The following is a 72089-nucleotide window of genomic DNA, read 5'->3' on the forward strand; positions in this document are numbered from 1 at the left end:
GCAATACCGTACGAGTACTTCGTTACGGTACCAAACCACACCAAAACGGTGCAATACCGTACGAGTACATCCATACGGTACCAAACCACACCAAAACGGTGCAATACCGTACGAGTACTTTGTCACGGTACCAAACCACACCAAAACGGTACAATACTGTACGAGTACTTCTTTACGGTACCAAACCACACCAAAACGGTGCATTACCGTACGAGTACTTCGTTACGGTACCAAACCACACCAAAACAGTTCAATACCGTACGAGTACTTCGTTACGGTACCAAACCACACCAAAACGGTACAATACCGTACGAGTACTTCGTTACGGTACCAAACCACATCAAAACGGTACAATACCGTACGAGTACTTCGTTACGGTACCAAACCTCACCAAAACGGTGCAATACCGTACGAGTACATCCATACGGTACCAAACCACACCAAAACGGTGCAATACCGTACGAGTACTTTGTTACGGTACCAAACCACACCAAAACAGTTCAATACCGTACGAGTACTTCGTTACGGTACCAAACCACACCAAAACGGTGCAATACCGTACGAGTACATCCATAAGGTACCGAACCACACCAAAACGGTGCAAAACCGTACGAGTACATCCATACGGTACCAAACCACACCAAAATGGTGCCATACCGTACGAGTACATCCATACGGTACCAATCCACACGAAAACATTACAATACCGTACGAGAACTTCGTTACGGTACCAAACCACACCAAAACGGTGCAATACCGTACGAGTACATCCATACGGTACCAAACCACACCAAAACGGTGCCAAACCGTACGAGTACTTCGTTACGGCACCAAACCAAGCAAAAACGGTACAATACGTTACGAGTACATACGGTACCAAACCACACCAAAATGGTGCGAAACCGTACGAGTACATCCATACAGTACCAAACAACACCAAAACGGTGCAATACCGTACGAGTACATCCATACGGTACCAAACCACACCAAAACGGTGCAATACCGTATGAGTACTTCGTTACGGTACCAAACCACACCAAAACGGTACGATACCGTCCGAGTACTTCGTTACGGTACCAAACCACACCAAAACGCTGCAATACCGTACGAGTACATCCATACGGTACCAAACCACACCAAAACGGTGCAATACCATACGAGTACTTCGTTAAGGTACCAAACCACACAAAACAGTTCAATACCGTAGGAGTACTTCGTTACGGTACCAAACCACACAAAAATGGTGCAATACCGTACGAGTACATCCATACGGTACCAAACCACACCAAAACGGTGCAATACCGTACGAGTACTTCGTTACGGTACCAAACCACACCAAAACGGTGCAATACCGTACGTGTACATCCATACGGTACCAAACCACACCAAAATGGTGCAATACCGTACGAGTACTTCTTTACGGTACCAAACCACACCAAAACAGTATAATACCGTACGAGTACTTCGTTACGGTACCAAACCACACCAAAACGGTGCAAAACCGTACGAGTACATCCATACGGTACCAAACCACACCAAAACGGTGCAATACCGTACGAGTACATCCATACGGTACCAAACCACACCAAAACGGTGCCAAACCAAACGAGTACTTCGTTGCGGTACCAAACCACACAAAAATGGTACAATACGTTACGAGTACATCCATACGGTACCAAACCACACCAAAACGGTGCAAAACCTTACGAGTACATACATACGGTACCAAACCACACAAAAATGGTGCAATACCGTACGAGTACATACATACGGTACCAAACCACACCAAAATGGTGCCATACCGTACGAGTACATCCATACGGTACCAATCCACACGAAAACATTACAATACCGTACGAGAACTTCGTTACGGTACCAAACCACACCAAAACGGTGCAATACCGTACGAGTACATCCATACGGTACCAAACCACACCAAAACGGTGCCAAACCATACGAGTACTTCGTTGCGGTACCAAACCACACAAAAATGGTACAATACGTTACGAGTACATCCATACGGTACCAAACCACACCAAAACGGTGCAAAACCGTACGAGTACATCCATACAGTACCAAACAACACCTAAACGGTGCAATACCGTACGAGTACTTCGTTAAGGTACCAAACCACACAAAACAGTTCAATACCGTAGGAGTACTTCCTTACGGCACCAAACCACACAAAAATGGTGCAATACCATACGAGTACATCCATACGGTACCAAACCACACCAAAACGGTGTAATACCGTACGAGTACTTCGTTACGGTACCAAACCACACCAAAACGGTGCAATACCGTACGAGTACATCCATACGGTACCAAACCACACCAAAACGGTGCAATACCGTACGAGTACTTCGTTACGGTACCAAACCACACCAAAACAGTTCAATACCGTACGAGTACTTCGTTACGGTACCAAACCACACCAAAACGGTGCAATACCGTACGAGTACATCCATAAGGTACCGAACCACACCAAAACGGTGCAAAACCGTACGAGTACATCCATACGGTACCAAACCACACCAAAATGGTGCCATACCGTACGAGTACATCCATACGGTACCAATCCACACCAAAACATTACAATACCGTACGAGAACTTCGTTACGGTACCAAACCACACCAAAACGGTGCAATACCGTACGAGTACATCCATACGGTACCAAACCACACCAAAACGGTGCCAAACCGTACGAGTACTTCGTTACGGTACCAAACCAAGCAAAAACGGTACAATACCTTACGAGTACATCCATACGGTACCAAACCACACCAAAACGGTGCAAAACCGTACGAGTACATCCATAAAGTACCAAACAACACCAAAACGGTGCAATACCGTACGAGTACATCCATACAGTACCAAACCACACCAAAACGGTGCCATACCGTACGAGTACATTCATACGGTACCAATCCACACCAAAACATTACAATACCGTACAAGTACTTCGTTACGGTACCAAACCACACCAAAACGGTGCCAAACCGTACGAGTACTTCGTTACGGTACCAAACCACACAAAAACATCCATAAGGTACCAAACCACACCAAAATGGTACAAAACCGTACGAGTACATCCATACGGTACCAAACCACACCAAAACGGTGCCATACCGTACGATTACATCCATACGGTACCAAACCACACCAAAACGGTGCAATACCGTACGAGTACTTCGTTACGGTACCAAACCACACCAAAACGGTACAATACCGTACGAGTACTTCGTTACGGTACCAAACCACACCAAAACGGTACAATACCGTACGAGTACTTCGTTACGGTACCAAAACAGTGCAATACCGTACGAGTACATCCATACGGTACCAAACCACACCAAAACGGTGCAATACCGTACGAGTACTTCGTTACGGTACCAAACCACACCAAAACAGTTCAATACCGTACGAGTACTTCATTATGGTACCAAACCACACCAAAACGGTGCAATACCGTACGAGTACATCCATAAGGTACCGAACCACACCAAAACGGTGCAAAACCGTACGAGTACATCCATACGGTACCAAACCACACCAAAATGGTGCCATACCGTACGAGTACATCCATACGGTACCAATCCACACGAAAACATTACAATACCGTACGAGAACTTCGTTACGTTACCAAACCACACCAAAACGGTGCAATACCGTACGAGTACATCCATACGGTACCAAACCACACCAAAATGGTGCAATACCGTACGAGTACTTCTTTACGGTACCAAACCACACCAAAACAGTATAATACCGTACGAGTACTTCGTTACGGTACCAAACCACACCAAAACGGTGCAAAACCGTACGAGTACATCCATACGGTACCAAACCACACCAAAACGGTGCAATACCGTACGAGTACATCCATACGGTACCAAACCACACCAAAACGGTGCCAAACCAAACGAGTACTTCGTTGCGGTACCAAACCACACAAAAATGGTACAATACGTTACGAGTACATCCATACGGTACCAAACCACACCAAAACGGTGCAAAACCTTACGAGTACATACATACGGTACCAAACCACACAAAAATGGTGCAATACCGTACGAGTACATACATACGGTACCAAACCACACCAAAATGGTGCCATACCGTACGAGTACATCCATACGGTACCAATCCACACGAAAACATTACAATACCGTACGAGAACTTCGTTACGGTACCAAACCACACCAAAACGGTGCAATACCGTACGAGTACATCCATACGGTACCAAACCACACCAAAACGGTGCCAAACCATACGAGTACTTCGTTGCGGTACCAAACCACACAAAAATGGTACAATACGTTACGAGTACATCCATACGGTACCAAACCACACCAAAACGGTGCAAAACCGTACGAGTACATCCATACAGTACCAAACAACACCTAAACGGTGCAATACCGTACGAGTACTTCGTTAAGGTACCAAACCACACAAAACAGTTCAATACCGTAGGAGTACTTCCTTACGGCACCAAACCACACAAAAATGGTGCAATACCATACGAGTACATCCATACGGTACCAAACCACACCAAAACGGTGTAATACCGTACGAGTACTTCGTTACGGTACCAAACCACACCAAAACGGTGCAATACCGTACGAGTACATCCATACGGTACCAAACCACACCAAAACGGTGCAATACCGTACGAGTACTTCGTTACGGTACCAAACCACACCAAAACAGTTCAATACCGTACGAGTACTTCGTTACGGTACCAAACCACACCAAAACGGTGCAATACCGTACGAGTACATCCATAAGGTTCCGAACCACACCAAAACGGTGCAAAACCGTACGAGTACATCCATACGGTACCAAACCACACCAAAATGGTGCCATACCGTACGAGTACATCCATACGGTACCAATCCACACCAAAACATTACAATACCGTACGAGAACTTCGTTACGGTACCAAACCACACCAAAACGGTGCAATACCGTACGAGTACATCCATACGGTACCAAACCACACCAAAACGGTGCCAAACCGTACGAGTACTTCGTTACGGTACCAAACCAAGCAAAAACGGTACAATACCTTACGAGTACATCCATACGGTACCAAACCACACCAAAACGGTGCAAAACCGTACGAGTACATCCATAAAGTACCAAACAACACCAAAACGGTGCAATACCGTACGAGTACATCCATACAGTACCAAACCACACCAAAACGGTGCCATACCGTACGAGTACATTCATACGGTACCAATCCACACCAAAACATTACAATACCGTACAAGTACTTCGTTACGGTACCAAACCACACCAAAACGGTGCAAAACCGTACGAGTACATCCATACGGTACCAAACCACACCAAAACGGTGCAATACCGTACGAGTACATCCATACGGTACCAAACCACACCAAAACGGTGCCAAACCATACGAGTACTTCGTTACGGTACCAAACCACACAAAAATGGTACAATACGTTACGAGTACATCCATACGGTACCAAACCACACCAAAACGGTGCAAAACCGTACGAGTACATCCATACAGTACCAAACAACACCAAAACGGTGCAATATATTACGAGTACATCCATACGGTACCAAACCACACCAAAACGGTGCAATACCGTATGAGTACTTCGTTACGGTACAAAACCACACCAAAACGGTACGATACCGTACGAGTACTTCGTTACGGTACCAAACCACACCAAAACGGTGCAATACCGTACGAGTACATCCATACGGAACAAAACCACGCCAAAACGGTGCAATACCGTACGAGTACTTCGTTAAGGTAACAAACCACACAAAACAGTTCAATACCGTAGGAGTACTTCGTTACGGTACCAAACCACACAAAAATGGTGCAATACCGTACGAGTACATCCATACGGTACCAAACCACACCAAAACGGTGCAATACTGTACGAGTACTTCGTTACGGTACCAAACCACACCAAAACGGTGCAATACCGTACGAGTACATCCATACGGTACCAAACCACACCAAAACGGTGCCATACCGTACGAGTACTTCTTTACGGTACCAAACCACACCAAAACAGTACAATACCGTACGAGTACTTCGTTACGGTACCAAACCACACCAAAACAGTGCAAAACCGTACGAGTACATCCATACGGCACCAAACCACAACAAAACGGTGCAATACCGTACGAGTACATCCATACGGTACCAAACCACACCAAAACGGTGCCAAACCATACGAGTACTTCGTTACGGTACCAAACCACACAAAAATGGTACAATACATTACGAGTACATCCATACGGTACCAAACCACACCAAAACGGTGCAATACTGTACGAGTACTTCGTTACGGTACCAAACCACACCAAAACGGTGCAATACCGTACGAGTACATCCATACGGTACCAAACCACACCAAAACGGTGCCATACCGTACGAGTACTTCTTTACGGTACCAAACCACACCAAAACAGTACAATACCGTACGAGTACTTCGTTACGGTACCAAACCACACCAAAACAGTGCAAAACCGTACGAGTACATCCATACGGCACCAAACCACAACAAAACGGTGCAATACCGTACGAGTACATCCATACGGTACCAAACCACACCAAAACGGTGCCAAACCATACGAGTACTTCGTTACGGTACCAAACCACACAAAAATGGTACAATACATTACGAGTACATCCATACGGTACCAAACCACACCAAAACGGTGCAAAACCGTACGAGTACATCCATACAGTACCAAACAACACCTAAACGGTGCAATACCGTACGAGTATTTCGTTAAGGTACCAAACCACACAAAATAGTTCAATACCGTAGGAGTACTTCCTTACGGTACCAAACCACACAAAAATGGTGCAATACCGTACGAGTACATCCATACGGTACAAAACCACACCAAAACGGTGCAATACCGTACGAGTACTTCGTTACGGTACCAAACCACACCAAAACGGTGCAATACCGTACGAGTACATCCACACGGTACCAAACCAGACCAAAACGGTGCAATACCGTACGAGTACTTCTTTACGGTACCAAACCACACCAAAACGGTACAATACCGTACGAGTACTTCGTTACGGTACCAAACCTCACCAAAACGGTGCAATACCGTACGAGTACATCCATACGGTACCAAACCACACCAAAACGGTGCAATACCGTACGAGTACTTCGTTACGGTACCAAACCACACAAAAACAGTTCAATACCGTACGAGTACTTCGTTACAGTACCAAACCACACCAAAACGGTGCAATACCGTACGAGTACATCCATAAGGTACCGAACCACACCAAAACGGTGCAAAACCGTACGAGTACATCCATACGGTACCAAACCACACCAAAATGGTGCCATACCGTACGAGTACATCCATACGGTACCAATCCACACGAAAACATTACAATACCGTACGAGAACTTCGTTACGGTACCAAACCACACCAAAACGGTGCAATACCGTACGAGTACATCCATACGGTACCAAACCACACCAAAACGGTGCCAAACCGTACGAGTACTTCGTTACGGTACCAAACCAAGCAAAAACGGTACAATACGTTACGAGTACATCCATACGGTACCAAACCACACCAAAACGGTGCAAAACCGTACGAGTACATCCATACAGTACCAAACAACACCAAAACGGTGCAATATATTACGAGTACATCCATACGGTACCAAACCACACCAAAACGGTGCAATACCGTATGAGTACTTCGTTACGATACAAAACCACACCAAAACGGTACGATACCGTACGAGTACTTCGTTACGGTACCAAACAACACCAAAACGGTGCAATACCGTACGAGTACATCCATACGGTACCAAACCACACCAAAACGGTGCAATACCGTACGAGTACTTCGTTAAGGTACCAAACCACACAAAACAGTTCAATACCGTAGGAGTACTTCGTTACGGTACCAAACCACACAAAAATGGTGCAATACCGTACGAGTACATCCATACGGTTCCAAACCACACCAAAACGGTGCAATACCGTACGAGTACTTCGTTACGGTACCAAACCACACCAAAACGGTGCAATACCGTACGAGTACATCCATACGGTACCAAACCACACCAAAACGGTGCCATACCGTACGAGTACTTCTTTACGGTACCAAGCCACACCAAAACAGTACAATACCGTACGAGTACTTCGTTACGGTACCAAACCACACCAAAACAGTGCAAAACCGTACGAGTACATCCATACGGTACCAAACCACACCAAAACGGTGCAATACCGTACGAGTACATCCATACGGTACCAAACCACGCCAAAACGGTGCAATACCGTACGAGTACATCCATACGGTACCAAACCACACCAAAACGGTGCAATACCGTACGAGTACATCCATATGGTACCAAACCACACCAAAACGGTGCCAAACCGTACGAGTACTTCGTTACGGTACCAAACCACACAAAAACGGTACAATACGTTACGAGTACATCCATACGGTACCAAACCACACCAAAACGGTGCAATACCGTACGAGTACATCCATACGGTACCAAACCACACCAAAACGTTGCAATACTGTACAAGTACATCCATAAGGTACCAAACCACACCAAAATGGTACAAAACCGTACGAGTACATCCATACGGTACCAAACCACACCAAAACGGTGCCATACCGTACGATTACATCCATACGGTACCAAACCACACCAAAACGGTGCAATACCGTACGAGTACATCCATAAGGAACCAAACCACACCAAAATGGTGCAAAACCGTACGAGTACATCCATACGGTACCAAACCACAGCAAAACGGTGCCCTACAGTACGAGTACATCCATACGGTACCAAACCACACCAAAACGGTGCAATACCGTACGAGTACTTCTTTACGGTACCAAACCACACCAAAACGGTACAATACCGTACGAGTACTTCGTTACGGTACCAAACCACACCCAAAGGGAACAATACCGTACGAGTACATCCATTCGGTACCAAACCACACCAAAACGGTGCAATACCGTACGAGTACATCCATACGGTACCAAACCACACCAAAACGGTGCCAAACCGTACGAGTACTTTGTTACGGTACCAAACCACACAAAAACGGTACAATACGTTACGTGTACATCCATACGATACCAAACCACATCAAAATGGTGCAAAACCGTACAAGTACATCCATGCAGTGCCAAACAACACCAAAACGGTGCAATACCGTACGAGTACATCCTTATGGTACCAAACCACACCAAAACGGTGCCAAACCGTACGAGTACTTTGTTACGGTACCAAACCACACAAAAACGGTACAATTCGTTACGAGTACATCCATACGGTACCAAACAACACCAAAACGGTGCAATACCGTACGAGTAGCTCCATACGGTATCAAACCACACCAAAACGGTGCAATACCGTACGAGTACTTCGTTAAGGTACCAAACCACACCAAAACAGTTCAATACCGTATGAGTACTTCGTTACGGTACCAAACCACACAAAAATGGTGCAATACCGTACGAGTACATCCATACGGTACCAAACCACACCAAAACGGTGCAATACCGTACGAGTACATCCATACGGTACCAAACCACACCAAAACGGTGCAATACCGTACGAGTACATCCATATGGTACCAAACCACACCAAAACGGTGCCAAACCGTACGAGTACTTCGTTACGGTACCAAACCACACAAAAACGGTACAATACGTTACGAGTACATCCATACGGTACCAAACCACACCAAAACGGTGCAATACCGTACGAGTACATCCATACGGTACCAAACCACACCAAAACGTTGCAATACTGTACGAGTACATCCATAAGGTACCAAACCACACAAAAATGGTACAAAACCGTACGAGTACATCCATACGGTACCAAACCACAGCAAAACGGTGCCCTACCGTACGAGTACATCCATACGGTACCAAACCACACCAAAACGGTGCAATACCGTACAAGTACGTCCATACGGTACCAAACCACACCAAAACGGTGCCATACCGTACGATTACATCCATACGGTACCAAACCACACCAAAACGGTGCAATACCGTACGAGTACATCCATAAGGAACCAAACCACACCAAAATGGTGCAAAACCGTACGAGTACATCCATACGGTACCAAACCACAGCAAAACGGTGCCCTACCGTACGAGTACATCCATACGGTACCAAACCACACCAAAACGGTGCAATACCGTACGAGTACATCCATACGGTACCAAACCACACCAAAACGGTGCCATACCGTAGGAGTACATCCACACGGTACCAAACCACACCAAAACAGTACAATACCGTAGGAGTACTTCGTTACGGTACCAAACCACACCAAAACGGTACAATACGTTACGAGTACATCCATACGGTACCAAACCACACCAAAACGGTGCAATACCGTACGAGTACATCCATATGGTACCAAACCACACAAAAACGGTGCCAAACCGTACGAGTACTTCGTTACGGTACCAAACCACACAAAAACGGTACAATACGTTACGAGTACATCCATACGGTACCAAACCACACCAAAACGGTGCAATACCGTACGAGTACATCCATACGGTACCAAACCACACCAAAACGGTGCAATACCGTACGAATACTTCGTTAAGGTACCAAACCACACCAAAACAGTTCAATACCGTACGAGTACTTCGTTACGGTACGAAACCACACAAAAATGGTGCAATACCGTACGAGTACATCCATACGGTACCAAACCACACCAAAACGGTGCAATACCGTACGAGTACATCCATACGGTACCAAACCACACCAAAACGGTGCAATACCGTATGAGTACATCCATATGGTACCAAACCACACCAAAACGGTGCCAAACCGTTCGAGTACTTCGTTACGGTACCGAACCATTCAAAAACGGTACAATACGTTACGAGAATATCCATACGGTACCAAACCACACCAAAACGGTGCAACACCGTACGAGTACATCCATACGGTACCAAACCACACCAAAACTGCGCAATACCGTACGAGTACATCCATAAGGTACCAAACCACACCAAAATGGTGCAAAACCGTACGATTACATCCATACGGTACCAAACCACAGCAAAACGGTGCCCTAACGTACGAGTACATCCATACGGTACCAAACCACACCAAAACGGTGCAATACCGTACGAGTACATCCATAAGGTACCAAACCACACCAAAATGGTGCAAAACCGTACGAGTACATCCATACGGTACCAAACCACAGCAAAACGGTGCCCTTCCCTACGAGTACATCCATACGGTACCAAACCACACCAAAACGGTGCAATACCATACGAGTAGATCCATACGGTACCAAACCACACCAAAACGGTGCCATACCGTACGAGTACATCCATACGGTACCAAACCACACCAAAACGGTGCAATACTATACGAGTACATCCATACGGTACCAAACCACACTAAAACGGTGCCATACCGTACGAGTACATCCATACGGTACCAAACCACACCAAAACGGTGCCATACCGTACGAGTACATCCATACGGTACCAAACCACACCAAAACAGTAGAATACCGTAGGAGTACTTCGTTACGGTACCAAAGCACTCCAAAACGGTGCAATACCGGACGAGTACATCCATACGGTACCAAACCACACCAAAACGGTGCAATGCCGTACGAGTATATCCATACGGTACCAAACCACACCAAAACGGTGCCAAACCGTACGAGTACTTCGTTACGGTACCAAACCACACAAAAATGGTACAATACGTTACGAGTACATCCATACGGTACCAAACCACATCAAAATGGTGCAAAACCGTACGAGTACATCAATGCAGTGCCAAACAACACCAAAACTGTGCAATACCGTACGAGTACATCCATATGGTACCAAACCACCCCAAAACGTTGCAAAACCGTACGAGTACATCCATACGGTACCAAACCACACCAAAACGGTGCAATACCGTACGAGTACATCCATACGGTACCAAACCACACCAAAACGGTGCAATACCGTACGAGTACATCCATATGGTACCAAACCACACAAAAACGGTGCCAAACCATACGAGTACTTCGTTACGGTACCAAACCACACAAAAACGGTACAATACGTTACGAGTACATCCATACGGTACCAAACCACACAAAAACGGTGCAATACCGTACGAGTACATCCATACGGTACCAAACCACACCAAAACGGTTCAATACCGTACGAATACTTCGTTAAAGTACCAAACCACACCAAAACAGTTCAATACCGTACGAGTACTTCGTTACGGTACCAAACCACGCAAAAATGGTGCAATACCGTACGAGTACATCCATACGGTACCAAACCACACCAAAACGGTGCAATACCGTACGAGTACATCCATACGGTACCAAACCACACCAAAACGGTGCAATACCGTATGAATACATCCATATGGTACCAAACCACACCAAAACGGTGCCAAACCGTTCGAGTACTTCGTTACGGTACCAAACCACACAAAAACGGTACAATACGTTACGAGAATATCCATACGATACCAAACCACACCAAAACGGTGCAACACCGTACGAGTACATCCATACGGTACAAAACCACACCAAAACTGTGCAATACCGTACGAGTACATCCATAAGGTACCAAACCACACCAAAATGGTGCAAAACCGTACGATTACATCCATAGGGTACCAAACCACAGCAAAACGGTGCCCTACCGTACGAGTACATCCATACGGTACCAAACCACACCAAAACGGTGCAATACCGTACGAGTAGATCCATACGGTACCAAACCACACCAAAACGGTGCCATACCGTACGAGTACATCCATACGGTACCAAACCACACCAAAACGGAGCAATACTGTACGAGTACATGCATACGGTACCAAACCACACCAAAACGGTTCCATACCGTACGAGTACATCCATACGGTACCAACCCACACCAAAACAGTACAATACCGTAGGAGTACTTCGTTACGGTACCAAAGCACACCAAAACGGTGCAATACCGGACGAGTACATCCATACGGTACCAAACCACACCAAAACGGTGCAATGCCGTACGAGTATATCCATACGGTACCAAACCACACCAAAACGGTGCCAAACCGTACGAGTACTTCGTTACGGTACCAAACCACACAAAAACGGTACAATACGTTACGAGTACATCCATACGGTACCAAACCACACCAAAACAGTGCAATACCGTACGAGTACATCCATACAGTGCCAAACAACACCAAAACTGTGCAATACCGTACGAGTACATCCATATGGTACCAAACCACCCCAAAACGTTGCAAAACCGTACGAGTACATCCATACGGTACCAAACCACACCAAAACGGTGCAATACCGTACGAGTACATCCATATGGTACCAAACCACACTAAAAAGGTGCCAAACCGTACGAGTACTTCGTTACGGTACCAAACCACACAAAAACGGTACAATACGTTACGAGTACATCCATACGGTACCAAACCACACCAAAACAGTGCAATACCGTACGAGTACATCCATACGGTACCAAACCACACCAAAACGGTGCAATACCGTACGAGTACATCCATAAGGTACCAAACCACACCAAAATGGTGCAAAACCGTACGAGTACATCCATACGGTACCAAACCACAGCAAAACGGTGCCCTACCGTACGAGTACATCCATACGGTACCAAACCACACCAAAACGGTGCAATACTGTACGAGTACATCCATACGGTACCAAACCACTCCAAAACGGTGCCATACCGTACGAGTACATCCATACGGTACCAAACGACACCAAAATGGTGCAAAACCGTACGAGTACATCCATGCGGTACCAAACCACAGCAAAACGGTGCCCTACCGTACGAATACCGTACGAGTACATCCAGACGGTACCAAACCACACCAAAACGGTGCCATACCGTACGAGTACATCCATACGGTACCAAACCACACAAAAACAGTACAATACCGTAGGAGTACTTCGTTACGGTACCAAAGCACACCAAAACGGTGCAATACCGGACGAGTACATCCATACGGTACCAGACCACACCAAAACGGTGCAATACCGTACGAGTACATCCATATGGTACCAAACCACACCAAAACGGTGCCAAACCGTACGAGTACTTCGTTACGGTACCAAACCACACAAAAACGGAACAATACGTTACGAGTACATCCATACGGTACCAAACCACACCAAAACGGTGCAATACCGTACGAGTACATCCATACGGTACCAAACCACACCAAAATGGTGCAATACCGTACGAGTACATCCATAAGGTACCAAACCACACCAAAATGGTGCAAAAACGTACGAGTACATCCATACGGAACCAAACCACAGCAAAACGGTGCCCTACCGTACGAGTACATCCATACGGTACCAAACCACGCCAAAACGGTGCAATACTGTACGAGTACATCCATACGGTACCAAACCACACCAAAACGGTGCCATACCGTACGAGTACATCCATACGGTACCAAACCACGCCAAAACGGTGCAATACTGTACGAGTACATCCATACGGTACCAAACCACACCAAAACGGTGCCATACCGTACGAGTACATCCATACGGTACCAAACGACAGCAAAATGGTGCAAAACCGTACGAGTACATCCATGCGGTACCAAACCACAGCAAAACGGTGCCCTACCGTACTAGTACATCCATACGGTACCAAACCACACCAAAACGGTGCAATACCGTACGAGTACATCCAGACGGTACCAAACCACACCAAAACGGTGCCATACCGTACGAGTATATCCATACGGTACCAAACCACACCAAAACAGTACAATACCGTAGGAGTACTTCGTTACGGTACCAAAGCACACCAAAACGGTGCAATACCGGACGAGTACATCCATACGGTACCAAACCACACCAAAACGGTGCAATGCCGTACGAGTATATCCATACGGTACCAAACCACACCAAAACGGTGCCAACCCGTACGAGTACTTCGTTACGGTACCAAACCAAACAAAAACGGTACAATACGTTACGAGAATATCCATACGGTACCAAACCACACCAAAACGGTGCAATACCGTACGAGTACATCCATACGGTACCAAACCACACCAAAACGGTGCAATACCGTACGAGTACATCCATAAGGTACCAAACCACACCAAAATGGTGCAAAACCGTACGAGTACATCCATACGGTACCAAACCACAGCAAAACGGTGCCCTACCGTACGAGTACATCCATACGGTACCAAACCACACCAAAACGGTGCCATACCGTACGAGTACATCCATACGGTACCAAACCACACCAAAATGGTGCAATACCGTACGAGTACATCCATAAGGTACCAAACCACACCAAAATGGTACAAAACCGTACGAGTACATCCATACGGTACCAAACCACAGTAAATCGGTGCCCTACCGTACGAGTACATCCATACGGTACCAAACCACACCAAAACGGTGCAATACCGTACGAGTAGATCCATACGGTACCAAACCACACCAAAACTGCGCAATACCGTACGAGTACATCCATAAGGTACCAAACCACACCAAAATGGTGCAAAACCGTACGATTACATCCATACGGTACCAAACCACAGCAAAACGGTGCCCTACCGTACGAGTACATCCATACGGTACCAAACCACACCAAAACGGTGCAATACCGTACGAGTACATCCATAAGGTACCAAACCACACCAAAATGGTGCAAAACCGTACGAGTACATCCATACGGTACCAAACCACAGCAAAACGGTGCCCTTCCCTACGAGTACATCCATACGGTACCAAACCACACCAAAACGGTGCAATACCGTATGAGTACATCCATACGGTACCAAACCAAAACAAAATGGTGCAAAACCGTACGATTACATCCATACGGTACCAAACCACAGCAAAACGGTGCCCTACCGTACGAGTACATCCATACGGTACCAAACCACACCAAAACGGTGCAATACCGTACGAGTACATCCATAAGGTACCAAACCACACCAAAATGGTGCAAAACCGTACGAGTACATCCATACGGTACCAAACCACAGCAAAACGGTGCCCTACCGTACGAGTACATCCATACGGTACCAAACCACACCAAAACGGTGCCATACCGTACGAGTACATCCATACGGTACCAAACCACACCAAAATGGTGCAATACCGTACGAGTACATCCATAATGTACCAAACCACACCAAAATGGTGCGAAACCGTACGAGTACATCCATACGGTACCAAACCACAGCAAAACGGTGCCCTACCGCACGAGTACATCCATACGGTACCAAACCACACCAAAACGGTGCAATACCGTACGAGTAGATCCATACGGTACCAAACCACACCAAAACGGTGCCATACCGTACGAGTACATCCATACGGTACCAAACCACACCAAAACGGTGCAATACCGTACGAGTACATCCATACGGTACCAAACCACACCAAAACGGTGCAATACCGTACGAGTACATCCATAAGGTACCAAACCACACCAAAATGGTGCAAAACCGTACGAGTACATCCATACGGTACCAAACCACAGCAAAACGGTGCCCTACCGTACGAGTACATCCATACGGTACCAAACCACACCAAAACGGTGCCATACCGTACGAGTACATCCATACGGTACCAAACCACACCAAAATGGTGCAATACCGTACGAGTACATCCATAAGGTACCAAACCACACCAAAATGGTACAAAACCGTACGAGTACATCCATACGGTACCAAACCACAGTAAATCGGTGCCCTACCGTACGAGTACATCCATACGGTACCAAACCACACCAAAACGGTGCAATACCGTACGAGTAGATCCATACGGTACCAAACCACACCAAAACTGCGCAATACCGTACGAGTACATCCATAAGGTACCAAACCACACCAAAATGGTGCAAAACCGTACGATTACATCCATACGGTACCAAACCACAGCAAAACGGTGCCCTACCGTACGAGTACATCCATACGGTACCAAACCACACCAAAACGGTGCAATACCGTACGAGTACATCCATAAGGTACCAAACCACACCAAAATGGTGCAAAACCGTACGAGTACATCCATACGGTACCAAACCACAGCAAAACGGTGCCCTTCCCTACGAGTACATCCATACGGTACCAAACCACACCAAAACGGTGCAATACCGTATGAGTACATCCATACGGTACCAAACCAAAACAAAATGGTGCAAAACCGTACGATTACATCCATACGGTACCAAACCACAGCAAAACGGTGCCCTACCGTACGAGTACATCCATACGGTACCAAACCACACCAAAACGGTGCAATACCGTACGAGTACATCCATAAGGTACCAAACCACACCAAAATGGTGCAAAACCGTACGAGTACATCCATACGGTACCAAACCACAGCAAAACGGTGCCCTACCGTACGAGTACATCCATACGGTACCAAACCACACCAAAACGGTGCCATACCGTACGAGTACATCCATACGGTACCAAACCACACCAAAATGGTGCAATACCGTACGAGTACATCCATAATGTACCAAACCACACCAAAATGGTGCGAAACCGTACGAGTACATCCATACGGTACCAAACCACAGCAAAACGGTGCCCTACCGCACGAGTACATCCATACGGTACCAAACCACACCAAAACGGTGCAATACCGTACGAGTAGATCCATACGGTACCAAACCACACCAAAACGGTGCCATACCGTACGAGTACATCCATACGGTACCAAACCACACCAAAACGGAGCAATACTGTACGAGTACATCCATACGGTACCAAACCACACCAAAACGGTGCCATACCGTACGAGTACATCCATACGGTACCAAACCACACCAAAACAGAACAATACCGTAGGAGTACTTCGTTACGGTACCAAAGCACACCAAAACGGTGCAATACCGGACGAGTACATCCATACGGTACCAAACCACACCAAAACGGTGCAATGCCGTACGAGTATATCCATACGGTACCAAACCACACCAAAACGGTGCCAAACCGTACGAGTACTTCGTTACGGTACCAAACCACACAAAAACGGTACAATACGTTACGAGTACATCCATACGGTACCAAACCACATCAAAATGGTGCAAAACCGTACGAGTACATCCATGCAGTGCCAAACAACACCAAAACTGTGCAATACCGTACGAGTACATCCATATGGTACCAAACCACCCCAAAACGTTGCAAAACCGTACGAGTACATCTATACGGTACCAAACCACACCAAAACGGTGCAATACCGTACGAGTACATCCATACGGTACCAAACCACACCAAAACGGTGCAATACCGTACGAGTACATCCATATGGTACCAAACCACACAAAAACGGTGCCAAACCATACGAGTACTTCGTTACGGTACCAAACCACACAAAAACGGTACAATACGTTACGAGTACATCCATACGGTACCAAACCACACAAAAACGGTGCAATACCGTACGACTACATCCATACGGTACCAAACCACACCAAAACGGTGCAATACCGTACGAATACTTCGTTAAGGTACCAAACCACACCAAAACAGTTCAATACCGTACGAGTACTTCGTTACGGTACCAAACCACGCAAAAATGGTGCAATACCGTACGAGTACATCCATACGGTACCAAACCACACCAAAACGGTGCAATACCGTACGAGTACATCCATACGGTACCAAACCACACCAAAACGGTGCAATACCGTATGAGTACATCCATATGGTACGAAACCACACCAAAACGGTGCCAAACCGTTCGAGTACTTCGTTACGGTACCAAACCACACAAAAACGGTACAATACGTTACGAGAATATCCATACGGTACCAAACCACACCAAAACGGTGCAACACCGTACGAGTACATCCATACGGTACCAAACCACACCTAAACTGTGCAATACCGTACGAGTACATCCATAAGGTACCAAACCACACCAAAATGGTGCAAAACCGTACGATTACATCCATACGGTACCAAACCACAGCAAAACGGTGCCCTACCGTACGAGTACATCCATACGGTACCAAACCACACCAAAACGGTGCAATACCGTACGAGTACATCCATAAGGTACCAAACCACACCAAAATGGTGCAAAACCGTACGAGTACATCCATACGGTACCAAACCACAGCAAAACGGTGCCCTACCGTACGAGTACATCCATACGGTACCAAACCACACCAAAACGGTGCCATACCGTACGAGTACATCCATACGGTACCAAACCACACCAAAATGGTGCAATACCGTACGAGTACATCCATAATGTACCAAACCACACCAAAATGGTGCGAAACCGTACGAGTACATCCATACGGTACCAAACCACAGCAAAACGGTGCCCTACCGCACGAGTACATCCATACGGTACCAAACCACACCAAAACGGTGCAGTACTGTACGAGTAGATCCATACGGTACCAAACCACACCAAAACGGTGCCATACCGTACGAGTACATCCATACGGTACCAAACCACACCAAAACGGAGTAATACTGTACGAGTACATCCATACGGTACCAAACCACACCAAAACGGTGCCATACCGTACGAGTACATCCATACGGTACCAAACCACACCAAAACAGTACAATACCGTAGGAGTACTTCGTTACGGTACCAAAGCACACCAAAACGGTGCAATACCGGACGAGTACATCCATACGGTACCAAACCACACCAAAACGGTGCAATACCGTACGAGTACATCCATACGGTACCAAACCACACCAAAACGGTGCAATACCGTATGAGTACATCCATATGGTACGAAACCACACCAAAACGGTGCCAAACCGTTCGAGTACTTCGTTACGGTACCAAACCACACAAAAACGGTACAATACGTTACGAGAATATCCATACGGTACCAAACCACACCAAAACGGTGCAACACCGTACGAGTACATCCATACGGTACCAAACCACACCTAAACTGTGCAATACCGTACGAGTACATCCATAAGGTACCAAACCACACCCAAATGGTGCAAAACCGTACGATTACATCCATACGGTACCAAACCACAGCAAAACGGTGCCCTACCGTACGAGTACATCCATACGGTACCAAACCACACCAAAACGGTGCAATACCGTACGAGTACATCCATAAGGTACCAAACCACACCAAAATGGTGCAAAACCGTACGAGTAAATCCATACGGTACCAAACCACAGCAAAACGGTGCCCTACCGTACGAGTACATCCATACGGTACCAAACCACACCAAAACGGTGCCATACCGTACGAGTACATCCATACGGTACCAAACCACACCAAAATGGTGCAATACCGTACGAGTACATCCATAATGTACCAAACCACACCAAAATGGTGCGAAACCGTACGAGTACATCCATACGGTACCAAACCACAGCAAAACGGTGCCCTACCGCACGAGTACATCCATACGGTACCAAACCACACCAAAACGGTGCAATACCGTACGAGTAGATCCATACGGTACCAAACCACACCAAAACGGTGCCATACCGTACGAGTACATCCATACGGTACCAAACCACACCAAAACGGAGCAATACTGTACGAGTACATGCATACGGTACCAAACCACACCAAAACGGTTCCATACCGTACGAGTACATCCATACGGTACCAAACCACACCAAAACAGTACAATACCGTAGGAGTACTTCGTTACGGTACCAAAGCACACCAAAACGGTGCAATACCGGACGAGTACATCCATACGGTACCAAACCACACCAAAACGGTGCAATGCCGTACGAGTATATCCATACGGTACCAAACCACACCAAAACGGTGCCAAACCGTACTAGTACTTCGTTACGGTACCAAACCACATAAAAACGGTACAATACGTTACGAGTACATCCATACGGTACCAAACCACATCAAAATGGTGCAAAACCGTACGAGTACATCCATAAAGTGCCAAACAACACCAAAACTGTGCAATACCGTACGAGTACATCCATATGGTACCAAACCACCCCAAAACGTTGCAAAACCGTACGAGTACATCCATACGGTACCAAACCACACCAAAACGGTGCAATACCGTACGAGTACATCCATATGGTACCAAACCACACTAAAACGGTGCCAAACCGTACGAGTACTTCGTTACGGTACCAAACCACACAAAAACGGTACAATACGTTACGAGTACATCCATACGGTACCAAACCACATCAAAATGGTGCAAAACCGTACGAGTACATCCATACAGTGCCAAACAACACCAAAACTGTGCAATACCGTACGAGTACATCCATATGGTACCAAACCACCCCAAAACGTTGCAAAACCGTACGAGTACATCCATACGGTACCAAACAACACCAAAACGGTGCAATACCGTACGAGTACATCCATACGGTACCAAACCACACCAAAACGGTGCAATACCGTACGAGTACATCCATACGGTACCAAACCACAGCAAAACGGTGCCCTACCGTACGAGTACATCCATACGGTACCAAACCACACCAAAACGGTGCAATACCGTACGAGTACATCCATAAGGTACCAAACCACACAAAAATGGTGCAAAACCGTACGAGTACATCCATACGGTACCAAACCACAGCAAAACGGTGCCCTACCGTACGAGTACATCCATACGGTACCAAACCACACCAAAACGGTGCCATACCGTACGAGTACATCCATACGGTACCAAACCATACCAAAACGGTGCCATACCGTACGAGTACATCCATACGGTACCAAACCACCCCAAAACGGAGCAATACTGTACGAGTACATCCATACGGTACCAAACCACACCAAAACGGTGCCATACCGTACGAGTACATCCATACGGTACCAAACCACACCAAAACAGTACAATACCGTAGGAGTACTTCGTTACGGTACCAAAGCACACCAAAACGGTGCAATACCGGACGAGTACATCCATACGGTACCAAACCACTCCAAAACGGTGCAATGCCGTACGAGTATATCCATACGGTACCAAACCACACCAAAACGGTGCCAAACCGTACGAGTACTTCGTTACGGTACCAAACCACACAAAAACGGTACAATACGTTACGAGTACATCCATACGGTACCAAACCACATCAAAATGGTGCAAAACCGTACGAGTACATCCATGCAGTGCCAAACAACACCAAAACAGTGCAATACCGTACGAGTACATCCATATGGTACCAAACCACCCCAAAACGTTGCAAAACCGTACGAGTACATCTATACGGTACCAAACCACACCAAAACAGTGCAATACCGTACGAGTACATCCATACGGTACCAAACCACACCAAAACGGTGCAATACCGTACGAGTACATCCATATGGTACCAAACCACACAAAAACGGTGCCAAACCATACGAGTACTTCGTTACGGTACCAAACCACAATAAAACGGTACAATACGTTACGAGTACATCCATACGGTACCAAACCACACAAAAACGGTGCAATACCGTACGAGTACATCCATACGGTACCAAACCACACCAAAACGGTGCAATACCGTACGAATACTTCGTTAAGGTACGAAACCACACCAAAACAGTTCAATACCGTACGAGTACTTCGTTACGGTACCAAACCACGCAAAAATGGTGCAATACCGTACGAGTACATCCATACGGTACCAAACCACACCAAAACGGTGCAATACCGTACGAGTACATCCATACGGTACCAAACCACACCAAAACGGTGCAATACCGTATGAGTACATCCATATGGTACGAAACCACACCAAAACGGTGCCAAACCGTTCGAGTACTTCGTTACGGTACCAAACCACACAAAAACGGTACAATACGTTACGAGAATATCCATACGGTACCAAACCACACCAAAACGGTGCAACACCGTACGAGTACATCCATACGGTACCAAACCACACCTAAACTGTGCAATACCGTACGAGTACATCCATAAGGTACCAAACCACACCAAAATGGTGCAAAACCGTACGATTACATCCATACGGTACCAAACCACAGCAAAACGGTGCCCTACCGTACGAGTACATCCATACGGTACCAAACCACACCAAAACGGTGCAATACCGTATGAGTACATCCATAAGGTACCAAACCACACCAAAATGGTGCAAAACCGTACGAGTACATCCATACGGTACCAAACCACAGCAAAACGGTGCCCTACCGTACGAGTACATCCATACGGTACCAAACCACACCAAAACGGTGCCATACCGTACGAGTACATCCATACGGTACCAAACCACACCAAAATGGTGCAATACCGTACGAGTACATCCATAATGTACCAAACCAAACCAAAATGGTGCGAAACCGTACGAGTACATCCATACGGTACCAAACCACAGCAAAACGGTGCCCTACCGCACGAGTACATCCATACGGTACCAAACCACACCAAAACGGTGCAGTACCGTACGAGTAGATCCATACGGTACCAAACCACACCAAAACGGTGCCATACCGTACGAGTACATCCATACGGTACCAAACCACACCAAAACGGAGTAATACTGTACGAGTACATCCATACGGTACCAAACCTGCCATACCGTACGAGTACATCCATACGGTACCAAACCACACCAAAACAGTACAATACCGTAGGAGTACTTCGTTACGGTACCAAAGCACACCAAAACGGTGCAATACCGGACGAGTACATCCATACGGTACCAAACCACACCAAAACGGTGCAATGTCGTACGAGTATATCCATACGGTACCCAACCACACCAAAACGGTGCCAAACCATACGAGTACTTCGTTACGGTACCAAACCACACAAAAACGGTACAATACGTTACGAGTACATCCATACGGTACCAAACCACATCAAAATGGTGCAAAACCGTACGAGTACATCCATACAGTGCCAAACAACACCAAAACTGTGCAATACCGTACGAGTACATCCATATGGTACCAAACCACCCCAAAACGTTGCAAAACCGTACGAGTACATCCATACGGTACCAAACCACCCCAAAACGGTGCAATACCGTACGAGTACATCCATATGGTACCAAACCACACAAAAACGGTGCCAAACCGTACGAGTACTTCGTTACGGTACCAAACCACACAAAAACGGTACAATACGTTACGAGTACATCCATACGGTACCAAACCACACCAAAACGGTGCAATACCGTACGAGTACATCCATACGGTACCAAACCACACCAAAACGGTGCAATACCGTACGAGTACATCCATAAGGTACCAAACCACACGAAAATGGTGCAAAACCGTACGAGTACATCCATAAGTTACCAAACCACAGCAAAACGGTGCCCTACCGTACGAGTACATCCATACGGTACCAAACCACACCAAAACGGTGCAATACTGTACGAGTACATCCATACGGTACCAAACCACACCAAAACGGTGCCATACCGTACGAGTACATCTATACGGTACCAAACGACACCAAAATTGTGCAAAACCGTACGAGTACATCCATAAGGTACCAAACCACAGCAAAACGGTGCCCTACCGTACGAGTACATCCATACGGTACCAAACCACACCAAAACGGTGCAATACTGTACGAGTACATCCATACGGTACCAAACCACACCAAAACGGTGCCATACCGTACGAGTACATCTATACGGTACAAAACGACACCAAAATGGTGCAAAACCGTACGAGTACATCCATACGGTACCAAACCACAGCAAAACGGTGCCCTACCGTACGAGTACATCCATACGGTACCAAACCACACCAAAACGGTGCAATACCGTACGGGTAGATCCATACGGTACCAAACCACACCAAAACAGTACAATACCGTACGAGTACTTCGTTACGGTACCAAAGCACACCAAAACGGTGCAATACCGGACGAGTACATCCATACGGTACCAAACCACACCAAAACGGTGCAATGCCATACGAGTATATCCATACGGTACCAAACCACACCAAAACGGTGCCAAACCGTACGAGTACTTCGTTACGGTACCAAACCACACCAAAACGGTGCAATACCGTACGAGTACATCCATACGGTACCAAACCATACCAAAACGGTGCAATACCGTACGAGTACATCCATAAGGTACCAAACCACACCAAAATGGTGCAAAACCGTACGAGTACATCCATACGGTACCAAAGCACAGCAAAACGGTGCCCTACCGTACGATTACATCCATACGGTACCAAACCACACCAAAACGGTGCAATACTGTATGAGTACATCCATACGGTACCAAACCACACCAAAACGGGGTCATACCGTACGAGTACATCCATACGGTACCAAACCACACCAAAATGGTGCATAACCGTACGAGTACATCCATACGGTACCAAACCAAAGCAAAACGGTGCCCTACCGTACGAGTACATCCATACGGTACCAAACCACACCAAAATGGAGCAATACCGTACGAGTACATCCATACGGTACCAAACCACACCAAAACGGTGCCATACCGTACGAGTACATCCATACGGTACCAAACCACACCAAAACAGTACAATACCGTACGAGTACTTCGTTACGGTACCAAAGCACACCAAAACGGTGCAATACCGGACGAGTACATCCATACGGTACCAAACCACACCAAAACGGTGCAATTCTGTACGAGTATATCCATACGGTACCAAACCACACCAAAACGGTGCCAAACCGTACGAGTACTTCGTTACGGTACCAAACCACACCAAAACGGTACAATACGTTACGAGTACATCCATACGGTACCAAACCACACCAAAACGGTGCAATACCGTACGAGTACATCCATACGGTACCAAACCACACCAAAACGGTGCAATACCGTACGAGTACATCCATAAGGTACCAAACCACACCAAAATGGTGCAAAACCGTACGAGTACATCCATACGGTACCAAACCAGAGCAAAACGGTGCCCTACCGTACGAGTACATCCATACGGTACCAAACCACACCAAAACGGTGCAATACTGTACGAGTACATCCATACGGTACCAAACCACACCAAAACGGTGCCATACCGTACGAGTACATCCATACAGTACCAAACCACACCAAAACGGTGCAATACCGTACGAGTACATCCATAAGGTACCAAACCACACCAAAATGGTGCAAAACCGTACGAGTACATCGATACGGTACCAAACCACAGCAAAACGGTGCCCTACCGTACGAGGACATCCATACGGTACCAAACCACACCAAAACGGTGCCATACCGTACGAGTACATCCATACGGTACCAAACCACACCAAAACGATGCAATACCGTACGAGTACATCCATAAGGTACCAAACCACACCAAAATGGTGCAAAACCGTACGAGTACATCCATACGGTACCAAACCACAGCAAAACGGTGCCCTACTGTACGAGTACATCCATACGGTACCAAACCACACCAAAACGGTGCAATACCGTACGAGTACATCCATACGGTACCAAACCACACCAAAACGGTGCTATAGCGTACGAGTACATCCATATGGTACCAAACCACCCCAAAACATTGCAAAACCGTACGAGTACATCCATACGGTACCAAACCACACCAAAACGGTGCAATACCGTACGAGTACATCCATACGGTACCAAACCACACCAAAACGGTGCAATACCGTACGAGTACATCCATATGGTACCAAACCACACCAAAACGGTGCCAAACCGTACGAGTACTTCGTTACGGTACCAAACCACACAAAAACGGTACAATATGTTACGAGTACATCCATACGGTACCAAACCACACCAAAACGGTGCAATACCGTACGAGTACATCCATACGGTACCAAACCACACCAAAACGGTGCAATACCGTACGAGTACTTCGTTAAGATACCAAACCACACCAAAACAGTTCAATACCGTACGAGTACTTCGTTACGGTACCAAACCACACAAAATGGTGCAATACCGTACGAGTACATCCATACGGTACCAAACCACACCAAAACGGTGCAATACCGTACGAGTACATCCATACGGTACCAAACCACACCAAAACGGTGCAATACCGTACGAGTACATCCATATGGTACCAAACATCACCAAAACGGTGCCAAACCGTACGAGTACTTCGTTACGGTACCAAACCACACAAAAACGGTACAATACGTTACGAGTACATCCATACGGTACCAAACCACACCAAAACGGTGCAATACTGTACGAGTACATCCATACGGTACCAAACCACACCAAAACGGTGCCATACCGTACGAATACATCCATACGGTACCAAACCACACCAAAACGGTACAATACCGTACGAGTACATCCGTAAGATACCAAACAACACCAAAACGGTGCAATACCGTACGAGTACATCCATATGGTACCAAACCACCCGAAAACGTTGCAAAACCGTACGAGTACATCCATACGGTACCAAACCACAGCAAAACGGTGCCCTACCGTACGATTACATCCATACGGTACCAAACCACACCAAAACGGTGCAATACCGTACGAGTACATCCATACGGTACCAAACCACACCAAAACGGTGCAATACCGTACGAGTACTTCGTTAAGGTACCAAACCACACCAAAACAGTTCAATACCGTACGAGTACTTCGTTACGGTACCAAACCACACAAAAATGGTGCAATACCGTACGAGTACATCCATACGGTACCAAACCACACCAAAACGGTGCAATACCGTACGAGTACATCCATACGGTACCAAACCACACCAAAACGGTGCAATACCGTACGAGTACATCCATATGGTACCAAACATCACCAAAACGGTGCCAAACCGTACGAGTACTTCGTTACGGTACCAAACCACACAAAAACGGTACAATACGTTACGAGTACATCCATACGGTACCAAACCACACCAAAACGGTGCAATACCGTACGAGTACATCCATACGGTACCAAACCACACCAAAACTGTGCAATACCGTACGAGTACATCCATAAGGTACCAAACCACACCAAAATGGTGCAAAACCGTACGAGTACATCCATACGGTAAAAAACCACAGCAAAACGGTGCCCTACCGTACGAGTACATCCATACGGTACCAAACCACACCAAAACGGTGCAATAATTTACGAGTACATCCATACGGTACCAAACCACACCAAAACGGTACCATACCGTACGAGTACATCCATACGGTACCAAACCACACCAAAACGGTGCAATACCGTACGAGTACATCCATAAGGTACCAAACCACACCAAAATGGTGCAAAACCGTACGAGTACATCCATACGGTACAAAACCACAGCAAAACGGTGCCCGACCGTACGAGTACAACCATACGGTACCAAACCACACCAAAACGGTGCAATACCGTACGAGTAAGTCCATACGGTACCAAACCATACCAAAACGGTGCCATACCGTACGAGTACATCCATACGGTACCAAACCACACCAAAACAGTACAATACCATACGAGTACTTCGTTACGGTACCAAACCACACCAAAACGGTGCAATACCGGACGAGTACATCCATACGGTACCAAACCACACCAAAACGGTGCAATACCGTACGAGTATATCCATACGGTACCAAACCACACCAAAACGGTGCCAAACCGTACGAGTACTTCGTTACGGAACCAAACCACACAAAAACGGTACAATACATTACGAGTACATCCATACGGTACCAAACCACATCAAAATGGTGCAAAACCGTACGAGTACATCCATACAGTGCCAAACAACACCAAAACGGTGCAATACCGTACGAGTACATCCATATGGTACCAAACATCACCAAAACGGTGCCAAACCGTACGAGTACTTCGTTACGGTACCAAACCACACAAAAACGGTGCAATACGTTACGAGTACATCCATACGGTACCAAACCACACCAAAACGGTGCAATACCGTACGAGTACATCCATAAGGTACCAAACCACACCAAAATGGTGCAAAACCGTACGAGTACATCCATACGGCAACAAACTACAGCAAAACGGTGCCCTACCGTACGAGTACATCCATACGGTACCAAACCACACCAAAACGGTGCAATACTTTACGAGTACATCCATACGGTACCAAACCACACCAAAACGGTGCCATACCGTACGAGTACATCCATACGGTACCAAACCACACCAAAATGGTGCAATACCGTACGAGTAAGTCCATACGGTACCAAACCACACCAAAACGGTGCCATACCGTACGAGTACATCCATACGGTACCAAACCGCACCAAAACGGTGCAAAACCGTACGAGTACATCCATACGGTACCAAACCACACCAAAACGGTGCAATACCGTACGAGTACATCCATACGTTACCAAACCACACCAAAACGGTGCAATACCGTACGAGTACATCCATACGATACCAAACCACACCAAAACGGTGCAAAACCGTACGAGTACATCCATACGGCACCAAACCACACCTCAACGGTGCAAAACTGTACGAGTACATCCATACGGTACCAAACCACACCAAAAGGGTGCAATACAGTACGAGAACATCCATACGGTACCAAACCACACCAAAACGGTGCAATACCGTACGAGTACTTCGTTACGGTACCAAACCACACCAAAATTGTACAATATCGTACGAGTACATCCATACGGTACCAAACCACACCAAAACGGTGCAATACCGTACGAGTACATCCATACGGTACCAAACCACACCAAAACGGTGCAAAACTGTACGAGTACATCCATACGGTACCAAACCACACCAAAACGGTGCAATTCCGTACGAGTTCATCCATACGGTACCAAACCACACCAAAACAGTGCAAAACTGTACAAGTACATCCATACGGTACCAAACCACACCAAAACGGTGCAATACCGTACGAGAACATCCATACGGTACCAAACCAAACCAAAATGGTGCAATACCGTACGAGTACTTTGTTACGGTTCCAAACCACACCAAAAGGGTACAATACTGTACGAGTACATCCATACGGTACCAAACCACACCAAAACGGTGCAATACCGTACCAGTAGATCCATACGGTACCAAACCACACCAAAACGGTCCAATACCGAACGAGTACATCCATACGGTACCAAACCACACCAAAACGGTGCAATACTATACGAGTACATCCATACGGTACCAAACAACACAAAAACGGTGCAATACCATACGAGAACATCCATACGGTACCAAACCACACCAAAACGGTGCAACACCGTACGAGTACTTTGTTACGGTTACAAACCTCACCAAAAGGGTACAATACCGTACGAGTACTTCGTTACGGTACCAAACCACACCAAAACGGTACAATACCGTACGAGTACATCCATACGGTACCAAACCACACCAAAACGGTGCAATACCGTACCAGTACATCCATACGGTTCCAAACCACACCAAAACGGTCCAATACCGTACGAGTACATCCATACGGTGCCAAACCACACCAAAACGGTCCAATACCGTACGAGTACATCCATTAGGTACCAAACCACACCAAAACGGTGCAAAACCGTACGAGTACATCCGTACGGTACCAAACCACACCAAAACGGTGCAATACCGTACGAGTTCATCCATACGGTACCAAACAACACAAAAACGGTGCAAAACCGTACAAGTAGTTCGTTACGGTACCAAAGCACACAAATACGGTATAATACGGTACGAGTACATCCATACGGTACCAAACAACACAAAACCGGTACAATACCGTACGAGTACATTCATACGGTACCAAACCACACGAAAACGGTGCAATACCGTACGAGTACATCCACACGGTACCAAACCTCACCAAAATGGTGCACTACCGTACGAGTACATCCACACGGTACCAAACCACACCAAAACGGTGCAATACCGTACGAGTACTTTGTTACCGGTTCCAAACCACACAAAAAGGGTACAATACCGTACGAGTACTTCGTTACGGTACCAAACCACACCAAAAGGGTACAATATCGTACGAGTACATCCATACGGTACCAAACCACACCAAAACGGTGCAATACTGTACGAGTACATCCATACGGTACCAAACCACACAGAAACGGTGCAAAACTGTACGAGTACATCCATACGGTACCAAACCACACCAAAATGGTGCAATACCATACGAGAACATCCATACGGTACCAAACCACACCAAAACGGTGCAACACCGTACGAGTACTTTGTTACGGTTACAAACCTCACCAAAAGGGTACAATACCGTACGAGTACTTCGTTACGGTACCAAACCACACCAAAACAGTACAATACCGTACGAGTACATCCATACGGTACTAAACCACACCAAAACGGTGCAATACCATACGAGTACATCCACACGGTACCAAACCACACCAAAACGGTGCAATACCGTACCGTACGGGTACATCCATACGGTACAAAACCACACCAAAACGGTGCAATACCGTACGACTACATCCATACGGTACCAAACCACACCAAAACGGTGCAATACTATACGAGTACTTCGTTACGGAACCAAACCACACGAAAAAAATACAATACCGTACGAGTACTTCGTTACGGTACCAAACCACACCAAAACGGTGCAATACCGTACGAGTACATCCATACTGTACCAAACCACACCAAAACGGTGCAAAACCGTACGAGTACATCCATACGGCACCAAACCACACCTCAACGGTGCAAAACTGTACGAGTACATCCATACGGTACCAAACCACACCAAAAGGGTGCAATACAGTACGAGAACATCCATACGGTACCAAACCACACAAAAACGGTGCAATACCGTACGAGTACTTCGTTACGGTACCAAACCACACCAAAATTGTACAATATCGTACGAGTACATCCATACGGTACCAAACCACACCAAAACGGTGCAATACCGTACGAGTACATCCATACGGTACCAAACCACACCAAAACGGTGCAAAACTGTACGAGTACATCCATACGGTACCAAACCACACCAAAACGGTGCAATTCCGTACGAGTTCATCCATACGGTACCAAACCACACCAAAACAGTGCAAAACTGTACAAGTACATCCATACGGTACCAAACCACACCAAAACGGTGCAATACCGTACGAGAACATCCATACGGTACCAAACCAAACCAAAATGGTGCAATACCGTACGAGTACTTTGTTACGGTTCCAAACCACACCAAAAGGGTACAATACTGTACGAGTACATCCATACGGTACCAAACCACACCAAAACGGTGCAATACCGTACCAGTAGATCCATACGGTACCAAACCACACCAAAACGGTCCAATACCGAACGAGTACATCCATACGGTACCAAACCACACCAAAACGGTGCAATACTATACGAGTACATCCATACGGTACCAAACAACACAAAAACGGTGCAATACCATACGAGAACATCCATACGGTACCAAACCACACCAAAACGGTGCAACACCGTACGAGTACTTTGTTACGGTTACAAACCTCACCAAAAGGGTACAATACCGTACGAGTACTTCGTTACGGTACCAAACCACACCAAAACGGTACAATACCGTACGAGTACATCCATACGGTACCAAACCACACCAAAACGGTGCAATACCGTACCAGTACATCCATACGGTTCCAAACCACACCAAAACGGTCCAATACCGTACGAGTACATCCATACGGTGCCAAACCACACCAAAACGGTCCAATACCGTACGAGTACATCCATTAGGTACCAAACCACACCAAAACGGTGCAAAACCGTACGAGTACATCCGTACGGTACCAAACCACACCAAAACGGTGCAATACCGTACGAGTTCATCCATACGGTACCAAACAACTCAAAAACGGTGCAAAACCGTACAAGTAGTTCGTTACGGTACCAAAGCACACAAATACGGTATAATACGGTACGAGTACATCCATACGGTACCAAACAACACAAAACCGGTACAATACCGTACGAGTACATTCATACGGTACCAAACCACACGAAAACGGTGCAATACCGTACGAGTACATCCACACGGTACCAAACCTCACCAAAATGGTGCACTACCGTACGAGTACATCCACACGGTACCAAACCACACCAAAACGGTGCAATACCGTACGAGTACTTTGTTACCGGTTCCAAACCACACAAAAAGGGTACAATACCGTACGAGTACTTCGTCACGGTACCAAACCACACCAAAAGGGTACAATATCGTACGAGTACATCCATACGGTACCAAACCACACCAAAACGGTGCAATACTGTACGAGTACATCCATACGGTACCAAACCACACAGAAACGGTGCAAAACTGTACGAGTACATCCATACGGTACCAAACCACACCAAAATGGTGCAATACCATACGAGAACATCCATACGGTACCAAACCACACCAAAACGGTGCAACACCGTACGAGTACTTTGTTACGGTTACAAACCTCACCAAAAGGGTACAATACCGTACGAGTACTTCGTTACGGTACCAAACCACACCAAAACAGTACAATACCGTACGAGTACATCCATACGGTACTAAACCACACCAAAACGGTGCAATACCATACGAGTACATCCACACGGTACCAAACCACACCAAAACGGTGCAATACCGTACCGTACGGGTACATCCATACGGTACAAAACCACACCAAAACGGTGCAATACCGTACGACTACATCCATACGGTACCAAACCACACCAAAACGGTGCAATACTATACGAGTACTTCGTTACGGTACCAAACCACACGAAAAAAATACAATACCGTACGAGTACTTCGTTACGGTACCAAACCACACCAAAACGGTGCAATACCGTACGAGTACATCCATACTGTACCAAACCACACCAAAACGGTGCAAAACCGTACGAGTACATCCATACGGTACAAAACCACACGAAAACGGTGCAATACCGTACGAGTACATCCATACGGTACCAAACCACACTTCAACGGTACAAAACTGTACGAGTACATCCAGACGGTACCAAACCACACTAAAACGGTGCAATACAGTACGAGAACATCCATACGGTACCAAACCACACCTCAACGGTGCAAAACTGTACGAGTACATCCGGACGGTACCAAACCACACCAAAACGGTGCAATACAGTACGAGAACCTCCATACGGTACCAAACCACACCAAAACGGTGCAACACCATACGAGTACTTCGTTACGGTACCAAACCACACCAAAACGGTACAATATCGTACGAGTACATCCATACGGTACCAAACCACACCAAAACGGTGCAAAAGGGTACGAGTACATCCATACGGTACCAAACCACACCAAAACGGTGCAAAACTGTACGAGTACATCCATACGGTACCAAACCACACTAAAACGGTGCAATTCCGTACGAGTTCATCCATACGGTACCAAACCACAGCAAAACGGTGCAAAAGTGTACGAGTACATCCATACGGTACCAAACCACACCAAAACGGTGCAATACCGTACGAGAACATCCATACGGTACCAAACCACACCAAAACGAAGCAATACCGTACCAGCACATCCATACGGTACCAAACCACACCAAAACAGTCAAATACCGTACGAGTACTTCGTTACGGTACCAAACCACACCAAAACGGTCCAATACCGTACGAGTACTTCGCTACAGTACCAAACCACACCAAAACGGTGCAATACCGTACGAGTACATCCATACGGTACCAAACCACACCAAAATGGTGCAATACCGTACGAGTACATCCATACGGTACCAAACCACACCAAAACGAAGCAATACCGTACGAGTACATCCATACGGTACCAAACCACACCAAAACGGTGCAATACCGTACGAGTACTTCGTTACGGTACCAAACCACACGATAACAATATAATACGGTACGAGTACTTCGTTACGGTGCCAAACCACACAAAAACGGTGCAATACCGTACGAGTACATCCATACGGTACCAAACCACACCAAAATGGTGCAATACCGTACGAGTACATCCATACGGTACCAAACCACACCAAAACGGGGAAATACCGTACGAGTACATCGTTACGGTACCAAACCACACCAAAACGGTGCAATTCCGTACGAGTACTTCGTTACCGTACCAAACCACACCAAAACGGTGCAATAGCGTCTGAGTACATCCACACGGTTCCAAACCCCACCAAAACGGTGCAATACCGTACGAGAACATCCATACGGTACCAAACCAAACCAAAACGGTGCAATACCGTACGAGTACTTTGTTACGGTTCCAAACAACACCAAAAGGGTACAATACCGTACGAGTACTTCGTTACGGTACCAAACCGCACCAAAACGGTACAATACCGTTCGAGTACATCCATACGGTACCAAACCACACCAAAACGGTGCAATACGGTACCAGTACATTCATACGGTACCAAACCACACCAAAACGGTACAATACCGTACGAGTACATCCATACGGTACCAAACCACACCAATACGGTCCAATACCGAACGAGTACATCCATACGGTACCAAACCACACCAAAACGGTGCAATACCGTACGAGTACATCCATTAGGTACCAAACCACACCAAAACGGTGCAATACCGTACGAGTACATCCATACGGTACCAAACCATGCAAAAACGGTACAATACCGTACGAGTACATCCATACGGTACCAAACCACACCAAAACGGTCTAATACAGAACGAGTACATCCATACGGGACCAAACCACACCAAAACGGTGCAATACTGTACGAGTACATCCATACGGTATCAAACCACACCAAAACGGTGCAATACCGTACGAGTACTTCGTTATGGTACCAAACCACACCAAAACGGTACAATACCGTACGAATAGTTCGTTACGGTACCAAACCAAACCAAAACGGTGCAATACCGTACGAGTACATCCATACGGTACCAAATCACACCGAAACGGTGCAATACCGTACGAGTACTTCGTTACGGTACCAAACCACACGAAAACAATACAATACCGTACGAGTACTTCGTTACGGTACCAAACCACACCAAAACGGTGCAATACCGTACGAGTACATCCATACGGTACCAAACCACACCAAAATGGTGCAATACCGTACGAGTACATCCATACGGTACCAAACCAAACCAAAACGGTGCAATACCGTACGAGTACATTGTTACGGTTCCAAACCACACCAAAAGGGTACAATACCGTACGAGTACTTCGTTACGGTACCAAACCGCACCAAAACGGTACAATACCGTTCGAGTACATCCATACGGTTCCAAACCACACCAAAACGGTGCAATACGGTACCAGTACATCCATACGGTACAAAACCACACCAAAACGGTACAATACCGTACGAGTACATCCATACGGTACCAAACCACACCAAAACGGTCCAATACCGAAAGAGTACATCCATATGGTACCAAACCACACCAAAACGGTGCAAAACCGTACGAGTACATCCATTGGGTACCAAACCACACAAAAACGGTGCAATACCGTACGAGTACATCCATACGGTACCAAACCACACCAAAACGGTGCAAAACCGTACGAGTACATCCATACGGTACCAAACCACACCAAAACGGTGCAATACCGTACGAGTACATCCATACGGTACCAAAAAACACCAAAACGGTGCAAAACCGTACGAGTACATCCATACGGTACCAAACCACACCAAAACGGTGCAATACCGTACGAGTACATCCATACGGTACCAAACAACACCAAAACGGTGCAAAACCGTACGAGTACATCCATACGGTACCAAACCACACCAAAACGGTGCAATACCGTACGAGTACATCCATACGGTACCAAACCACACCAAAACGGTACAATACCGTACGAGTACATCCATACAGTACCAAACCACACCAAAACGGTCCAATACCGAACGAGTACATCCATATGGTACCAAACCACACCAAAATGGTGCAAAACCGTACGAGTACATCCATTGGGTACCAAACCACACAAAAACGGTGCAATACCGTACGAGTACATCCATACGGTACCAAACCACACCAAAACGGTGCAATACCGTACGAGTACATCCATACGGTACCAAACCACACCAAAACGGTGCAATACCATACGAGTACTTCGTTACGGTACCAAACCACACCAAAACGGTACAATAACGTACGAGTACTTCGTTACGGTACCAAACCACACCAAAACGGTGCAATACCGTACGAGTACATCCATACGGTACCAAACCACACCAAAACGGTGCAATACCATACGAGTACATCCATACGGTACCAAACCACACCAAAACGGTGCAATACCGTACGAGTACTTCGTTACGGTACCGAACCACACCAAAACGGTACAATACCGTACGAGTACATCCATACGGTACCAAACCACACCAAAACGGTGCAATACCATACGAGTACTTCGTTACGGTACCAAACCACACCAAAACGGTACAATAACGTACGAGTACTTCGTTACGGTACCAAACCACACCAAAACGGTGCAATACCGTACGAGTACATCCATACGGTACCAAACCACACCAAAACGGTGCAATACCATACGAGTACATCCATACGGTACCAAACCACACCAAAACGGTGCAATACCGTACGAGTACTTCGTTACGGTACCGAACCACACCAAAACGGTACAATACCGTACGAGTACATCCATACGGTACCAAACCACACCAAAACGGTACAAAACCGTACGAGTACATCCATACGGTACCAAACCACACCAAAACGGTTCAATTCCGTACGAGTACATCCATACGGTACCAAACAACAGAAAAACGGTGCAATACCGTACGAGAACATCCATACGATACCAAACCACACCAAAACGGTGCAATAACGTACGAGTACATCCATACGGCACCAAACCACACCAAAACGGTGCAAAACGGTACGAGTACATCCGTACGGTACCAAACCACACCAAAACGGTGCAATACCGTACGAGAACATCCCTACGGTACCAAACCACACCAAAACGGTGCAATACCGTACGAGTACTTGGTTACGGTACCAAACCACACCAAAACGGTGCAATACCGTACGAGTACTTCGTTACGGTTCCAAACCAAACCAAAACGGTACAATATCGTACGAGTACATCCATACGGTACCAAACCACACCAAAACGGTGCAATACCGTACGAGTACATCCATACGATACAAAACCACACCAAAACGGTGCAATTCCGTACGAGTTCATCTATACGGTACCAAACCACACCAAAACGGTGCAATTCCGTACGAGTTCATGCATACGGTACCAAACCACACCAAAACGGTGCAAAACTGTACAAGTACATCCATACGGTACCAAACCACACCAAAACGGTGCAATACCGTACGAGTACTTTGTTACGGTTCCAAACCACACCAAAAGGGTAATATACCGTACGAGTACTTCGTTACGGTACCAAACCACACCAAAACAGTACAATACCGTACGAGTACATCCATACGGTATCAAACCACACCAAAACGGTGCAATACCGTACCAGTACATCCATACGGTTCCAAACCACACCAAAACGGTCCAATACCGTACGAGTACATCCCTACGGTACCAAACCATACCAAAACGGTCCAATACCGAACGAGTAGATCCATACGGTACCAAACCACACCAAACCGGTACAATACCGTACGACTACATTCATACGGTACCAAACCACACGAAAACGGTGCAATACCGTACGAGTACATCCACACGGTACCAAACCACACCAAAACGGTGCAATACCGTACGAATACATCCATACAGTACCAAACCACACCAAAACGGAGCAAAACCGTACGAGTACATCCACACGGTACCAAACCACACCAAAACGGTGCAATACCGTACGAGTACATCCATACGGTACCAAACCACACCAAATGGTGCAATACCGTACGAGTACATCCATACGGTACCAAACCACACCAAAACGGTGCCAAACCGTACGAGTACTTCGTTACGGTACCAAACCACACCAAAACGGTACAATACCGTACGAGTAAATCCATACGGTACCAAATCACACCAAAACGGTGCAATACCGTACGAGTACTTCGTTACCGTACCAAACCACACCAAAACGGTACAATACCGTACGAGTACATCATTACGGTACCAAACCACACCAAAACGGTGCAATACCGTACGAGTACATCGTTACGGTACCAAACCACACCAAAACGGTACAATACCGTACGAGTACTTCGTTACGGTACCAAACCACACCAAAACGGTGCAATACCGTACGAGTACATCCACACGGTACCAAACCACACCAAAACGGTGCAATACCGTACGAGTACATCCATACGGTACCAAACCACACCAGAAGGTGCAATACCGTATGAGTACTTCCATACGGTACCAAACCACACCAAAACGGTGCCAAACCGTACGAGTACTTCGTTACGGTACCAAACCACACCAAAACGGTACAATACCGTACGAGTACTTCGTTACGGTACCAAACCACACCAAAACGGTGCAATACGGTACAAGTACTTCGTTACGGTACCAAACAACACCAAAACGGTGCAATTCCGTACGAGTACTTCATTACGGTACCAAACCACACCAAAACGGTGCAATACCGTACGAGTACATCCATACGGAAACAAACCACACCAAAACGGTGCAAAATCGTACGAGTACTTCGTTACGGTACCAAACCACACCAAATACCGTACGAGTACTTCGTTACGGTACCAAACCACACCAAAACGGTGCAATACGGTACGAGTACTTCGTTACGGTACCAAACAACACCAAAACGGTGCAATTCCGTACGAGTACTTCATTACGGTACCAAACCACACCAAAACGGTGCAATACCGTACGAGTACATCCATACGGAAACAAACCACACCAAAACGGTGCAAAACCGTACGAGTACTTCGTTACGGTACCAAACCACACCAAATACCGTACGAGTACTTCGTTACGGTACCAAACCACACCAAAACGGTGCAATACGGTACGAGTACTTCGTTACGGTACCAAACAACACCAAAACGGTGCAATTCCGTACGAGTACTTCCTTACGGTACCAAACCACACCAAAACGGTGCAATACCGTACGAGTACATCCATACGGTACCAAACCACACCAAAACGGTGCAAAACCGTACGAGTACTTCGTTACGGTACCAAACCACACCGTGCAAAACCGTACGAGTACTTCGTTACGGTACCAAACCACACCAAAACGGTACAATACCGTACGAGTACTTCGTTACGGTACCAAACCACACCAAAACGGTGCAATACTGTACGAGTACTTCGTTACGGTACCAAACAACACCAAAACGGTGCAATTCCGTACGAGTACTTCATTACGGTACCAAACCAAACCAGAACGGTGCAATACCGTGCGAGTACATCCATACGGTACCAAACCACACCAAAACGGTGCAAAACCATACGAGTACTTCGTTACGGTACCAAACCACACCAAAACAGTACAATACCGTACGAGTACTTCGTTACGGTACCAAACCACACCAAAACTGTGCAATACCGTACGAGTACATCCATATGGTACCAAACCACACCAAAACAGTGCAATACCGTACGAGTACTTCGTTACGGTTCCAAACCACACCAAAAGGGTACAATACCGTACGAGTACTTTGTTACGGTACCAAACCACACAAAAACGGTACAATACGGAATGAGTACATCCATACGGTACCAAACCACACAAAACCGTTACAATACCGTACGACTACATTCATACGGTACCAAACCACACGAAAACGGTGCAATACCGTACGAGTACATCCACACGGTACCAAACCACACCAAAACGGTGCAATACCGTACGAGTACATCCACACTGTACCAAACCATACCAAAACGGTGCAATACCGTACGAGTACATTCATACGGTACCAAACCACACCAAAACGGTGCAATACCGTACGAGTACTTCGTTACGGTACCAAACCACACCAAAACGGTACAATACCGTACGAGTACTTCGTTAAGGTACCAAACCACACCAAAACGGTGCAATACCGTACGAGTACATCCACACGGTACCAAGCCACACCAAAACGGTGCAATACCGTACGAGTACATCCATACGGTACCAAACCACACCAAAACGGTGCCAAACCATACGAGTACTTCGTTACGGTACCAAACCACACCAAAACGGTACAATACCGTACGAGTACTTCGTTACGGTACCAAACTACACCAAAACGGTGCAATACCGTACGAGTAGTTCGTTACGGTACCAAACCACACCAAAACGGTGCAATTCCGTACGAGTACTTCGTTACGGTACCAAACCACACCATCACTGTGGAATACCGTACGAGTACTTCGTTACGGTACCAAACCACTCCAAAACTGTTCAATACCGTACATGTACTTCGTTACGGTACCAAACCACTCCAAAACGGTGCAATTCCGTAGGAGTACTTCGTTACGGTACCAAACCACACCAAAATCGTACAATACCGTACGAGTACTTCGTTGCGGTATTAAACCGCGCCAAAACTGTTCAATACCGTACGAGTATATCCATATGGTACCAAACCACACCAAAACGGTGCAATACCATACGAGTACTTCGTTACGGTTCAAAACCACACCAAAAGGGTACAATACCGTACGAGTACTTCGTTACGGTACCAAACCATACAAAAATGGTACAATACGGTACGAGTACATCCATACGGTACCAAACTACACCAAACCGGTACAATACCGTACGAGTACATTCATACGGTACCAAACCACACGAAAACGGTGCAATACCGTACGAGTACATCCACACGGTACCAAACCACACCAAAACGGTGCAATACCGTACGAGTACATGAACACGGTACCAAACCACACCAAAACGGTACCAAACCGTATGAGTACTTCGTTACGGTTCCAAAGCACACAAAAACGGTACAATACAGTACGAGTACATCCTTACGGTACCAAACCACACCAAACCGGTACAATACCGTACGAGTACATTCAGACGGTACCAAACCACACGAAAACGGTGCAATACCGTACGAGTACATCCACACGGTACCAAACCACACCAAAACGGAGCAATACCGTGCGAGTACCTCCCCACGGTACCAAACCACACCAAAACGGTGCAATACCATACGAGTACATCCATACGGTACCAAACCACACCAAATGGTGCAATACCGTATGAGTACATCCATACGGAACCAAACCACACCATAACGGTGCCAAACCGTACGAGTACTTCGTTACGGTACCAAACCACACCAAAACGGTACAATACCGTACGAGTACTTCGTTACGGTACCAAACCACACCAAAACGGTGCAATTCCGTACGAGTACTTCGTTACGGTACCAAACCACACAAAAACTGTGCAATACCGTACGAGTACATCCATACGGTGCCAAACCACACCAAAACGGTGCAAAACCGTACGAGTACTTCGTTACGGTACCAAACCATACCAAAACGGTGCAATACCGTACGAGTACATAGTTACGGTACCAAACCACACCAAAACGGTACAATACCGTACGACTACTTCGTTACGGTACCAAACCACACCAAAACGGTGCAATACCGTACGAGTACATCCACACGGTACCAAACCACACCAAAACGGTGCAATACCGTAGGAGTACATCCATACGGTACCAAACCACACCAAAACGGTGCAATACTGTACGAGTACATCCATACGGTACCAAACCACACCAAACGGTGCAATACCGTATGAGTACTTCCATACGGTACCAAACCACACCAAAACGGTGCAATACCGTACGAGTACTTCGTTACGGTACCAAACCACACAAAAACGGTGCAATTCCGTACGAGTACTTCGTTACGGTACCACACCACACCAAAACGGTGCAATACCGTACGAGTACATCCATACGGTACCAAACCACACCAAAACGGTGGAAAACCGTACGAGTACTTCGTTACGGTACCAAACCACACAAAAACAGTACAATACCGTACGAGTACTTTGTTATGGTACCAAACCACACCAAAACTGTGCAATACCGTACAAGTACATCCATATGGTACCAAACCCCACCAAAACGGTGCAATACCGTACGAGTACTTCGTTACGGTTCCAAACCACACCAAAAGGGTACAATACCGTACGAGTACTTTTTTACGGTACCAAACCACACAAAAACGGTACAATACGGTACGAGTACATCCATACGGTACCAAACCACACCAAACCGGTACAATACCGTACGAGTACATCCATACGGTACCAAACCACACCAAAACTGTGCAATACCGTACGAGTACATCCATATGGTACCAAACCACACCAAAACGGTACAATACCGTACGAGTACTTCGTTACGGTACCAAACCACACCAAAACGGTGCAATACCGTACGAGTACTTCGTTACGGTACCAAAGCACACCAAAACGGTGCAATACCGTACGAGTACATCTATACGGTACCAAACCACACCAAAACTGTGCAATACCGTACGAGTACATCCATATGGTACCAAACCACACCAAAACGGTACAATACCGTACGAGTACTTCGTTACGGTACCAAACCACACCAAAACGGTGCAATACCGTACGAGTACATCCATACGGTACCAAACCACACCAAATGGTGCAATACCGTATGAGTACATCCATACGGTACCAAACCACACCAAAACAGTGCCAAACCGTACGAGTACATCGTTACAGTACCAAACCACACCAAAACGGTACAATACCGTACGAGTACTTCGTTACGGTACCAACCACACCAAAACGGTGCAATTCCGTACGAGTACTTCGTTACGGTTCCAAACCACACCAAAAGGGTACAATACCATACGAGTACTTCGTTACGGTACCAAACCACACAAAAACGGTACAATACGGTACGAGTACATCCATACGGTATCAAACCACACCAAACCGGTACAATACCGTACGAGTACATTCACACGGAACCAAACCACACGAAAACGGTGCAATACCGTACGAGTACATCCACACGGTACCAAACCACACCAAAACGGTGCAATACCGTACGAGTACATCCACACGGTACCAAACCACTCCAAAACGGTGCAATACCGTACGAGTACATCCATACGGTACCAAACCACACCAAAACGGTGCAATACCGTACGAGTACTTCGTTACGGTACCAAACCACACCAAAACGGTACAATACCGTACCTGTACATTGTTACGGTAACAAACCACACCAAAACGGTGCAATACCTTACGAGTACATCGTTACGGCACCAAACCACACCAAAACGGTACAATACCGTACGAGTACATTGTTACGGTAACAAACCACACCAAAACGGTGCAATACCATACGAGTACATCGTTACGGTACCAAACCACACCAAAACGGTACAATACCGTACGAGTACATTGTTACGGTAACAAACCACACCAAAACGGTGCAATACCATACGAGTACATCGTTACGGTACCAAACCACACCAAAACGGTACAATACCGTACGAGTACTTCGTGACGGTACCAAACCACAGAAAAACGGTACAATACGGTACGAGTACATCCATACGGTACCAAACCGGTACAATACCGTACGAGTACATTCATTCGGTACCAAACCACACCAAAACGGGGCAATACCGTACGAGTACATTCACACGGTACCAAACCACACCAAAACGGTGCAATACCGCACGAGTACATCCATACGGCACCAAACCACACCAAAACGGTGCAATACTATACGAGTACTTCGTTACGGTACCAAACCACACCAAAACGGTACAATACCGTACGAGTACTTCGTGACGGTACCAAACCACAGAAAAACGGTACAATACGGTACGAGTACATCCATACGGTACCAAACCGGTACAATACCGTACGAGTACATTCATTCGGTACCAAACCACACGAAAACGGGGCAATACCGTACGAGTACATTCACACGGTACCAAACCAAACCAAAACGGTGCAATACCGCACGAGTACATCCATACGGTACCAAACCACACCAAAACGGTTCCAAACCGTACGATTACTTCGTTACGGTACCAAAGCACACAAAAACGGTACAATACGGTACGAGTACATCCATACGGTACCAAACCACACCAAACCGGTACAATATCGTACGAGTACATTCATACGGTACCAAACCACACGAAAACGGTGCAATACCGTACGAGTACTTCGTTACGGTACCAAACCACACCAAAACGGTGCAATACCGTACGAGTACATCCACACGGTACCGTACCACACCAAAACGGTGCAATACCGTACGAGTACATCCATACGGTACCAAACCACACCAAATGGTGCAATACCGTACGAGTACATCCATACGGTACCAAACCACAACAAAACGGTGCCAAACCGTACGAGTACTTCGTTACGGTACCAAACCACACCAAAACGGTACAATACCGTACGAGTACTTCGTTACGGTACCAAATCACACCAAAACGGTGCAATACCGTACGAGTACTTCGTTACGGTACCAAACCCCACCAAAACGGTACAATTCCGTACGAGTACTTCGTTACGGTACCAAACCACACCAAAACGGTGCAATTCCATACGAGTACATCCATACGGTGCCAAACCACACCAAAACGGTGCAAAACCGTACGAGTACTTCGTTACGGTTCCAAACCACACCAAAACAGTACAATACCGTACGAGTACTTCGTTACGGCACCAAACCACACCAAAACGGTGCAATACCGTACGAGTATATCCATACGGTACCAAACCACACCAAAACGGTGCAAAACCATACGAGTACTTCGTTACAGTACCAAACCACACCAAAACAGTACAATACCGTACGAGTACTTCGTTACGGTACCAAACCACACCAAAACGGTGCAATACCGTACGAGTACATCCACACGGTACCGTACCACACCAAAACGGTGCAATACCGTACGAGTACATCCATACGGTACCAAACCACACCAAATGGTGCAATACCGTACGAGTACATCCATACGGTACCAAACCACAACAAAACGGTGCCAAACCGTACGAGTACTTCGTTACGGTACCAAACCACACCAAAACGGTACAATACCGTACGAGTACTTCGTTACGGTACCAAATCACACCAAAACGGTGCAATACCGTACGAGTACTTCGTTACGGTACCAAACCACACCAAAACGGTACAATTCCGTACGAGTACTTCGTTACGGTACCAAACCACACCAAAACGGTGCAATTCCGTACGAGTACATCCATACGGTGCCAAACCACACCAAAACGGTGCAAAACCGTACGAGTACTTCGTTACGGTTCCAAACCACACCAAAACAGTACAATACCGTACGAGTACTTCGTTACGGCACCAAACCACACCAAAACGGTGCAATACCGTACGAGTATATCCATACGGTACCAAACCACACCAAAACGGTGCAAAACCGTACGAGTACTTCGTTACAGTACCAAACCACACCAAAACAGTACAATACCGTACGAGTACTTCGTTACGGTACCAAACCACACCAAAACGTTGCAATACCTTACGAGTACATCCACACGGTACCAAACCACACCAAAACGGTGCAATACCGTAGGAGTACATCCATAAGGTACCAAACCACACCAAAAGGTGCAATACCGTATGAGTACTTCCATACGGTACCAAACCACACCAAAACGGTGCCAAACCGTACGAATACTTCGTTACGGTACCAAACCACACCAAAACGGTACAATACCGTACGAGTACTTCGTTACAGAACCAAACCACACAAAAACGGTGCAACACCGTACGAGTACTTCGTTACGGTGCCAAACCACACCAAAACGGTTCAATTCCGTACGAGTACATCCACACGGTACCAAGCCACACCAAAACGGTGCAATACCGTACGAGTACATCCATACGGTACCAAACCACACCAAAACGGTGCCAAACCATACGAGTACTTCGTTACGGTACCAAACCACACCAAAACGGTACAATACCGTACGAGTACTTCGTTACGGTACCAAACTACACCAAAACGGTGCAATACCGTACGAGTAGTTCGTTACGGTACCAAACCACACCAAAACGGTGCAATTCCGTACGAGTACTTCGTTACGGTACCAAACCACACCATCACTGTGGAATATTGTACGAGTACTTCGTTACGGTACCAAACCACTCCAAAACTGTTCAATACCGTACGAGTACTTCGTTACGGTACCAGACCACTCCAAAACGGTGCAATTCCGTAGGAGTACTTCGTTACGGTACCAAACCACACCAAAATCGTACAATACCGTTCGAGTACTTCGTTGCGGTACCAAACCGCGCCAAAACTGTTCAATACCGTACGAGTATATCCATATGGTACCAAACCACACCAAAACGGTGCAATACCATACGAGTACTTCGTTACGGTTCCAAACCACACCAAAAGGGTACAATACCGTACGAGTACTTCGTTACGGTACCAAACCATACAAAAATGGTACAATACGGTACGAGTACATCCATACGGTACCAAACTACACCAAACCGGTACAATACCGTACGAGTACATTCAGACGGTACCAAACCATACGAAAACGGTGCAATACCGTACGAGTACATCCACACGGTACCAAACCACACCAAAACGGTGCAATACCGTACGAGTACCTCCCCACGGTACCAAACCACACCAAAACGGTGCAATACCGTACGAGTACATCCATACGGTACCAAACCACACCAAATGGTGCAATACCGCATGAGTACATCCATACGGAACCAAACCACACCATAACGGTGCCAAACCGTACGAGTACTTCGTTACGGTACCAAACCACACCAAAACGGTACAATACCGTACGAGTACTTCGTTACGGTACCAAACCACACCAAAACGGTGCAATTCCGTACGAGTACTTCGTTACGGTACCAAACCACACAAAAACTGTGCAATACCGTACGAGTACATCCATACGGTGCCAAACCACACCAAAACGGTGCAAAACCGTACGAGTACTTCGTTACGGTACCAAACCACACCAAAACGGTGCAATACCGTACGAGTACATAGTTACGGTACCAAACCACACCAAAACGGTACAATACCGTACGACTACTTCGTTACGGTACCAAACCACACCAAAACGGTGCAATACCGTACGAGTACTTCCACACGGTACCAAACCACACCAAATGGTGCAATACCGTATGAGTACATCCATACGGAACCAAACCACACCATAACGGTGCCAAACCGTACGAGTACTTCGTTACGGTACCAAACCACACCAAAACGGTACAATACCGTACGAGTACTTCGTTACGGTACCAAACCACACCAAAACGGTGCAATTCCGTACGAGTACTTCGTTACGGTACCAAACCACACAAAAACTGTGCAATACCGTACGAGTACATCCATACGGTGCCAAACCACCCCAAAACGGTGCAAAACCGTACGAGTACTTCGTTACGGTACCAAACCACACCAAAACGGTGCAATACCGTACGAGTACACCCACACGGTACCAAACCACACCAAATGGTGCAATACCGTATGAGTACATCCATACGGAACCAAACCACACCATAACGGTGCCAAACCGTACGAGTACTTCTTTACGGTACCAAACCACACCAAAACGGTACAATACCGTACGAGTACTTCGTTACGGTACCAAACCACACCAAAACGGTGCAATTCCGTACGAGTACTTCGTTACGGTACCAAACCACACAAAAACTGTGCAATACCGTACGAGTACATCCATACGGTGCCAAACCACCCCAAAACGGTGCAAAACCGTACGAGTACTTCGTTACGGTACAAAACCACACCAAAACGGTGCAATAATGTACGAGTACATAGTTACGGTACCAAACCACACCAAAACGGTACAATACCGTACGACTACTTCGTTACGGTACCAAACCACACCAAAACGGTGCAATACCGTAGGAGTACATCCATACGGTACCAAACCACACCAAAACGGTGCAATACCGTACGAGTACTTCGTTACGGTACCAAACCACACAAAAACGGTGCAATTCCGTACGAGTACTTCGTTACGGTACCACACCACACCAAAACGGTGCAATACCGTACGAGTACATCCATACGGTACCAAACCACACCAAAACGGTGGAAAACCGTACGAGTACTTCGTTACGGTACCAAACCACAAAAAAACAGTACAATACCGTACGAGTACTTTGTTATGGTACCAAACCACACCAAAACTGTGCAATACCGTACAAGTACATCCATATGGTACCAAACCCCACCAAAACGGTGCAATACCGTACGAGTACTTCGTTACGGTTCCAAACCACACCAAAAGGGTACAATACCGTACGAGTACTTTTTTACGGTACCAAACCACACAAAAACGGTACAATACGGTACGAGTACATCCATACGGTACCAAACCACACCAAACCGGTACAATACCGTACGAGTACATTGTTACGGTAACAAACCACACCAAAACGGTGCAATACCATACGAGTACATCGTTACGGTACCAAACCACACCAAAACGGTACAATACCGTACGAGTACTTCGTTACGGTACCAAACCACACCAAAACGGTGCAATACCGTACGAGTACTTCGTTACGGTACCAAACCGCACCAAAACGGTTCAATTCCGTACGAGTACTTCCTTACGGTACAAAACCACACCAAAACGGTGCAATACCGTACGAATACATCCATATGGTACCAAACCACACCAAAACGGTGCAAAACCGTACGAGTACTTCGTTACGGTACCAAACCACACCAAAACAGTCCAATACCGTACGAGTACTTCGTTACGGTACCAAACAACACCAAAACTGTGCAATACCGTACGAGTACATCCATATGGTACCAAATCACACCAAAACGGTGCACTACCGTACGAGTACTTCGTTACGGTTCTAAACCACACCAAAAGGGTACAATACCGTACGAGTACTTTGTTACGGTACCAAACCACACAAAAACGGTACAATACGGTACGAGTACATCCATACGGTACCAAACCACACCAAACCGGTACAATACCGTACGAGTACATTCATTCGGTACCAAACCACACGAAAACGGGGCAATACCGTACGAGTACATTCACACGGTACCAAACCACACCAAAACGGTGCAATACCGCACGAGTACATCCATACGGTACCAAACCACACCAAAACGGTTTCAAACCGTACGATTACTTCGTTACGGTACCAAAGCACAGAAAAATGGTACAATACGGTACGAGTACATCCATACGGTACCAAACCACACCAAACCGGTACAATACCGTACGAGTGCATTCATACGGTACCAAACCACACGAAAACGGTGCAATACCGTACGAGTACTTCGTTACGGTACCAAACCACACCAAAACGGTGCAATACCGTACGAGTACATCCACACGGTACCGTACCACACCAAAACGGTGCAATACCGTACGAGTACATCCATACGGTACCAAACCACACCAAATGGTGCAATACCTTACGAGTACATCCATACGGTACCAAACCACAACAAAACGGTGCCAAACCGTACGAGTACTTCGTTACGGTACCAAACCATACCAAAACGGTACAATACCGTACGAGTACTTCGTTACGGTACCAAATCACACCAAAACGGTGCAATACCGTACGAGTACTTCGTTACGGTACCAAACCACACCAAAACGGTACAATTCCGTACGAGTACTTCGTTACGGTACCAAACCACACCAAAACGGTGCAATTCCGTATGAGTACATCCATACGGTGCCAAACCACACCAAAACGGTGCAAAACCGTACGAGTACTTCGTTACGGTTCCAAACCACACCAAAACAGTACAATACCGTACGAGTACTTCGTTACGGCACCAAACCACACCAAAACGGTGCAATACCGTACGAGTACATCCATACGGTACCAAACCACACCAAAACGGTTCCAAACCGTACGATTACTTCGTTACGGTACCAAAGCACACAAAAACGGTACAATACGGTACGAGTACATCCATACGGTACCAAACCACACCAAACCGGTACAATACCGTACGAGTACATTCATACGGTACCAAACCACACGAAAACGGTGCAATACCGTACGAGTACTTCGTTACGGTACCAAACCACACCAAAACGGTTCAATACCGTACGAGTACATCCACACGGTACCGTACCACACCAAAACGGTGCTATACCGTACGAGTACATCCATACGGTACCAAACCACACCAAATGGTGTAATACCGTACGAGTACATCCATACGGTACCAAACCACAACAAAACGGTGCCAAACCGTACGAGTACTTCGTTATGGTACCAAACCACACCAAAACGGTACAATACCGTACGAGTACTTCGTTACGGTACCAAATCACACCAAAACGGTGCAATACCGTACGAGTACTTCGTTACGGTACCAAACCACACCAAAATGGTACAATTCCGTACGAGTACTTCGTTACGGTACCAAACCACACCAAAACGGTGCAATTCCGTACGAGTACATCCATACGGTGCCAAACCACACCAAAACGGTGCAAAACCGTACGAGTACTTCGTTACGGTACCAAACCACACCAAAACAGTACAATACCGTACGAGTACTTCGTTACGGCACCAAACCACACCAAAACGGTGCAATACCGTACGAGTACATCCATACGGTACCAAACCACACCAAAACGGTGCAAAACCGTACGAGTACTTCGTTACAGTACCAAACCACACCAAAACAGTACAATACCGTACGAGTACTTCGTTACGGTACCAAACCACACCAAAACGGTGCATAACCTTACGAGTACATCCACACGGTACCAAACCACACCAAAACGGTGCAATACCGTAGGAGTACATCCATACGGTACCAAACCACACCACAAAGTTCAATACCGTATGAGTACTTCCATACGGTACCAAACCACACCAAAACGGTGCCAAACCGTACGAGTACTTCGTTACAGTACCAAACCACACCAAAACGGTACGATACCGTACGAGTACATCGTTACGGTACCAAACCACACAAAAACGGTGCAATACCATATGAGTACTTCGTTACGGTACCAAACCACACCAAAACGGTTCTATTCCGTACGAGTACTTCCTTACGGTACCAAACCACACCAAAACGGTGCAATACCGTACGAATACATCCATACGGTACCAAACCACACCAAAACGGCGCAAAACCGTACGAGTACTTCGTTACGGTACCAAACCACACCAACACAGTACAATACCGTACGAGTACTTCGTTACGGTACCAAACCACACCAAAACTGTGCAATACCGTACGAGTACATCCATATGGTACCAAATCACACCAAAACGGTGCACTACCGTACGAGTAGTTCGTTACGGTTCTAAACCACACCAAAAGGGTACAATACCGTACGAGTACTTTGTTACGGTACCAAACCACACAAAAACGGTACAATACGGTACGAGTACATCCATACGGTACCAAACCACACCAAACCGGTACAATACCGTACGAGTACATTCAGACGGTACCAAACCACACGAAAACGGTGCAATACCGTACGAGTACATCCACACGGTACCAAACCACACCAAAACAGTTCAATACCGTACGAGTACTTCGTTATGGTACCAAACCACACCAAAACGGTGCAATTCCGTACGGGTACTTCGTTACGGTACCAAACCACACCAAAACGGTGCAATACCGTACGAGTACATCCATACGGTACCAAACCACACCAAAAAGGTGCAAAACCGTACGAGTACTTCGTTACGGTACCAAACCACACCAAAACTGTGCAATACCGTACGAGTACATCCATATGGTACCAAACCACACCAAAACGGTGCACTACTGTACGAGTACTTCGTTACGGTTCTAAACCACACCAAAAGGGTACAATACCGTACGAGTACTTTGTTACGGTACCAAACCACACAAAAACGGTACAATACGGAACGAGTACATCCATACGGTACCAAACCACACCAAATCGGTACAATAACGTACGAGTACATTCATACGGTACCAAACCACACGAAAACGGTGCAATACCGTACGAGTACATCCACACGGTACCAAACCACACCAAAACGGTGCAATACGGTACGAGTACATCCATACGGTACCAAACCACACCAAAACGGTGCAATACCGTACGAGTACTTCGTTACGGTACCAACCACACCAAAACGGTGCAATACCGTACGAGTACTTCGGTACGGTACCAAACCACACCAAAAAGGTGCAAAACCGTACGAGTACTTCGTTACGGTACCAAACCACACCAAAACAGTACAATACCGTTCGAGTACTTTGTTACGGTACCAAACCACACCAAAACTGTGCAATACCGTACGAGTACATCCATTTGGTACCAAACCACACCAAAACGGTGCAATACCGTACGAGTACTTCGTTAAGGTTCCAAACCACACCAAAAGGGTACAATACCGTACGAGTACTTCGTTACGGTACCAAACCACACAAAAACGGTACAATACGGTACGAGTACATCCATACGGTACCAAACCACACCAAACCGGTACAATAACGTACGAGTACATTCAAACGGTAGCAAACCACACGAAAATAGTGCAATACCGTACGAGTACATCCACACGGTACCAAACCACACCAAAACGGTGCAATACCGTACGAGTACATTCATACGGTACCAAACCACACGAAAATGGTACAATACCATACGAGTGCATTCATACGGTACCAAACCACACGAAAACGGTGCAATACCGTACGAGTAAATCCATAGGGTACCAAACCACACCAAAACGGAGCAAAACCGTACGAGTACATCCACACGGTAGCAAACCACACCAAAACGGTGCAATACCGTACGAGTACATCCATACGGTACCAAACCACACCAAATGGTGCAATACCGTATGAGTACATCCATACGGTACCAAACCACACCAAAACGGTGCCAAACCGTACGAGTACTTTGTTACGGTACCAAACCACACCGAAACGGTGCAATACCGTACGAGTACTTCGTTACGGTACCAAACCACACCAAAACGGTGCAATTCCGTACGAGTACTTCGTTACAGTACCACACCACACCAAAACGGTGCAATACCGTACGAGTACATCCATACGGTACCAAACCACACCAAAAAGGTGTGTAACCGTACGAGTACTTCGTTACGGTACCAAACCACACCAAAACAGTACAATACCGTACGAGTACTTCGTTACGGTACCAAACCACACCAAAACTGTGCAATACCGTACGAGTACATCCACACGGTACCAAACCACACCAAAACGGTGCAATACGGTACGAGTACATCCATACGGTACCAAACCACACCAAATGGTGCAATACCGTATGAGTACATCCATACGGTACCAAACCACACCAAAACGGTGCCAAACCGTACGAGTACTTCGTTACGGTACCAAACCACACCAACACGGTACAATACCGTACGAGTACTTCGTTACGGTACCAAACCACACCAAAACGGTGCAATTCCGTACGAGTACTTCGTTACGGTACCAAACGACACGAAAACGGTGCAATGCCGTCCGAGTACATCCATACGGTACCAAACCACACCAAAAAGGTGCAAAACCGTACGAGTACTTCGTTACGGTACCAAACCACACCAAAACTGTGCAATACCGTACGAGTACATCCATACGGTACCAAACCACACCAAAACGGTGCCAAACCGTACGAGTACTTCGTTACGGTACCAAACCACACCAAAACGGTGCAATACCGTACGAGTACTTCGTTACGGTACCAAACCACACCAAAACGGTGCAATACCGTACAAGTACATCCACACGGTACCAAACCACACCAAAACGGTGCAATACCGTACGAGTACATCCATACGGTACCAAACCACACCAAATGGTGCAATACCGTATGAGTTCATCCATACGGTACCAAACCACACCAAAACGGTGCCAAACCGTACGAGTACTTCGTTACGGTACCAAACCACACCAAAACGGTGCAATACCGTACGAGTACTTCGTTACGGTACCAAACCACACCAAAACGGTGCAATACCGTACGAGTACATCCATACGGTACCAAACCATACCAAATGGTGCAATACCGTATGAGTACATCCATACGGTACCAAACCACACCAAAACGGTGCCAAACCGTATGAGTACTTCGTTACGGTACCAAACCACACCAACACGGTACAATACCGTACGAGTACTTCGTTACGGTACCAAACCACACCAAAACGGTGCAATTCCGTACGAGTACTTCGTTACGGTACCAAACGACACGAAAACGGTGCAATGCCGTACGAGTACATCCATACGGTACCAAACCAAACCAAAAAGGTGCAAAACCGTACGAGTACTTCGTTACGGTACCAAACCACACCAAAACTGTGCAATACCGTACGAGTGCATCCATACGGTACCAAACCACACCAAATCGTGCAATACCGTAAGAGTACATCCATACGGTACCAAACCACACCAAAACGGTGCCAAACCGTACGAGTACTTCGTTACGGTACCAAACCACACCAAAACGGTGCAATACCGTACGAGTACTTCGTTACGGTACCAAACCACACCAAAACGATGCAATTCCGTACGAGTACTTCGTTACGGTACCAAACCACACCAAAACGGTGCAATACCGTACGAGTACATCCATACGGTACCAAACCACACGAAAACGGTGCAATACCGTACGAGTACATCCACACGGTACGAAACCACACCAAAACGGTGCAATACCGTACGAGTACATCCACACGGTACCAAACCACACCAAAATGGTGCAATACCGTACGAGTACATCCATACGGTACAAAACCAAACCAAAACGGTGCAAAACCGTACGAGTACTTCGTTACGGTACCAAACCACACCAAAACGGTGCAATACCGTACGAGTACATCCACACGGTACCAAACCACACCAAAACGGTGCAATACCGTACGAGCACATCCATACGGTAACAAACCATACCAAATGGTGAAATACCGTATGAGTACATCCATACGGTACCAAACCACACCAAAACGGTGCCAAACCGTACGAGTACTTCGTTACGGTACCAAACCACACCAAAACGGTACAATACCGTACGAGTACTTCGTTACGGTACCAAACCACACCAAAACGGTGCAATACCGTACGAGTACATCCATACGGTACCAAACCACACCAAATGGTGCAATACCGTATGAGTTCATCCATACGGTACCAAACCACACCAAAACGGTGCCAAACCGTACGAGTACTTCGTTACGGTACCAAACCACACCAAAACGGTACAATACCGTACGAGTACTTCGTTACGGTACCAAACCACACCAAAACGGTGCAATACCGTACGAGTACTTCATTACGGTACCAAACCACACCAAAACGGTGCAATACCGTACGAGTACATCCACACGGTACCAAACCACACCAAAATGGTGCAATACCGTACGAGTACATCCATACGGTACCAAACCAAACCAAAACGGTGCAAAACCGTACGAGTACTTCGTTACGGTACCAAACCACACCAAAACGGTGCAATACCGTACGAGTACATCCATACGGTACCAAACCACACGAAAACGGTGCAATACCGTACGAGTACATCCACACGGTACCAAACCACACCAAAACGGTGCAATACCGTACGAGTACATCCACACGGTACCAAACCACACCAAAATGGTGCAATACCGTACGAGTACATCCATACGGTACCAAACCAAACCAAAACGGTGCAAAACCGTACGAGTACTTCGTTACGGTACCAAACCACACCAAAACGGTGCAATACCGTACGAGTACATCCATACGGTACCAAACCACACCAAAACGGTGCAATACCGTACGAGTACATCCATACGGTACCAAACCACACCAAAAAGGTGCGTAACCGTACGAGTACTTCGTTACGGTACCAAACCACACCAAAACAGTACAATACCGTACGAGTTCTTCGTTACGGTACCAAACCACACCAAAACGGTGCAATACCGGACGAGTACATCCATATGGTACCAAACCACACCAAAACGGTACAATACCATACGAGTACTTCGTTACGGTACTAAACCACACAAAAACGGTACAATACGGTACGAGTACATCCATACGGTACCAAACCACACCAAATGGTGCAATACCGTATGAGTACATCCATACGGTACCAAACCACACCAAAATGATGCCAAACCGTACGAGTACTTCGTTACGGTACCAAACCACACCAAAACGGGGCAATACCGTACGAGTACATCCATACGGTACCAAACCACACCAAAACGGTGCAAAACCGTACGAGTACTTCGTTACGGTACCAAACCACACCAAAACAGTACAATACCGTTAGAGGACTTCGTTACGGTACCAAACCACACAAAAACTGTGCAATACCGTACGAGTACATCCATATGGTACCAAACCACACCAAAACGGTGCAATACCGTACGAGTATTTCGTTACGGTTCCAAACCACACCAAAAGGTTACAATACCGAACGAGTACTTCGTTACGGTACCAAACCACACAAAAACGGTACAATGCGGTACGAGTACATCCATACGGTACCAAACCACACCAAAACGGTGCAATACCGTACGAGTACATCCATACGGTACCAAACCACACCAAAAAGGTGCGTAACCGTACGAGTACTTCGTTACGGTACCAAACCACACCAAAACAGTACAATACCGTACGAGTACTTCGTTACGGTACCAAACCACACCAAAACGGTGCAATACCGGACGAGTACATCCATATGGTACCAAACCACACCAAAACGGTACAATACCATACGAGTACTTCGTTACGGTACTAAACCACACAAAAACGGTACAATACGGTACGAGTACATCCATACGGTACCAAACCACACCAAAAGGTGCAATACCGTATGAGTACATCCATACGGTACCAAACCACACCAAAATGATGCCAAACCGTACGAGTACTTCGTTACGGTACCAAACCACACCAAAACGGGGCAATACCGTACGAGTACATCCATACGGTACCAAACCACACCAAAACGGTGCAAAACCGTACGAGTACTTCGTTACGGTACCAAACCACACCAAAACAGTACAATACCGTAAGAGGACTTCGTTACGGTACCAAACCACACAAAAACTGTGCAATACCGTACGAGTACATCCATATGGTACCAAACCACACCAAAACGGTGCAATACCGTACGAGTATTTCGTTACGGTTCCAAACCACACCAAAAGGTTACAATACCGAACGAGTACTTCGTTACGGTACCAAACCACACAAAAACGGTACAATGCGGTACGAGTACATCCATACGGTACCAAACCACACCAAACCGGTACAATACCGTACGAGTACATTCATACGGTACCAAACCACACGAAAACGTTGCAATACCGTACGAGTACATCCACACGGTACCAAACCACACCAAAACGGTGCAATACCGCACGAGTACATCCACACGGCACCAAACCACACCAAAATGTTGCAATACCGTACGAGTACATCCATACGGTACCAAACCAAACCAAAACGGTGCAAAACCGTACGAGTACTTCGTTACGGTACCAAACCACACCAAAACGGTGCAATACCGTACGAGTACATCCACACGGTACCAAACCACACCAAAACGGTGCAATACCGTACGAGTACATCCATACGGTAACAAACCATACCAAATGGTGAAATACCGTATGAGTACATCCATACGGTACCAAACCACACCAAAACGGTGCCAAACCGTACGAGTACTTCGTTACGGTACCAAACCACACCAAAACGGTACAATACCGTACGAGTACTTCGTTACGGTACCGAACCACACCACAACGGTGCAATACCGTACAAGTACATCCACACGGTACCAAACCACACCAAAACGGTGCAATACCGTACGAGTACATCCACACGGTACCAAACCACACCAAAACGGTGCAATACCGTACGAGTACATCCATACGGTAACAAACCATACCAAATGGTGAAATACCGTATGAGTACATCCATACGGTACCAAACCACACCAAAACGGTGCCAAACCGTACGAGTACTTCGTTACGGTACCAAACCACACCAAAACGGTACAATACCGTACGAGTACTTCGTTACGGTACCAAACCACACCAAAACGGTGCAATACCGTACAAGTACATCCACACGGTACCAAACCACACCAAAACGGTGCAATACCGTACGAGTACATTCATACAATACCAAACCACACCAAATGGTGCAATACCGTATGAGTTCATCCATACGGTACAAAACCACACCAAAACGGTGCCAAACCGTACGAGTACTTCGTTACAGTACCAAACCACACAAACACGGTACAATACTGTACGAGTACTTCGTTACGGTACCAAACCACACCAAAACGGTGCAATTCCGTACGAGTACTTCGTTACGGTACCAAACGACATGAAAACGGTGCAATGCCGTACCAGTACATCCATACGGTACCAAACCACACCAAAAAGGTGCAAAACCGTACGAGTACTTCGTTACGGTACCAAACCACACCAAAACGATGCAATTCCGTACGAGTACTTCGTTACGGTACCAAACCACACCAAAACGGTGCAATACCGTACGAGTACATCCATACGGTACCAAACCACACCAAAAAGGTGCAAAACCGTACGAGTACTTCGTTACGGTATCAAACCACACCAAAACAGTACAATACCGTACGAGTACTTCGTTACGGTACCAAACTACACCAAAACTATGCAATACCGTACGAGTACATCCATATGGTACCAAACCACACCAAAACGGTGCAATACCGTACGAGTACATCCATACAGTACCAAACCACACCAAAACGGTGCAAAACCGTACGAGTACTTCGTTACGGTACCAAACCACACCAAAACAGTACAATACCGTACGAGTACTTCGTTACGGTACTAAACCACACCAAAACGGTGCAATACCGTACGAGTACATCCATACAGTACCAAACCACACAAAAACGGTGCAAAACCATACGAGTACTGCGTTACGGTAACAAACCACACCAAAACAGTACAATACCGTACAAGTACTTTGTTACGGTACCAAACCACACAAAAACTGTGCAATACCGTACGAGTACATCCATATGGTACCAAACCACACCAAAACGGTGCAATACCGTACGAGTATTTCGTTACGGTTCCAAACCACACCAAAAGGGTACAATACCGAACGAGTACTTCCTTACGGTACCAAACCACACAAAAACGGTACAATACGGTACGAGTACATCCATACGGTACCAAACCACAACAAAATGGTGCAATACCGTACAAGTACATCCATACGGTACCAAACCAAACGAAAATGGTGCAAAACCGTACGAGTACTTCGTTACGGTAACAAACCACACCAAAACGACGCAAAACCGTACGAGTACATCCACACGGTACCAAACCACACCAAAACGGTGCAATACCATACGAGTACATCCATACGGTACCAAACCACACCAAATGGTGAAATACCGTATGAGTACATCCATACGGTACCGAACCACACCAAAACGGTGCCAAACCGTACGAGTACCTCGTTACGGTACCAAACCACACCAAAACGGTACAATACCGTACGAGTACTTCGTTACGGTACCAAACCACACCAAAACGGTGCAATACCGCACCAGTACTTCCACACTGTACCAAACCACGCCAAAACGGTGCAATACCGTACGAGTACATCCATACGGTACCAAACCACACCAAATGGTGCAATACCATAGGAGTTCATCCATACGGTACCAAACCACACCAAAACGGTGCCAAACCGTACGAGTACTTCGTTACGGTACCAAACCACACCAAAACGGTACAATACCGTACGAGTACATCGTTACGGCACCAAACCACACCAAAACGGTGCAATACCGTACGAGTACTTCGTTACGGTACCAAACCACACCAAAACTGTGCAATACCGTACGAGTACTTCGTTGCGGTACCAAACCACACCAAAACGGTGCAATTCCGTACGAGTACTTCGTTACGGTACCAAACCAAACCAAAACGGTGCAATACCGTACGAGTACATCCATACGGTACCAAACCACACCAAAAAGGTGCAAAACCGTACGAGTACTTCGTTACGGTACCAAACCACACCCAAACTGTGCAATACCGTACGAGTACATCCATACGGTACCAAACCACACCAAATGGTGCAATACCGTATGAGTACATCCATACGGTACCAATCCACACCAAAACGGTTCCAAACCGTACGAGTACTTCGTTACGGTACCAAACAACACCAAAACGGTGCAATACCGTACGAGTACTTCGTTACGGTACCAAACCACACCAAAACGGTGCAATACCGTACGAGTACATCCATACGGTACCAAACCACACCAAAAAGGTGCGAAACCGTACGAGTACTTCGTTACGGTACCAAACCACACCAAAAGAGTACAATACCGTACGAGTACTTCGTTACGGTTCCAAACCACACCAAAACGGTACAATACCGTACGAGTACTTCGTTACGGTACCAAACCACACAAAAACGGTACAATACGGTACGAGTACATCCATACGGTACCAAACCACACCAAACCGGTACAATACCCTACAAGTACATTCATACGGTACCAAACCACACGAAAATGGTGCAATACCGTACGAGTACATCCACACGGTACCAAACCACACCAAAACGGTGCAATACCTTTCGAGTACATCCATACGGTACCAAACCACACCAAAACGGTTCCAAACCGTACGAGTACTTCGTTACGGTACCAAAGCACACAAAAACGGTACAATACGGTACGAGTACATCCATACGGTACCAAACCACACCAAACCGGTACAATACCGTACGAGTACATTCATACGGTACCAAACCACACGAAAACGGTGCAATACCGTACGAGTACATCCAAACGATACCATACCACACCAAAACGGTGCAATACCGTACGAGTACATCCACACGGTACCAAACCACACCAAAATGGTGCAATACCGTACGAGTACATCCATACGGTACGAAACCACACCAAAACGGTGCAATACCGTACGAGTACTTCGTTACGGTACCAAACCACACCAAAACGGTGCAATTCCGTACGAGAACTTCGTTACGGTACCAAACCACACCAAAACGGTGCAATACCGTACGAGTATTTCGTTACGGTTCCAAACCACACCAAAAGGGTACAATACCGAACGAGTACTTCGTTACGGTACCAAACCACACAAAAACGGTACAATACGGTACGAGTACATCCATACGGTACCAAACCACACCAAACCGGTAGAATACCGTACGAGTACATTCATACGGTACCAAACCACACGAAAACGGTGCAATACCGTACGAGTACATCCACCCGGTACCAAACCACACCAAAATGGTGCAATACCGTACGACTACATCCATACGGTACCAAACCAAACCAAAATGGTGCAAAACCGTACGAGTACTTCGTTACGGTACCAAACCACACCAAAACGATGCAAAACCGTACGACTACATCCACACGGTACCAAACCACACCAAAACGGTGCAATACCGTACGAGTACATCCATACGGTAGCAAACCACACCAAATGGTGAAATACCGTATGAGTACATCCATACGGTACCAAACCACACCAAAACGGTGCCAAACCGTACGAGTACCTCGTTACGGTACCAAACCACACCAAAACGGTAGAATACCGTACGAGTACTTCGTTACGGTACCAAACCAAACCAAAACGGTGCAATACCGTACGAGTACATCCATACGGTACCAAACCACACCAAAAAGGTGCGAAACCGTACGAGTACTTCGTTACGGTACCAAACCACACCAAAAGAGTACAATACCGTACGAGTACTTCGTTACGGTTCCAAACCACACCAAAACGGTACAATACCGTACGAGTACTTCGTTACGGTACCAAACCACACAAAAACGGTACAATACGGTACGAGTACATCCATACGGTACCAAACCACACCAAACCGGTACAATACCGTACAAGTACATTCATACGGTACCAAACCACACGAAAATGGTGCAATACCGTACGAGTACATCCACACGGTACCAAACCACACCAAAACGGTGCAATACCTTACGAGTACATCCATACGGTACCAAACCACACCAAAACGGTTCCAAACCGTACGAGTACTTCGTTACGGTACCAAAGCACACAAAAACGGTACAATACGGTACGAGTACATCCATACGGTACCAAACCACACCAAACCGGTACAATACCGTACGAGTACATTCATACGGTACCAAACCACACGAAAACGGTGCAATACCGTACGAGTACATCCAAACGATACCATACCACACCACAACGGTGCAATACCGTACGAGTACATCCACACGGTACCAAACCACACCAAAATGGTGCAATACCGTACAAGTACATCCATACGGTACGAAACCACACCAAAACGGTGCAATACCGTACGAGTACTTCGTTACGGTACCAAACCACACCAAAACGGTGCAATTCCGTACGAGAACTTCGTTACGGTACCAAACCACACCAAAACGGTGCAATACCGTACGAGTATTTCGTTACGGTTCCAAACCACACCAAAAGGGTACAATACCGAACGAGTACTTCGTTACGGTACCAAACCACACAAAAACGGTACAATACGGTACGAGTACATCCATACGGTACCAAACCACACCAAACCGGTAGAATACCGTACGAGTACATTCATACGGTACCAAACCACACGAAAACGGTGCAATACCGTACGAGTACATCCACCCGGTACCAAACCACACCAAAATGGTGCAATACCGTACGACTACATCCATACGGTACCAAACCAAACCAAAATGGTGAAAAACCGTACGAGTACTTCGTTACGGTACCAAACCACACCAAAACGATGCAAAACCGTACGACTACATCCACACGGTACCAAACCACACAAAAACGGTGCAATACCGTACGAGTACATCCATACGGTAGCAAACCACACCAAATGGTGAAATACCGTATGAGTACATCCATACGGTACCAAACCACACCAAAACGGTGCCAAACCGTACGAGTACCTCGTTACGGTACCAAACCACACCAAAACGGTAGAATACCGTACGAGTACTTCGTTACGGTACCAAACCAAACCAAAACGGTGCAATACCGTACGAGTACATCCATACGGTACCAAACCACACCAAAAAGGTGCGAAACCGTACGAGTACTTCGTTACGGTACCAAACTACACCAAAAAAGTACAATACCGTACGAGTACTTCGTTACGGTTCCAAACCACACCAAAACGGTACAATACCGTACGAGTACTTCGTTACGGTACCAAACCACACAAAAACGGTACAATACGGTACGAGTACATCCATACGGTACCAAACCACACCAAACCGGTACAATACCGTACAAGTACATTCATACGGTACCAAACCACACGAAAATGGTGCAATACCGTACGAGTACATCCACACGGTACCAAACCACACCAAAACGGTGCAATACCTTACGAGTACATCCATACGGTACCAAACCACACCAAAACGGTTCCAAACCGTACGAGTACTTCGTTACGGTACCAAAGCACACAAAAACGGTACAATACGGTACGAGTACATCCATACGGTACCAAACCACACCAAACCGGTACAATACCGTACAAGTACATTCATACGGTACCAAACCACACGAAAACGGTGCAATACCGTACGAGTACATCCAAACGATACCATACCACACCACAACGGTGCAATACCGTACGAGTACATCCACACGGTACCAAACCACACCAAAATGGTGCAATACCGTACGAGTACATCCATACGGTACGAAACCACACCAAAACGGTGCAATACCGTACGAGTACTTCGTTACGGTACCAAACCACACCAAAACGGTGCAATTCCGTACGAGAACTTCGTTACGGTACCAAACCACACCAAAACGGTGCAATACCGTACGAGTATTTCGTTACGGTTCCAAACCACACCAAAAGGGTACAATACCGAATGAGTACTTCCTTACGGTACCAAACCACACAAAAACGGTACAATACGGTACGAGTACATCCATACGGTACCAAACCACACCAAACCGGTAGAATACCGTACGAGTACATTCATACGGTACCAAACCACACGAAAACGGTGCAATACCGTACGAGTACATCCACCCGGTACCAAACCACACCAAAATGGTGCAATACCGTACGACTACATCCATACGGTACCAAACCAAACCAAAATGGTGCAAAACCGTACGAGTACTTCGTTACGGTACCAAACCACACCAAAACGATGCAAAACCGTACGACTACATCCACACGGTACCAAACCACACCAAAACGGTGCAATACCGTACGAGTACATCCATACGGTAGCAAACCACACCAAATGGTGAAATACCGTATGAGTACATCCATACGGTACCAAACCACACCAAAACGGTGCCAAACCGTACGAGTACCTCTTTACGGTACAAAACCACACCAAAACGGTAGAATACCGTACGAGTACTTCGTTACGGTACCAAACCAAACCAAAACGGTGCAATACCGTACGAGTACATCCATACGGTACCAAACCACACAAAAAAGGTGCGAAACCGTACGAGTACTTCGTTACGGTACCAAACCACACCAAAAGAGTACAATACCGTACGAGTACTTCGTTACGGTTCCAAACCACACCAAAACGGTACAATACCGTACGAGTACTTCGTTACGGTACCAAACCACACAAAAACGGTACAATACGGTACGAGTACATCCATACGGTACCAAACCACACCAAACCGGTACAATACCGTACAAGTACATTCATACGGTACCAAACCACACGAAAATGGTGCAATACCGTACGAGTACATCCACACGGTACCAAACCACACCAAAACGGTGCAATACCTTACGAGTACATCCATACGGTACCAAACCACACCAAAACGGTTCCAAACCGTACGAGTACTTCGTTACGGTACCAAAGCACACAAAAACGGTACAATACGGTACGAGTACATCCATACGGTACCAAACCACACCAAACCGGTACAATACCGTACGAGTACATTCATACGGTACCAAACCACACGAAAACGGTGCAATACCGTACGAGTACATCCAAACGATACCATACCACACCACAACGGTGCAATACCGTACGAGTACATCCACACGGTACCAAACCACACCAAAATGGTGCAATACCGTACGAGTACATCCATACGGTACGAAACCACGCCAAAACGGTGCAATACCGTACGAGTACTTCGTTACGGTACCAAACCACACCAAAACGGTGCAATTCCGTACGAGAACTTCGTTACGGTACCAAACCACACCAAAACGGTGCAATACCACACGAGTATTTCGTTACGGTTCCAAACCACACCAAAAGGGTACAATACCGAATGAGTACTTCCTTACGGTACCAAACCACACAAAAACGGTACAATACGGTACCAAACCACACCAAACCGGTAGAATACCGTACGAGTACATTCATACGGTACCAAACCACACGAAAACGGTGCAATACCGTACGAGTACATCCACCCGGTACCAAACCACACCAAAATGGTGCAATACCGTACGACTACATCCATACGGTACCAAACCAAACCAAAATGGTGCAAAACCGTACGAGTACTTCGTTACGGTACCAAACCACACCAAAACGATGCAAAACCGTACGACTACATCCACACGGTACCAAACCACACCAAAACGGTGCAATACCGTACGAGTACATCCATACGGTAGCAAACCACACCAAATGGTGAAATACCGTATGAGTACATCCATACGGTACTAAACCACACCAAAACGGTGCCAAACCGTACGAGTACCTCGTTACGGTACCAAACCACACCAAAACGGTAGAATACCGTACGAGTACTTCGTTACGGTACCAAACCAAACCAAAACGGTGCAATACCGTACGAGTACATCCATACGGTACCAAACCACACCAAAACGGTGCAATACCGTACGAGTACTTCGTTACGGTACCAAACCACACCAAAACGGTGCAATACCGTACGAGTACATCCATACGGTACCAAACCACACCAAAAAGGTGCGAAACCGTACGAGTACTTCGTTACGGTACCAAACCACACCAAAAGAGTACAATACCGTACGAGTACTTCGTTACGGTTCCAAACCACACCAAAACGGTACAATACCGTACGAGTACTTCGTTACGGTACCAAACCACACAAAAACGGTACAATACGGTACGAGTACATCCATACGGTACCAAACCACACCAAACCGGTACAATACCGTACAAGTACATTCATACGGTACCAAACCACACGAAAATGGTGCAATACCGTACGAGTACATCCACACGGTACCAAACCACACCAAAACGGTGCAATACCTTACGAGTACATCCATACGGTACCAAACCACACCAAAACGGTTCCAAACCGTACGAGTACTTCGTTACGGTACCAAAGCACACAAAAACGGTACAATACGGTACGAGTACATCCATACGGTACCAAACCACACCAAACCGGTACAATACCGTACGAGTACATTCATACGGTACCAAACCACACGAAAACGGTGCAATACCGTACGAGTACATCCAAACGATACCATACCACACCAAAACGGTGCAATACCGTACGAGTACATCCACACGGTACCAAACCACACCAAAATGGTGCAATACCGTACGAGTACATCCATACGGTACGAAACCACACCAAAACGGTGCAATACCGTACGAGTACTTCGTTACGGTACCAAACCACACCAAAACGGTGCCATTCCGTACGAGAACTTCGTTACGGTACCAAACCACACCAAAACGGTGCAATACCGTACGAGTATTTCGTTACGGTTCATAACCACACCAAAAGGGTACAATACCGAATGAGTACTTCCTTACGGTACCAAACCACACAAAAACGGTACAATACGGTACGAGTACATCCATACGGTACCAAACCACACCAAACCGGTAGAATACCGTACGAGTACATTCATACGGTACCAAACCACACGAAAACGGTGCAATACCGTACGAGTACATCCACCCGGTACCAAACAACACCAAAATGGTGCAATACCGTACGACTACATCCATACGGTACCAAACCAAACCAAAATGGTGCAAAACCGTACGAGTACTTCGTTACGGTACCAAACCACACCAAAACGATGCAAAACCGTACGACTACATCCACACGGTACCAAACCACACCAAAACGGTGCAATACCGTACGAGTACATCCATACGGTAGCAAACCACACCAAATGGTGAAATACCGTATGAGTACATCCATACGGTACCAAACCACACCAAAACGGTGCCAAACCGTACGAGTACCTCGTTACGGTACCAAACCACACCAAAACGGTAGAATACCGTACGAGTACTTCGTTACGGTACCAAACCAAACCAAAACGGTGCAATACCGTACGAGTACATCCATACGGTACCAAACCACACCAAAACGGTGCAAAACTGTACGAGTACTTCGTTACGGTACCAAACCACACCAAAACTGTGCAATACCGTACGAGTACATCCATACGGTACCAAACCACACCAAATGGTGCAATACCGTATGAGTACATCCATACGGTACCAATCCACACCAAAACGGTTCCAAACCGTACGAGTACTTCGTTACGGTACCAAACCACACCAAAACGGTGCAATACCGTACGAGTACTTCGTTACGGTACCAAACCACACCAAAACGGTGCAATACCGTACGAGTACATCCATACGGTACCAAACCACACCAAAAAGGTGCGAAACCGTACGAGTACTTCGTTACGGTACCAAACCACACCAAAACAGTACAATACCGTACGAGTACTTCGTTACGGTTCCAAACCACACCAAAACGGTACAATACCGTACGAGTACTTCGTTAGGTACCAAACCACACAAAAACGGTACAATACGGTACGAGTACATCCACACGGTACCAAACCACACCAAACCGGTACAATACCGTACGAGTACATTCATACGGTACCAAACCACACGAAAATGGTGCAATACCGTACGAGTACATCCACACGGTACCAAACCACACCAAAACGGTGCAATACATTACGAGTACATCCATACGGTACCAAACCACACCAAAACGGTTCCAAACCGTACGAGTACTTCGTTACGGTACCAAAGCACACAAAAACGGTACAATACGGTACGAGTACATCCATACGGTACCAAACCACACCAAACCGGTACAATACCGTACGAGTACATTCATACGGTACCAAACCACACGAAAACGGTGCAATACCGTTCGAGTACATCCAAACGGTACCATACCACACCAAAACGGTGCAATACCGTACGTGTACAACCACACGGTACCAAACCACACCAAAACGGTGCAATACCGTACGAGTACATCCATACGGTAGCAAACCACACCAAATTGTGAAATACCGTATGAGTACATCCATACGGTACCAAACCACACCAAAACGGTGCCAAACCGTACGAGTACCTCGTTACGGTACCAAACCACACCAAAACGGTAGAATACCGTACGAGTACTTCGTTACGGTACCAAACCAAACCAAAACGGTGCAATACCGTACGAGTACATCCATACGGTACCAAACCACACCAAAACGGTGCAAAACCGTACGAGTACTTCGTTACGGTACCAAACCACACCAAAACTGTGCAATACCGTACGAGTACATCCATACGGTACCAAACAACACCAAATGGTGCAATACCGTATGAGTACATCCATACGGTACCAATCCACACCAAAACGGTTCCAAACCGTACGAGTACTTCGTTACGGTACCAAACCACACCAAAACGGTGCAATACCGTACGAGTACTTCGTTACGGTACCAAACCACACCAAAACGGTGCAATACCGTACGAGTACATCCATACGGTACCAAACCACACCAAAAAGGTGCGAAACCGTACGAGTACTTCGTTACGGTACCAAACCACACCAAAACAGTACAATACCGTACGAGTACTTCGTTACGGTTCCAAACCACACCAAAACGGTAAAATACCGTACGAGTACTTCGTTACGGTACCAAACCACACAAAAACGGTACAATACGGTACGAGTACATCCACACGGTACCAAACCACACCAAACCGGTACAATACCGTACGAGTACATTCATACGGTACCAAACCACACGAAAATGGTGCAATACCGTACGAGTACATCCACACGGTACCAAACCACACAAAAACGGTGCAATACATTACGAGTACATCCATACGGTACCAAACCACACCAAAACGGTTCCAAACCGTACGAGTACTTCGTTACGGTACCAAAGCACACAAAAACGGTACAATACGGTACGAGTACATCCATACGGTACCAAACCACACCAAACCGGTACAATACCGTACGAGTACATTCATACGGGACCAAACCACGCGAAAACGGTGCAATACCGTTCGAGTACATCCAAACGGTACCATACCACACCAAAACGGTGCAATACCGTACGTGTACATCCACACGGTACCAAACCACACCAAAACGGTGCAATACCGTACGAGTACATCCATACGGTACGAAACCACACCAAAACGGTGCAATACCGTACGAGTACTTCGTTACGGTACCAAACCACACCAAAACGGTGCAATTCCGTACGAGAACTTCGTTACGGTACCAAACCACACCAAAACGGTGCAATACTGTACGAGTATTTCGTTACGGTTCCAAACCACACCAAAAGGGTACAATACCGAATGAGTACTTCCTTACGGTACCAAACCACACAAAAACGGTACAATACGGTACGAGTACATCCATACGGTACCAAACCACACCAAACCGGTAGAATACCGTACGAGTACATTCATACGGTACCAAACCACACGAAAACGGTGCAATACCGTACGAGTACAACCACACGGTACCAAACCACACCAAAATGGTGCAATACCGTACGACTACATCCATACGGTACCAAACCAAACCAATATGGTGCAAAACCGTACGAGTACTTCGTTACGGTACCAAACCACACCAAAACGATGCAAAACCGTACGACTACATCCACACGGTACCAAACCACACCAAAACGGTGCAATACCGTACGAGTACATCCATACGGTAGCAAACCACACCAAATGGTGAAATACCGTATGAGTACATCCATACGGTACCAAACCACACCAAAACGGTGCCAAACCGTACGAGTACCTCGTTACGGTACCAAACCACACCAAAATGGTACAATACCGTACGAGTACTTCGTTACGGTACCAAACCACACCAAAACGGTGCAATACCGTACAAGTACTTCCACGCGGTACCAAACCACACCAAAACGGTGCAATACCATACGAGTACATCCATACGGTACCAAACCACACCAAATGGTGCAATACCGTATGAGTACATCCATACGGTACCAATCCACACCAAAACGGTTCCAAACCGTACGAGTACTTCGTTACGGTACCAAACCACACCAAAACGGTGCAATACCGTACGAGTACTTCGTTACGGTACCAAACCAAACCAAAACAGTGCAATACCGTACGAGTACATCCATACGGTACCAAACCACACCAAAAACGTGCGAAACCGTACGAGTACTTCGTTACGGTACCAAACCACACCAAAACAGTACAATACCGTACGAGTACTTCGTTACGGTACCAAACCACACCAAAACTGTGCAATACCGTACGAGTACATCCATATGGTGCCAAACCACACCAAAACGGTGCAATACCGTACGAGTACTTTGTTACGGTTCCAAACCACACCAAAACGGTACAATACCGTACGAGTACTTCGTTACGGTACCAAGCCACACAAAAACGGTACAATACGGTACGAGTACATCCATACGGTACCAAACCACACCAAACCGGTACAATACCGTACGAGTACATTCATACGCTACCAAGCCACACGAAAATGGTGCAATACCGTACGAGTACATCCACACGGTACCAAACCACACCAAAACGGTGCAATACCGTACGAGTACATCCATACGGTACCAAACCACACCAAAACTGTTCCAAACCGTACGAGTACTTCGTTACGGTACCAAAGCACACAAAAACGGTACAATACGGTACGAGTACATCCATACGGTACCAAACCACACCAAACCGGTACAATAGCGTACGAGTACATTCATACGGTACCAAACCACACGAAAACGGTGCAATACCGTACGAGTACATCCAAACGGTACCATACCACACCAAAACGGTGCAATACCGTACGAGTACATACACACGGTACCAAACCACACCAAAACGGTGGAATACCGTACGAGTACATCCATA

Source organism: Rhododendron vialii, chromosome 6a (assembly GCF_030253575.1).
Source record: "Rhododendron vialii isolate Sample 1 chromosome 6a, ASM3025357v1".
Lineage (NCBI taxonomy): Eukaryota > Viridiplantae > Streptophyta > Magnoliopsida > Ericales > Ericaceae > Rhododendron > Rhododendron vialii.